Raw genomic sequence first — 71,540 nt, forward strand, 5'->3', positions numbered from 1 at the left:
CAATTCACGCTATGCAGTTCGACAATTGAAGGAACCTATTCTTTTAAGTATCTAGATGTGATAATTACTCATGATTTAAACCGGGCCTTGCGTATTGAACAAAAAAACAAGGAACTACAAAAACTTGCCTTGCTAAAGCGCCGTTTATATCTTGCGAACCATGAAACTAGACTTCGCGCATACATTTCACTCATCCGTGCAACCGTCGATTATACTTCAAATATTTGGAACCCTAACACAGCCATTCTGTCCGACTGTATCGAATCCATTCAAAATGAGGCTTCATTCTGCACTCGTACTCACCATACCAAAGTGTATCTGCATTAAACAGATTCTCTATCTTCCAGACCCTATAGCCCTCGTCGTAAATTCTTCCGTTTGGTCTTTTTTTTTACTCTTTTTATTATGATGTTAGATCTTTTTCGTGTGCTCATATTTTTCCAGCCCATTATGTGATCAATCGTACTGACCACTAAAGTAAAGTGTCGCCCATATACGCAAGGACTATGGAGTATCGAACTTCCCCTTTTGTGCTATCGGTAAACGGGTGGAACGAGCTACCCCGCGAGATTGTAACGACAAATGACCTGTCTGCATTAGATTAGGCCATGCGCACATTTCTTAATGCGAAAAATTCGTGTAAAATGTGTAAAATTTCAACTGATACTTCTTGTGAGCCCTGTGTTATATCTTGTTTACCAGTGCGACTTTGAAGATCAACTGCCATGTGTGCTTCTCGGAATTGACATGTACTGCAAATGTGAAATTCGCCGTGTATTATCACCCCGTTGTTTCTTCTCTTTCTTCCAACATCTATCGTTTACCTAGTTGTATCATATCGCTGCGTGTGGTGTTTTTACACGTATTGACGTGTAACTTATATGAATAGTATCCCCACTTCAGGGTACTCAGAAAAATAAATAAATAAATAATAAAAATAATAAATAAATAAATAAATAGACACACCGAACGACATTAACGGCATCACTTCCAGCCCTCTCCTCGCAGGTCTGCCACAACTGCCAGAACAAGACTTTTTGCACTTAGGAGCCCCAATTACACTAAAAGAGGGAACAGGGTCAACGAAGAAACTTCACGGAGGTAAAGTTGCAGGAATATATGGACTGCCAGTTGAGTTCTGTGGTACATTCTGGGACCTCCTTGGTCGTTTTACAATATACTTGCAACTCACACAGACCCAAGCTGTTTTAAATGAGGTAGAATTAATACCGAAAAATGCCAGGAATTGAACGAACCTACGATTTGGCGCCCCAGTACTCTGCTAGTGGTAGACTACATACATCTTCCGTAAGGGCTGACAAAGCGCCCAAAGCTCGCGTTACCTGAAGTAATGACGTCATGGCAACGTGTGCTCCATGAAAGACAAAGACGACCAAACCTTGAACACGTTAAATAGAGACATAAAAGAATACGCGAAAAGCAGGCAGGCTAAAGGGTGGGTTGTTTCCTTAGAAAAAGCACATGCGTTTGATAGAGTATAGTACAAATACATATTTGCAACATTAGCAGCTTTTGGTTACCCGCAACAGTAAATTAATGGCTTGGCAATCCTTCACGGAGACATGAAGAGCGACTTAGTCTTCCACAAAGAGATAGTAACCATAAGGTGTCCGGTAGGGTATTCATTTTTCCCACTACTCTTTGTCTCCGAAATAGAGTCGTTCTTGAAAAACGTCGAGGCCAACACGAACACCTTAGGTCTACAGTTACCAGGAAGCCAAACAGTCAAAGTAACGGTGTACGCAGACGATACCACATTGTACCTAAGGGAAGAAGACAGCGTAGTGCATGTACCCAAATATTTAGAACAGTTTTCTGAGCCAGCCGGCGCAAAATAGAACCGTGCAAAAAGTAAATCTTTAAGTCTACGCCCATCAAGAAAGCAAAACATATATTGTATTCCAGTAGCCACCCACGTAGAAATCCTTGGCATTACCGACAAATCAAACGGAAGATTGCTTCAAACCTGCCATGAGGCGCTTAAGCAACTCACAAAAATGTTGAAGGAGATTTAGCGAACGACTTCCCAAATCCAGTCAAGTGGTAACTGGCAGTGAACGTGTTCACATATAAAATATGGTATATTGCAGGAACGGTCGCCTTTCCTCGCCGCATAGCGGAGAAGATCATATCTTAAATACTATGCTTCTTATAGTCGTACAAGACCGCCCTAGTAAAAAAGAACCTGAGCTTGGCTAGACAGCTCGGAGAGTGGAACATTCCTTCAGTAGCTAACTCCTCTGTCTTATGCATTGAAGAGTGTTCTTATGGTCCCTGGGATCCAGACAGGGCACCCAAGTACACTCAGGACCCCACCTCAGTGCGTAGTTTTTGGGGGCAAAAGGCTGGCTATCTCTCCAGCAGGCTCCGAGTGGGCCCACAGCAACTCAGGCACCCATCAAGGTAATTGAAGCATACAGAAACTTGACCGCACCTAACTTACAAAAGGATACAGTGGAGATGTGGATGTATATTAGCCCACTAACTTGACAGGGTGAACTCAGAGAACCTCGACAAAAAACAAAAGAACTTCCCCTGGCGCACCCTAATCAACGCAAATGTACCGGTTGAAGCCAAACAAATAACCTAAAAGTTTTGATGGTAAATCTTACCGACTAGAGCTGTGCTAAAGAAATGGAGTCTAACATCAACAGACAAGAGCGTACATTTCAGGCAGAGATAATCAAATGTACGTGCCCTGATCCAATGTCACTGAGAGTGGCTAAAACGTTCTGGGTCACAGTGGGTAGGGAGTACAGACAGCTCCGTGTCCGGAACTTAATGGAGGGAAGGCGGTGCCCGACAAGCCCGTTAGCAGTGCTCATTGTAACGATAGATTTTTGTGCACTATGGATGAACAGGTATAAGAACGTCAAACAACACGTCCCCTTCGGAACCAGTGGAACATACTGATTCACATACACACGATGATAACAGGAAACCTGAACGTAGACCTCTCCTTCTTGGGGGCCGAAGAGTTCTTCCAAAAATAGTCTTGCCCCTTTAGTGAGGTCTGAAACGGGCGAGTGCGCATAAATTGCACACCAATACACGGCGGATCGCGCTTTACAGGAAGATGAGTTGTTACATAAATTAGTACTGCTAGTACGTGATTTTGGTGGTGCAACCTTTCTAATAGCAGGTAATACCCGTGTCTTGAGTTTGAGGCGATTAGCAGGACTGACACGAAGGCACCCGAAGAAGACTTTTGTACACATGCGCGCAAACATGGCAAAATGACCGACAAACAGATTATGTGGTTTTGGGTGATGCTTGCGTGTGATTGCGCTGGTGCCTGCGATAGTGCAGACGTCCCTCCTGCTCTCCCGCAGGCACTGGCTGCCCTGCTGTTGCAAAGTCTTTGTGTTCACGGATGACCGCCACTTTTACTTGATTTACAACCGGCAAGGCAGTTTCTTCTTTCCGCGAGTGGTGTTTATCCGTCTGTTATTCAGCAAGTCATTATGTTCACAAATATGACAGATGGGACATACATGTATGTGTACTTTGTGGAGCCTGGAACCACGCGCGTTCTTTATTAATGAATGTCACGAGACAAAAATCGAAAATCCTTTAGCTACGGTGTTGCACGTCTATGTTTTGCGGTCGTATGTTATGAACCACCATGCCCGTATGCGCCTTCCTTAAGGCGTGTCTTACGAGCTATGTCGGGAAACATACCATCCATCCCTATTTCAAGCTCTGAATTTCTTGAATTTCCTGGCACTTCAGCAGCCTGTTGCCAGAATTAAAGGATTTTGGAGAAATAGGTTCGGTGACCCACTATCGTAAATGCGTAGGGAAGCTCTGACTCGCATTTTCTTGAACAGCTAAACACCACAAAACACGTCTCAGATAACGAAACAAAAAATAGAGGAGGTCACATCGGTATAAGGGAGTTTACCCCAGTTTGACTTTTTTACATTTCTAGAACAGCTTCTCCTTTTAATGCCACATAGACGCCTAAAGCTGTCTGCCTGTGTACCTTTGTACGAGACCTTGTCTGGAGGATTCTGCTGGCAAACTCAGCTGTAGTTACACTCCGCGCACTCTTTCAGAGACACAGATCCCGAGGCAACGAAAGCGAAAAAAGCTCATGTAGGATGACAAATCTGCCGTGCACCTGGCGGCACCGTAACAAGCGTCCCCACGAGTCACCCTTCTCTTTGCAGCATAGCCAAATTCCAAAATACAAATAGTTAGTCCAAAATGCAGTGCATGAAAGTCAACTTACACAACGGGTCTCTACAAACGCACGTCTAAAGCGTCAAGAAAACACGCTTCCCGTGGTCGCAATCGTAGCTGGGTCCCTCGCGTTGTGAAGATGACGTTATCCGATTTCGCATTACGACACGATCGAAGCAGTTTGAATTTTTAGGTGCGGAGTATCTCAGGACCGCACAATGTCCGTCCGCGTTCGTGAGCATAGCATTTACAATCGCAAAAAAATCACACAGGCATCGGCTGGATGCGGGCCCGTGTCTGGTACGTGTCAGTCGTCTTACCCACTGGGCTACGACCGTGAGTTGGTACCCGAGAGTCAAACAGCTTACCTCCTCGCCTGTAACGGTGCGGAGTACCTTAGGACCTCTCAATGTCCGTCAGCGTCCATCCGTGCGCACACCACCATCAAATGAAAATCAAGCGAAATTTCATTTGAGCCGTGAGTTGCAGTTTCATTTAGGGAACAATCAAGGTGCAACTCACCGTTCAAGTCGAATGACGGTCGGGGCGCAAATCGGATGTCACTCGGGGCGCAACTTGGATGTTATTTCGAGTCCCCGTACTCCGCACCCTTGCCATCATCTACGGAGTGGAGATGCTGCCTTTTTTTACCTTGATTTTCACTCAGGTTGAACGGGAGATAGCTTGGCCTCTTAACCATATTTCTCTAAAAAAACGGATTTCGATTTTTTTATTTCGCGCATAAACGCACTTCCGTGCCTTTTAGGCTTACCAGGCGACAGATACTTTTGAAAATATGCGGTGAAACGACATCCACTGTAGCAACCGTGTGCACCGCCATGCTCCTGGGCTGATTGTTTGGGGCCGTACGTGTGCTGCAAAAGAATAGGAAAGGAAGTTTTGCACCACTTCGAGATGGCACCGTGTTCAATATTTCTCTAATACAGCCTAACAGAGCTAGCTGCAGCTCAACACACTTCCAATATTGCTGCTGACCATTTCCTACGTTTAGACTGATAATTATATTATTTTTATAGATGCGAGGTGGGTGATGTGCAAAGCACTACATGCAAGTTTGATGGGGCCTGAAAGAGAAGGAAACCAAATGACATTGGCGGTACTTTTTCAATCACGCGTGGTAAAACTGCTTTATCACGGACTGACATTTATAATTTCTTTTAGTGGAGAAAGCTTGTATGGTTAGGCTTCCAGAGTCAACAATTTACTCTGCGGCATGTGTTCAGCGTATTGAAAAATGTCTAAAAAAAATGAGAAAGGGCTTATGATGATATGAAACCGGTTACAGTGCTACTGGCAAATAGTCTTCCAGCAATGCATTTGTGTTTTGTGGTGAAGCCGACTTTAGGCGGAGTAGACGAAAAGCAGAGAGGGGAATATTGCTTAGGACAGTTACCACCTTTAACAGGGAAAAAAAAGTATTTCGGGCCTAATAAGCTTTAGTGCCTGGCTGAAGCACCGCTAGTATTAAACCAAGAGTGTAAAACATGGTTACATTAGTCCTTTTTGGTAAGATGACATGTCATCACCCCGCTTCAAAGGGGAAACCAATAGCAATGATCATCAATCATCATCATCAGCAGCAGCGCTAGCTTCGTCATTGTAAGATGGCTTTCTCAATATTGTGTGTTGCACAGTAAAATATCGCCGTCTAGTGAAGCAGTATGATTACTGCCGCACTGTATACTTCTCTCGGCCGTCGTTGCCTTGCACCCAAGACGTGTGTACTCCTCGCCATCCGTCGCGTCTCTCTCTCTCTCTCGCTCTCTCCTGTAAGTGCGCAATGCAGACATTCTTCGGTGAACATTTGTACGGCTCACTACACCCTGAGTTGTGACAGACGTAGCCGCGCTGTAATATAACAATACTGTTATTAACCGCCAATAGTGCGTGTTCTCAGTCTGTGCGTTGAGAACAATGCCGGTGAACCGTATTCAATTCGGGAAAACCTCGAACGTTGCTAAACCCCAACGTAGCAGATTCATTCAAAGCGCCACCTTTGCTGGAATCCCCACTTTACGAGCTGGTAGAGGTCATATTTTTTTGTGCTCACGTGGTTTGGGTTTTCCATGCTGAAAAACTGTTTTGAGGCGCGGCAAAAATATTCGTTCCGTGCCGCCAGTATCTTGTTTCTGAGCTCTGTTAGACACTGAAAACCAAACGCAGGCCGTGAGTTATATCTTGGAAACTGGAGGTTCCATCAAAAGGTAACAGTAATCTACCGAACTATTTCATTTAGAGTGTCAGGACTAAAATGCAATAAAAATTTCATATTTTTGCAATATTTGCGATAAGATTGCATATGCGACCATATTCCGCGACCTAGAAACACACAACAGACATTTTTGACTTGGCACTGTGTTATATGGGCAATTTAGCTATGCTTTTCGTTGCATGAGTTGAACCATTTGCCAAAAAAATGCGCGTCTCGACAGAGTTCACCTCCGTGAAACTTGTTATTTAGGCACAATTTCTTTTTACTCACATTCTACCTTGAGCGTGTTGCATCAATATAGCCACAGCAAAAAATACCGCGGATGCAATTTCTGCCACTTGCACTTTCGATGCCTAAGCTCTAGCGATCCAAAAGCATTAGTATCATGCTAGATCTCCTCACAGTTTAAAACGTTTGTTTGTCTTGGTAAGCCGGTGCGAATGCCTGTTTTCCCCAGAACAATATCTGAACTAAGTTAGTTGCCAGAGATTTCTTCTTTATGCAACACAATTTATGACGGCTTGTTGAATATTTGTACCCGAAACTACGCTCTGGACTTGTATGCATATCTCTACTGTTTGTCAATGGGCTACTTTTTGTATTTACAAATAAACAAATGAATAACTAGCTGATCTGAAGGAGCAGTTCACACCGACCTTTGCGGGACACACTGCGCCATGGTTCCTTGTGGTCACGCCTTTAGATGTCAGCTATGGCCGCGGTGAAAGGGATCAGTTCTCAATTACATAAAACTTTCTGGGTTATTTCTACGGGCTGAAAAATTTTCCGGTCAACGACCGCAGCTGCTGCAGCACATGCTCCTAGACTCCGCAGGCGGGGAAGGAATGAGTGTCTCCGCCCCGTGATTCAGCTGTGAACCTCGCATGCAGTTACTCAGTAGCGGCAGACATTGAAACTCAGCCGATCTTCTTTTTCAATAGCGTTGGTCGCTGATTATATGAATCCTTCTATTGACAATCCTTTTTCTCTTGCAGATGCAGCGATTCCAACGAAATTGGAGGAAGACAGCCGCGATCTTCGTACCAATCTACGCACTCGCCACGTGCCTATACTACGCTAATGAATTCAGTCTCACTACATACGGAAGTCGGGTGGACCTCAGCAAAGACTGGGCCCCGTACTACAGGCGCAACAGCGGACGTGTAGGAAAAACCGATCCGCCCAGAGTTCTCTTGTGGGACATCCCATTTGGCAGATTTCCTGACGGTCTTTCGGCAAATGTTTCAACACGGCTGGTGACTTGCCCTCAGCAGTGCGTCGTAAGCTACGATCGCACCATGCTGATGTCAAGCGACGCAGTGGTCTTCCATGGTCCCGAAGTGAGATTCTACGATAGCCCCAAGTGGAGAGCCGCGCGCCAGAAATGGGTTTTCTGGAGCCAAGAGCCCCCGCCCCCCGTGGGCTCACTGAATGGAGTTTTCAACTGGACGATGACTTACCGGTGAGTAGGTGATGCTTGTGAAAAAGGGCTCCCTCAGCATGGTGCACGTCTTCTCCGTAGAGTACATATTCAGATAAAATAAAGAACAGAGGTTCCGTCATCAATACTATACAAGAAATTCCTATTCTGGACAGCGATATTCTGTGTACTGTAGAGATGAACAGAGCCCTGGAACAAAAAATTAGAAGCCGTTCCACTCAATGTGAAAGCTGTCGGAAATGCAGAGCAGTGATTCGCCATAATGGCCTGTATACCGCCGTTATCCGCTTACTGCTACCACCCATTGCAATTCATATTTCGCGCCTTCGCAGTGCTTGCGCGCCCCCTGCCTGAAACTGCGCTAGCGGGAGTTCTGTTCTCTTTGTGCTTTTCTCCCCGCACGTGCCGGCGTTGCACTGCGATCGTAAATTGGGCCCTTCTCCCCGCGAGGGGGACTTGAGTAAATGCGTCGCATAGGGGGTGGGTGTATGGCGTTAACGTTTAGTGTTTGGGGAGTTGGTGGTAGTGAATGCGTTGTATCAGCAGCTTGTTGACGTAGTTTGAATGAGTCAAGGATATAAGGCGCGTTCGTAGCCTCCCATTCTGTGTCGGCTGGCGCAGTGGGTAGAGCACCATGTACATTGCGTTCCGTCCGCAGGGTCGAGGGATCCAAACCAGGCGCCGGATAGTATTTTTTTTTATATAGTGTAGGGGGAGGGGTGCGGACTACGACTACGGACGTCAACGCGGGTGACATCGTGAGTTACTGAAATGCTCTGCAAAAAAATTGGCGCAGTTTGCGCTAGTGGTGCCAAGTTGGAGAAACAGCGTAGCGATGTACAGCACGAACAGCGTTAGGGATTCGTACAGGCGCACAGCCAACGCCTCGTCGTTCTCGGATCCTCTGGCCTTCCAAAGTTCGATCTGGGAAACGGGCATCTCGGCTTCAAGTTTCGCGTAGGCGCCAACTCCGCCGGCAGGTCTAGCCTAGATGTTTGGCTATTCGCTGCCGGTTAGTTGGGGCGGCTCTGCCGCAATACTCGGGGTTGGTTCGTAGTCGTCTCGTACGTTCTCGGGCAGCGACACGGCGGTGTTCATGCTCCGCTTCTTCTTCCTCCGGAGTTACGTACTCATAGAGTTTCTTATTAAATATACTAGAGAGGAAAGTGCACCTGGTAATCAATGTAATCGTGGGGGGTTATGGGAAGTGGGAAGGCCCCCCTTTTGGCGTGGGCTTGGCATGATAATTGGATTCTTAAGCGGATTTTGGGATTTGCTTTCTTCACTATGCATCAACACATCTACGAGCTACGAGGAAGCAGAAATCCTCCCTGTTCTGTGGTAGCCGTTTTTGGTGAAAAGGCACGCAGTGCGTGATGGTACCTGGCATTGGTCTAGCCGCAGTCGAAGGACGTATGGTTGAGCGCGATAATATGCCGCCGCGAACGTTGTAGCTGACGAAAAAAAGAAACAAAACGTACTTCGACGAAGACAAGGTAAGACAGATACGTGTGCCTGAATCTGTCCTATCTTGTCTTCGCCCGCGACTGTTTAACGCCGCGTTTTCGTTTTTCTTCAAGTATGAAGCAACTCGTTGAGCAACAAGTTTTGTTAAACTGTAGCTCATGGTCGGTGAACCGGTTCACTACGAAGACGATTTTCAGAGGCACGCTCAAAAAGCTTTCCAAACTCTTCAAAGAACTTATTATCTGAACTAATGGTAACATAATAAAATAACAGCCCTAATGAGTTTCCGCCAAAACAGTGACATTGTTGTTGACTACCAGCTTGGCCTGCAGAATAGTAAGCAGAACCGCTCATGCGAAAATACGCTTTTTAATTCCTTTTGTTTTTAACAGCCTGTTTTATTTTACACTTTTATAATAACACATCATTCTTTGCGCTTGCTGTGGAACTGTGTTCGAGAGAGAGAGAAACAACATTTATTTGTGCAAAATGGTTTTGAAGTGAAGGAGACGGAGCCTCTTCGCCCCCTCAGACGGCGGCCAGACGTCCTTGGGCTCCGGCGGCGTCTTCAGCCATTTGGACAGCCCGGATCTGTACGTCCGGGTCGAAGATGCGCAGAACGGTCTCCCACTGCTCCTCCGTCTTAATTAATAACGAAGTACCTAACGAATTCTGCTTCTGGGGACATTCCCAAATAATATGGCGTAGGTCCGCCATGCCTGTGGATAGCTCACATTCGCTCGTGTAGAGCCCCGGGTAACAATGACTGTGCATGACCGCATTGGGGAATGCATTTGTTTGTAAGAGGCGCCAGGTTACAGACTGTAACTTGTTCAGAGTACAGTGAGGGGGAGGATACTTAACCCGTTCCAATTTGTATTGATTAATTATGTCTCTGTACGGTACCATGCGGTCCCTCCCCATCCCAGCGCGCGAGAAGTGCTCAGATGTTTCCTCGACGTGATCGGCTCGGTTAGCCAAACGTCGACCCGCGTCGTGAGCGTTCTCGTCACCTGGGAGAGAAGAGTGTGCCGGCGCGCATACGATTTGGACCTACCTCCGGCCTTTGAAGCCGACCACAATTCTCAGTGCCTCGGGCGAGATCCGTGCCTTTGTAAAATTCCGAATTGCGGTTTTACAGTCGCTGACAATAAATTTATCTTTCGTTGAAGCCATCGCCATATAAATGGCCGCCTCTTCTGCCGTTTCCGGCGACGACGTCAGCATCGCGGCGCTTGTTACGGAATTGCCGTTGCGGTCAATAGCTTACACGGTCATGGCATCGCGGGCCGCGTATTCCGCGGGGTCCACGTAGACCACGTTCCCGGTGTTTTTGAATCTCTTTTGTATGGCGTTCGCTCTTTCTCGTCTCCTTTCCTGGTTGTGTTCGGGATGCATATTCCTCGGTATAGGGGGGACGATGCCCGATGCCCGAGACGACCGCAGGTGTTGCAGTCTTCCACTTTCTTCTTGTGCAAGAAGCATCGATATTCCGCACCGGGGTAGGACACGTAGTGCGGAACTTTGGTACCTTCGAAGACGATAATTACCGAGCTCCTCTTGCCCATTCGTCTCGCCTGGAGAATCGCGTGGTGCTTCCAGTTTCCCAGGCTCTTTGTGATGTCTTCTTGCGTGTCATAGGTGGTGATGTTGCGAATGACGCCTTTCGATGTGTCGTCGGGTGGCGTCACATACGCCGTCGTAGCGTCGGTCTGGTTCTCGACTTGAATTGCTTTGATACTACAATACTTCTTGACATTTTCCATCGTTGGAGTACTCACGACCATGATCTGTCCGGGGTGGAGGCGAAGACGTCGTCACTCGCCCTCTCCGTCGACACTGTGGCGGCACGTAACGCACCGTCACGGAGCTGTACGTAACTCACACGCGAGGTGTTCAAGCCGTCGCGCCGTCGAATAACTACCTTGCTATCTTCTCTTGGAAGCGGCGGCTGACGCGCCCTGCGCACGCCCAGCTGGTTTTGGATCTTGTAAGCCTGCTCTCGGCGGGCTCCATCCTGGTTTGGGGAGTCTCGATCAGCGAGCCTAACCTTGGGTCGGCTGCTTCGTTGCTGGTGGCTGGTAATCCAGCCCGCGTCGTTTTCGTGGTCTTCGGGTGAGATTGGCTCACCCTACATTTCCACGACTTCCATAATGCCTAGCTGGGTGTCGATTAGGCGTGGGCTGAGACTGCACTCTGGGCTGGAAAAGTCCCGGCGGTTCGTGCCAGCGCGCCGCACTGTGTTCGAACTTTCGGCCACTAAAGCGTTTCAATCGGAATAAATGATGAAACTAAGGCCAGCGCATGATGTAATGGCGGTCCATGACTACACAGACGGCCTTGATGTGAGCGGCAGAGACGCTAGCGCCACATTCCTCTCGAGTGTATATTGTAAAAAAAATTCCCTCGCACTTCCCCGAGGGGGAGAGTGTGTAAGTGCGAATGCACGGTTCTTGATTGCGCGATTACGGTAGATATCGTGATCTTAATGAGTAGTCGGGAGATTACACACACCGCACACAACTACAAAGAAAGATATTTCACTCGTTATTGCTGGTACCGTTGCCCGGTCCGCCATCATTGTTATCGAGATGCAGGACCAGCGACCGCTCTCGACGACGGCGCGCGCTCGACTAATACCCTCCCGCGCCGCGCGGCCGCTACACGAGCGCCCTCACGCGTCGGAATGCGGAGCGCCCGCTACGCGAGCGAGAGCTCTCCCGCCCGAAGTGGAGAGGAGGCGCCCAACACCCGCAGTCACTGAGCGGAGAGAGGAGGAGGAGAGTAGCGCCCGCCGTTACGGCGAGGGCTACACGAGCGCCCTCACGCGTCGGAATGCGGAGCGCCCACTACGCGAGCGAGAGCTCTCCCGCCCGAAGTGGAGAGGAGGCGCCCAACACCCGCAGTCACTGAGCGGAGAGAGGAGGAGGAGAGTAGCGCGCGCCCATCTCCCCCCGTTGCTAGGGAAGACGAGGAGCGCGCGCACCCGCAGCTGTTGCTATGCGGACGACGGCGACGGACGATTCAGGCTCGCTTAAGAAGTGCATTCGCCCTTAAAACTATGTTATATATTTCCTCGGCCGATCGATGTTTTGCGGGAGTCGAAATGGTGCGCTGAGCGCGGAGTGACGAGGCGCCGCGTGCCGTGTCGCCGCAGTGTCGTCATAGCTAGACTAGGCTTGGCTCCGCCCACGCACCTGCGCGAAGTTAGGTCAGCTTCGGCGAGGCCTTCGTGCCGAACAGCGTGCTCCAGAGGGGTTTTTTTTTGCTAGTTTTGCACAAGCTTAAACAGCTCCGCTGTGAAAAAAGGAGAGAGCTATGAAAAATAAAACTTTACAATCTTGTTGGACCTTTATTGAATAAAACGATCTGTTTGTTGCAGCCCGCTGCGGTGGCTCAGTGGCCAAGGCGTTCGGCTGCTGAGCCCGAGGATGAGGGTTGGATCACGGCCGCATTGCCTGCTTTCTTGATGGAGACTAAAGCTCAACCGCCCGTGTGTAGGGGTTTCGGCACACGATAAAGACCCCCAGGTTGTCAAAATAACTGAGGAGCCCTCCAGTAGTGCGCCCCTCATAGCCCACGTGTAGCTGAAGGCCGCGTTAAACCCCACAATCTGTCGAACTCTTATCGTCGCGACACTTTACAGTGACGCGCTCCCTTCTTCACGGGATTCCAAAGGGTGGACATTTAAATGTGGTATGTCAATTTTAAACAGCTGAATAATGTTTGAAGGTATGCTGCGGGTGAAAACGGCACATACTTTAACGTTACGCTAGAAATAAGCTCCTCCGAACGAATCCTGTCTACAAATTTTCCGCCTCAGTATCACTAATATTTGCTTTTTTTTTCGAAGGTCGGCCTCGGACATCTGGAACCCATATGGTATTATTGCAGAACGGAAGACAAAGCGAAGCTACCAATATCAACAGACCTGGAAGATATGGCGACGCAAGTCAAGGATGGCCGCTTGGGCTGTTAGCCGTTGCGAAGCACGCAGCCGTAGGGAGGACTATGTGAAACAGCTTCGGAAGTACGTCCGTGTCAACGTGTACGGCAAGTGCGGACAACTAAAGTGCCCTAGAGCAAATAGTGCCAGGTGTTACGAAATGTTTGAGGAGAAATACTTCTTCTACCTTTCCTTTGAGAACTCCATCTGCAGAGACTACGTCACCGAGAAATTCTTCAATGTCCTAGAATACGACATCGTTCCCGTGGTCCTCGGTGGAGCCAACTACACTGCCATTGCCCCTCCGGATTCGTTCATTGACGCGCTTAGCTTTAGGTCTCCGAAATACCTTGCCGAATACTTAAAAAGAGTAGCCGGTGACTTTCAGCTGTATGCGAAATATCTGCGCTGGAAAGAAACGCACACTCTGGCAAATTTTCCTAGATTCGATGCCCTCTGCCGTGTCTGCAAAAAGCTGCACAGCCCATCTTTCCGACAGACGACGGTAGTGGCGGACATGTTTCACTGGTGGAACACAATGTCTCATTGTTGGTCTTGGAATTTTACCAACTGAAATAAAGTTTATGTATTCTCATCGGTCAAAGAAACTTCACAGCTCCATCCTTATTGTTTTCTTGAGGCTAGAAGCCTCCCCGTAATATGCTCATCATAAACGTGTGTCAGAAGACGCATGCGGCAAAACTAAAAATTCCGCTGTCAGAAGTCAGTGTATATCGGCAACGTGGTTGAGGAGGAGTACTTACATTTAAAAGGAAGGCTCCCATTTGTAGGTGTTACAATGTTAGCTCATGTGCAGCGCCCCCACGCGGCGCTGATAGTTTTATGTTCAGCCGTGCAAGCCTGGCACGCGGCGAGTGGCCAGTTTGAAAAAATAAAGGCAGTTCGTTCGTTCTGGGCAAACGGCTGGGCATGTTCTCATATCTTTCGCGGGCCTGATGGCCTACTGTTCGCGGTAGTCACTTCCTACCGCTCGGACATCCGTACTTCTACACATCTAACAGTAGGTAAAGTGGAGAGGAAGGGGGAGAGGCCCCGTGAATGCTGGTACCCTTCCTCAGTGTTGGCACATGCTTGTTCATGTGCATTTTTTCAGCGTTTAAACTTTCTACGATTACACGGCAATTGGAGACCTAACCTAGATACTAAGTAAACCACTGCTGTGGGAGCTAATTTAGGAAACACAGCGTCTAGCATACCAAGCGCGGCGCTCTAGCTGATCGCTGCAGGCATGGCTTTTGTTCCGACCGACGACATCCGAATATTTAAGACTAGGCTTGCATCGGCCAAATCGTCGGCTGTTGTAAGGCGGTGGTTCGAGACCGGCTCTTGCCTCGTTTTTTTTTTTATTTCATCTTTAAATTCAACTATATTTTTTGTGGATTAGGTTAGTGGGGTTATAAATGATTTCTTCGTGTGCGTTACGTCATGTTGTTATGTTTAGGTTAGGCTGCCTAGGTTCACGTTATCTAGAGGAATGTAGCGTCAGACACGCCAATTTTGTTACCGAACGCCCGTAGACGTCGATATAGTGGACTGTTTATCATACCGTCTGACGGCACTTTAGACACAGCCTTAAAGAAGCCGCTTTGGTGGATACAAAATATCACCGCTGAGAACGACGGACAATTTTACATGATCGTTTTGACACTGCCGTCTCATTTTCGAATCCTCGCTGGACTGCTAAAGCCCGTGTAATAAATTTTCTGATATCCCAAACCGCTTTCCGGAATCACAAAAATCAGTGCACTAACACTGACCATCAACTATGCCTTCAAAACAAGCTGGTCACGATCAACTGCATCCTGGAATTCCACAAACCAAAGGACCGCACGAATGAATGATAATCCCACAGCTATAGGCCTCCTGCGCTGGAGTTTTGCGACATGCAGAGCCCCTAGCAGCCGACGCCTCTGGGTAGTACAAAAGCAGACGAGCCTCGCCGCCCTCCATAGCTAGAGTGAAAGTTGGTTGTGGCGCTTTGTGACGTGTTTAAATGAATGCATACTGTACGAAATAGCCCTTAAAGTAGTGTCAGAGGCTAAAGAAAATAATATCCGCTAAAAGAAGCCGATTTGTCGGTTTTCTTTTGAGCGAGATGTCGCGGTGGTCGTGGCGTGGGACAGGTCGGGTGGTTTAACTGTTTGACGACAGTTACAGTTTTTTCTTCTTGCGTGCGGTCGACAAAGGAAAGTTCACGAGTAGCATAAACACGGAGCGCTGCTCATCCTATATCCTAAGGTAACTGCAAAAGGTTGCTTCAGCGGGAGCATGCAAGCGAACGCAAGAATTGCGCAGCCGACTCAGCTGACACTGCTGGCCTGGCACAGCTTTTGAAACGAGTGGAAATTTTGTTTCGTATTTTCGCAAACTAAATGATTCTTGCGTAAAGTTTTACGCCGCACGATTTACGAACGGCAGGGTACATGTATTTTATAGAGTGTAGGTGGGGCAATAGCGCCAAATAAACAAATTAAGCGCTATTAAAGGACGCAAAACATGCACCCAATAACACGCCCGCTGCCTGCAGAAATGTGTACTTCCATAACATCACATAACACAGCCGCATACACGGCGCGGGGCACCGAATATTTACATACGATCATCACTGACTGTGTTAGTTTTCTAGTGCAGCGGTCGTCGAATCTGAACGCTGACACGCCAGTTTTGCGTTAGACAGCGAGACAAGAACAGAGAATTGGCGTCCTCTAGTTGAATTGCCGCCCCCCCCCCATCTTCACACTTCGCCAGATTATTGTCAGATATTATTAGAAATTCGCTGAATTTTTTCTCTTTGCATTCAAAGCCCCCTCCTCCTCCCACCCGATTTGTCCTCCAGCACTCCGCCGTGTCGGCTGCATGGAATTCGGCCGTTGCTGACCCTCATTCTAGGCTATTAAGTGCGAACTGGGAATGTATGCTGCAAGAGCGTAATTAAGTAAAGTGAGTGCAAACAAGGAAAGCGAGCGGCCTCTTAGTTCACCCGACCACTTTGTTTTACGGCCACTAATTTTGGAATCGCAAAACAGATTTCACGCTTCTGACGGTCTCGGCATTTTGTCACTGAGACACGCAACAAAACGGCAAGCTAACGCTGCACCATGTATTCGGAACGGCGACGCAAACGAGCACTGTTTAATGAAAGTGCACGCGTAGTGTGCAGGTATACGGTGGGCCTGCGGTCCGCCGGACTCACTGGCGCGATCATCGCCGATTTGGTCACTCTTATTTTTTGATCGGCTGTTTCTGAGAAGTCTTTGTCACCTAGAGTATTAGTTTAAACTATAAATTTCACTTAAAATTTCACTTCGTACGACCATCGATCGGTGAACCTGCGAGTAGCAGACGCCGTCCCGGTCCCGGCACTTTCGTCGACGCTGTAAACGTGTTTAGCGCTACAAAGCTTTTTCCCATAATGCCAAGTTGATCGCTGAAATACATCGGACACGTCGGGGATGAGCTGGGGACCACGTCGCAAAATAATCGGGAGCGTCGAGCTCATTTTGCTTCTATCAACACGGGATCCTATGGGACCCGCGCAGCTTTGTACTACCCGGCAGCACTGCCCGGAAGCCGCTTGCGCAGCGCCCCCTGGATAGGGCGAAGTAACACCAGTCACTCATCCCGTACGGCGCGTATCTCAACGAAGATACGCCATCAAAGAATCGGACACTTTTCTAATTCTTGAAACACCACTTACAACTTGACAATGTATGGGTACGAGTTGGTTAGTGCTCCACGCTAAACCACCGTTCAGCACAGCCAAAACTAGATGGAGACCGTGAATGACGAGGACAGGCGCTGCATCGAACTGAATTTTATTATCAAGCAATACGTCTGTATAATAAAGCACTACCGCAAACAGAAAAGTACACTGCGTCACTGTGCAGTACACAAGAGCGCAGCCTGTCATACTGTAACCAAGACGGTCTGTGTATTTGTATAATTGCGCACTGACGTCGTAGCCTTTTTGCTTACTTTAGTGTCTTTTTAGATGTATACAAGAGAAGCTCGTTAATTCTAACCGCAAGAGGATGTCATCTCTGTTCGAATTATAATGGAAGTTCGAACCAACGAAAGAAGAGTAGGAACAATACGCAGCTATTGGGAAGCAGTTGGAAATGTCAACAAATTGATGCTTGAAAAAATAAAGTGGTGGAAGCCTGCCTTTTCTCCTTCAAGGTGACAGCCAGCACTTTTTGCTCGAACTTATGTGGACGGGCTTCTCTTCAGAACTCAAGAATAGACGAGCGGCATTCAACAACCCTGTCATAACATCTGAGTGGACGGCGGCACTATAGTTGCTGCTGCTGCTGCTGTTGTTATTGGTGCATACCCAATCAGAGGATCGGGCAAAACATCACATTCTTACCTAATAACGATACTCCGGGAAAATATTTTACAGGGATTTGAGAGTTGTTTTTATGCCTTGGGGGTGGGTGCGATAAAATAAAACATTAATGATAAAATACAAGAAAAGAAAAGTCTGCAGAATTGCATACTTTCGAAGAAATTGAAGGAATGGAAATGTTTTCATAATTCATAAAAATTTTAATGCTGCACCGGAGAGCACAGCAAACATCCCGGCGGCAGAAACCCGTGGCTGAACTCCCGAGATATAAAAGGCCCGGCATTGATAAGGCTATCCCCAGACTACGAAACTGCAGCTGAAGGAGGTGACGTCTGAGGCTTCAAAATCGTCATCACGTAAAACCGGAGTGTAGGAAGACTCGTCTTCATTGCAGTTCTGCACAGCGATGTTTACACCAGATGAAACCTGTGTAGAAATTTATTCTAATGGGGAACACGACAACGAAGGCCCGTAATAACCCTCTCATCGCAAAGGGCACCAGGCAGGTTTTCACGAGAAGTTAGATGGCAGAGATCCTTCAAAGGCAATCAAATTGATGCTTGATGCCCTTGAAACTTCATCAATCTACGATACATTGCAGTAGTTATTAAAGAAACGTCGTTTATAAGTGGCGCAAAGGCTGATATCCTTACTAGTGAGTCTTCTGCATCGTTCAAAGTGTCCCCGCATGTAGCGAAACTCAAAGATGAACTTCATTAATACGGGGTGGCAGAAGTGATCATGAGGTCCGTAGGAGCTAGGAGAGTCTTCAGGGGAAGGAAGGACTGCGTATACGAAGAGGATATGTGAAGCTATCATTGGAGGCGATATCGATTTGCCCAACTTTCTTAGTGCCAAGACAATAGCTAGAATTCAGCACAGAATATGGGGAACCTATTCCGTATTTTTCATCACGTTCAGAAGCATCTGTATATATTATAGCACCTTGCTGAATTGAGGCGAAATGATCTTGGAGTAGACCTTTGAGCAGTCGGCCAGGTAATAGTTTTGCGTTTTGGGGAAAGATATCTTTCCCCAAAACGCAAAACTATTACCCACTAATGCTAAACTTCCACTAATCCACTACTGCTAAACTTCCGGAACATATATGTTCCGGAAGTTTAGCATTAATGGATTACCCATGTCAAGGGATAGAATCACCCTATTTATCACACACAATGAAGAGAGCAAGCTTTGTACTAGTGTGTTTAGGGGACAATTGGATCCCGACCGCTGCAGGTGCACAAGAAATGCAGCTGGCTCAGCCACAAAGATAAACAGCTCCGCCTCCAATTTAGAACCATTGGCTCTCAATAAAGAGTGAGGGCATATGGTTCTTATATGCAAAGCAAACCGACAATAGCAAACGGCCAACCCAGAATAGAACACACCCGAACTCTAAAATTCATGAAGCAACTTTCAAAACGTCCGCCACGGGGAATTTTGGGATTGGTTTCACCCGATTTTAATTACGGGTCTATTCGTTTCACCTGCACCGCGTGAACCAGTTCAGGCGGTGCCGCACTTCGCCGTTCGTTTCAGCGGTGCAGCTCGCGGCACCTGAACCGCGCCGTTCGATTCACCGGTGGTGCCGACGGGTGCAGGACGGGTTCATGGCTTTGCCTGCACTCCCTGCCGAGGAGGTGCAGAAGCAGACGACAAAAGTGCAGGGCTGGTTCCGCCGATGGCGGAACCCGCTTTGCACCACTGTGAACTGGTTCAAGAGGTGCAGGCTGAATCGAATAGACCCTACGTCTACTTCCCCTTCCCCCACTTGACGTAGAGTCTTCCTGCCACAATAAAGGCTACCTCCTCCTCGTTTCAAAATGTCCACGGCGGGGGATTGTGGGATTGGTTTCACCCGATTTTACTCTGTTGAACTCGTAGAGTTTAATACAAAATGAAACTCCATGGTTCTACTCTCCGTAACTTATCATTAGAGCAGTTTCGGAATGCCCCGGATCTGCCCAAGGACCGCCCTTGACAGGAAACCAAATAAAAGCGGCCACTTGTCGCTTCGTCACGAAGTCCCAGCGTCATCGCGAGCAGCATAATGGCCGCCTCCACGTCCGCGCTCTGTGGCGGTCGTGTTGGAGCTCTTCGTAAGCTCCGTTTGAGCCGTTTCCGGCAGTTTTCGTCGCAGCGCACTCGCAATTTTCTCTAACCACCCTTGAACTTCTCGGTGAAGTTTACCATCTTCATAGTTTGGCGTGGCACTGCCGGGTTCGGTTGGCATAAAACCAGGTGCGCCAAGTGCGGACAGCTGTGTCGGTGTGTCTACAAGCGAGAGGCGACGTTTATGTGGGTGGAGGGTGTGTTTCCGCCTGTCTCCTGTGCTTAGAAGTTGGAAACAGCGCTTCGGTGATGACAGGCATTACGCGGGCATCAAGCGGTGGTGTTCCCGGAGAAAATTCCTCCCTGGTAACGTGTGGTGTTCAGATTTTGAATCCCGCTTGCCCGAAAGTGAAGGTCTGGTGCTTCAAAGCGGGAGCGGCGGGGGCGTGTGGCTTGTTTTTAACCTCTAAACTTTTTAAGACTGTTGATACCCGTCAGTCTCTTGTAAGAGAGGATCTAGCCTTGCACACGGCAGCTCCGTGAAAGATTCGTTTTTTGTCGGCTCTGCCTCGCAGGCCAGACTGTGTAAATAGAAAAGAGAATGAGAAAAGAGAAAAAATAGAGAATATGTGGGTGTACTCGTGTTTCAGCTGTGTCAGAACTACGGCAAGAAATCGAACCCACAACTTTGCGTTTAGCTGTGGGCCTTTTCTGAAGTGCCATTGCGGTGGGTAGAGTTGTGCAGGGACCATCAGGACACCGTATGCCCGTTTTCTACTTGAAACAAGTAGTAGATGACTCCCTTTGGTAACCCACTCAACCCTGGCCTTGTATAAAATTTTTTTGCTTATAAAAGAAATCACTGCATTGGTAAACTTTCATATTTGTTGTTAGACATCAGCAGTGGTGCCTGTAGGAAGGCGCCAAAAAGAATTATCAGTGTGCAAACTCCATCACGCGTTGAAGTGGTGTGAAAAAAAAAATGGAAATAGAAGCCCACAACTATTGGGTAGTCTTGATTATTTACAGCATCCTGTCGACAATGGCGGTCAGTCACTCAGGCGGGTTTGTTGTTGTATAATCAGGCTTAATTGTCTGAAGTTTACACCACTATGTGATGTGTCAGCCTTTCAAATGAAGCAGAGTTGTATGTTTTTATTCTCCTTTTAAATTTTGTTAAACGTTGAAACGGTGCACGCATGCAAACGATGCTCAAGTTGAAGTAGTTTTAGAAGACATTGATAGTATAAATTTACGCATGGTAAAACACTGCAGAGGTTCAGCCATGTCAGCTGACACCCGCTGCGGCGGTTCAGTGGCTAAGGCGTTGTGCTACTGGACCCAAGGATGCGGCTTTGATCACCGCTGCCATAGCTGCTTCTCTGATGGAGGCGAAAAGTGAAAACGCCTGTGCGTTGAGATTTCACAGCATCTTAAAGATACCCAGGTGTTCAGAATTAATCCAGAGCCACCCACTGCAGCATGCGTCATAGCCAGGTGTATCTTTACCACGTTGGTCCGTAAAATTTGAGAAATTTTTGTTTTAGCTGAGCAGGATTCAGCGCGTTGTTGTGTTGGCATAGTTTAGTTCTAACACACTTGTGCCTTCAATAATAGTAAGAAGAAAATGCCGTGCCTTTTCCAACCTTGGAGATAGACTGTTGTGGTTTTTTTTCAATGCTTGACAAGAACTAGCCTCGGCTGAAAATTGTTAAAACAGTTGTTAGTTTCCTCTTTTATTTTTTGACTGAGTTTGAGGGTTAGGTCTGCGTTGGTGTGTCCGAAACGTGTACCGTAAAGTGTCCAAAACGTGTACCGTACAATGAGACACGTGAATATTCAGAGAGTGCTGTGGACAGTGAAATGCCACAAGCGCTACTGCGGTCAAAAAAGGTGTCGGAACTAACATGAAGTGCAAAGCCCATTACATAACGAAGATAGCTTCAAGATGAAGATGGCAAGTGTGGATTCAGACTTTGCTGTGGAATTTCCAAAAGTGAGACGGCGGGTAGAAGACAGTGCTGACAAGGAAAGTTAGAAAAAAGTTCAATGCTGTGGGTCAGTCTTCCGGGAGCAACTGGAGGAGATTCTTAACCACCTGGACGGTAGCACTGCAGAATATTAATCTTCTCCACTGGTGCTGGGAGTGTTATGTCAGAATCTTTTGTGTCTGTATATCAATGTAGACATGCAAGTTGGAGCAGAAATGTTATGCCACCGACTTATGTTACCAGCCTTGCTTGTCAACTGTGTCTTACTTGCCTGTAGTAGTCTTTGTGGTTTTGTTTAATATGAGCATGCTTTCATTCAGTCTCGCATTGAGTCCTTAAAACAAAAAAGATAACCATTAACTTGTTGTTTGTTAATTCTAAACTGCTGACATAGCCGCTGCTGCAAAAGGCTAATAAAAAGCGGATTTGAGTTCGTTGGGAATTCAACTCGGGTCCCCGCAGTAGGGGCCTAGTCCATGTGCCTAGCCCGTGCGTAAGCAGTACGGATGCGCGCCAGCCACTGAGAACTCTTATTCCGGGGAAAGTGTGGCAAGAAATCTCGCCAAATTTGTCTGTCCAAGTTATCTGCGCCAAGGGACGAAGAACCGGTAGCGAAGAAATGGACGCAAACACGATGCAGCGGCAAACACGTCCCAAAAGTATGGCTCGGCTTTCGAGAGAGAAATTGTCATCCCTTCGATTCGAGAGAGAAATTGTGGTGGCAATCACTGACTCTGTTTGAGGCAGCACTTCTCGGCAAAGGTCTGTGCAGGAACGTTATGCGGTGCCTGCAAGTCCGCTTTCCCGCGGAACACCGCAGCTTTGCGGGAAAGCCCGAGACACGGAATGCGGTAGTAGGTTATAGTACTTCCAAAATTTTTTTTCTTTGTGTGTGAGTATGTCATGCCGCAATGTGCCTTTCCCCAATATCATAGTGTGCCCCCCATAATGAAAAACTGTTATTGGTTTCCTTCCTGATGGTTTTTCTAGGAAGAATTTGCTGATAGCGTTTGCACCTATCTTAGGGGAGTTATTTGGTATGCTTACCTCTATTTACGTTAGTCTTCCCATGTGTCTATGAAAGAGGGAAAAAAATCTTTCATTAATGCATGCAGTAAACTGTTCTTTTATTCACTAGTGGTGAATCATTGGGACAGATAGCTCGCTCCTCTGAGCACATAATGACTGGTCGACGCACATATGTCAGTCTCCTTCACTCGGGCTGCATTGTCAAGAAATAATGTGAAGTTGCCATTGACTCTAAAAATATGCACTGCGTCTTTTTTTTATCACTTCATAAATTTTTTTTTTGTACAATTCCAAATGACTTGCAGTGCGCTCTGACATGTCTGCTAGAAGTGGTTTGATGCATAGTGTACTGCTTTGAGTGTATTTAAAAGCGGACTTACTGCATATTTTTTTTTTCTGTTCCAGCCTTAGGACGTCAAGAATGAAAACAGTGGCCTATGGTGCGAGATTTCTATGAGGCTCTTTTTTTTTTGCCTTGTCCCAGTGGTTTCTTTTATCATTTAGGATTCTCCAGAATTTCATTTTTCATGGCCTTCTGAGGAATTAACAAGTGTAACGTTGAAGGGGATACAAACAAACCTAATAAGGTGTACGGTGGAAGCAAGAGCCCACACTTGGTGTAAAAACTGGTGTAGCCTGGTGCGCTTTTTAAAAAAAATGTCTATGTGTTGTATTGACACCAGTCCACCTTCTTTGAAGTGTTAGTTTGTTACACAGAGTGTTGTGTTATCAGTGATGACTGACTGAATATTGCTGCTGCTCTGATTGTGGTTTTTCCTCTTTGTTTTTCATGTTCTGAAAGTTTGGGAAGAAAGTGTTCTGCAAGTTCCTGGCTTCCACTAAACGACGTATTCATTTTGTATTGAGAAAATGGTTCACTATATTGCGGCATGTTTGTGCTCCATTGGAAATCGTTACTGAAGTTTTCTCGTGTGTGATGACTATTGAGAAGGGTTTGTAGTTACAGCCTGTTTTGCAAATATAAAGTTTCGAATGATACTCCATTGAAGAGAGAATGAAACAAATTTTTCACTCTTTTTTTGTGACTGAATCGTAAATTAAACCTGCACAACATTTTAAGTTTTGCTGTTTAGTGAAAAAAAAGATGCTCAGTTCAGCTTGCATGGCGTGATAACTGGCGTGATAACTGCACGCACCCTCTGTGGCCACCTTATGAAAAATTGTTATTTTCCGCCCAGTTTATGATTAGTGTCTTTTCTTGTTCACGTGCGGCTACATAGGTTAGACATGCCTGCTGTTCAGTACATACTGCCTAGTAAGTAGACTTGAGGCTGTGCCATCACATTTGCTGTCACAAAATCGGCGGGGACTTGAATGCACTTTTTGCGCAAAAAAAGAAACAGAAAAATTCAGGGGTGTCACTGTGTGCAAATTGAGGAACGAAACTTAGAACATCTCCTGCTTGTCCTGGACACCAAGTTGATGGAATAATCCTAGGAGATTCATAATTCAACTTCATCGTTGTTTTGTGATGTCCCATCACTTCCGGCGATTTCGTTTTCACCCTATTTATTCAGGTCTTGTTGCCTCTTTCTGGCAGTTGGCGACGCATTCAGAAGTGCTTAGTGACCAGTAGCCAATAACAGCCCTTTCTAAAAAAGCCTCCACCTGGGTCTCTGCACTACTGGATTAAAATCAAAATTCTGTCGGGGCTCGATCATTCTAAACAGGCTTTTAGGCGGAAGGTCCTGAGGTAATGGTAGATTGCAAGCATTATCGGTGGCTGTTCCAGAAAGCGATTGGACCCCCCTCAATTCGCTGCCGACCGTTCTCTGCTCGCAGGAGAAGGCGGCCTCAGCGGCGAGCTGGGCTACATGGAGTCCTCATCGCGCAGCGGCAGCCGCGGCGACACGCGCACCTACCAGTGCAACCTGTGCACCTACCACACCGAGCGGCGGGCGCACATTGTCCGGCATCTGCGCGGCCACACGGGTGAGCGGCCGTTTGCGTGCGCCCACTGCGACCGCTGCTTCGTGCACAAGCACCACCTCGACAGGCACCGGAAGCGCGCACACCCGCGACGGGAACAGCGGCCGCTGCCGCCGGCGCCGCTGGCGGACTTTTTGGAGCTCGAGCTGCAGCCCTTCGACGACGACGACGTTTGACACGGACCGGACATCTCTGTGGCCTCATCTGAAGCTGAACGCGGCTGGAATGTGCGGTTCACCCAGAGTTACTCAATATGCAGCTGCTGTGAAACTCCCCATTGGCAGATGATAATTGACTGGCCTGTTAGTATTGGGTGACTCCATGCCAAAGGAGACACGGCAAATTTCAATCTTCTGAATGTGCTTCCAAAATTTATTTTAGCAATTTTGAGTTGAGTTAGTTCCCAAGATAATCAGAGATAATTGGTCATTTTGGGGGGAACAGTAGACAGAACAGCGTTAGCCATAAAGCTGTAATCTTTATATTTTCCAATACTATGAACCCTGGTGAATGCAATATTCAAAGTGAAACTCGGTAAAATGTTTTTGGCGAAACATTTTTTTTTTCGCCTACAGTGGCCTTGGAAGTTGTGCAAAAGACATAAAAGGTGATGCGTTTTAAAACTTTCTTTGCCAAGGAGCGATTACACGCGATCGCAACTTGTAATGCCTCCTTTGCAAACATTTTTAAAAGGCATTACTTTTTACGTCTTTTGCAGATCTTCGAAGGCCACTGTAAGGCCGAAAGAAATTATTTCGCCAGAAATATTTTACCGAGTGTCACTTCTCGACTAAAATTTGCTAAAATAAATTTTCGAAGCATATCCGGAAGATTGAAAAATTGCCGGGCCTCCCTTGGCATGGACTCGCCCTATTGCACTATGTACAGTTCTGCGCAAAAAAAAAAAAAAAGACAGGAACTGGAAAAGACACAACTAAAGAGCGCTCTTGTGTTGTCTCTTTTCTAGTCACTGTCAACATTGGCCCCATGTATCGAAAAGTGGTTCACAGTTAACCCCCTGCGCTGTGGGCAAGCAGGGACAGACACGGGGCATAGCTGACTATGCTGCCATCTGTCGGCAGAACGCTCAAGTAATGCTCAAGCCCACGCGGTTGCTGCTGTAAGTCATAAAAGAAAAACCGTGGAAGCATGAGGAAACATTAGCTAATTTAGTGTTTTCCAATTTGAAGAGCAAGCTTTAGTTTATAAGGCTCTGTTATTAAAGGGGCCATGAAGAGAAAACTCAAGTTTGGTTCATTCGAAAGATTGCCTCGTTACAATCATACTGACACCACTTTTAACGTAAGCTTCACTCAAACAAGCTGCATAATTAGGAAAAAAGGGAATGGCCATGCGACCCGCTAGCTCATTTCCCGCAACAGAATCTATGATGTCATACCAGCCAGCTCTGCGATTGGAGGAGGGCGGCAAAAGCAAATGCAAATAGGGCAGAGATTGCAGGCTTGCTGAAAGAGCTGTTGGCGCTTATATTTAGAGCACATTCTTTTTAAAGGCGTAAGAATAATGGGACAAACAATGAAAGTTACGAAAGCACACGTGAACATAGAAGTACCGATGCATACTGCTGTTAATACTGTGCGCACTATGCTTGGTTTAGCTGCACAGGACTGCGGGGCTTTGGGGTTGTTTCAGACGACACTGGCCAATTGACGCAAGCAATGGTGTCTTACGTGACCATATTTGTCGAGCGAGCACTGTTTCACAAAATGATTATTTTCTCCTTGAACAAACAAACCAAAGGCAGAAAATGGCTTGCCATGGTATGGTGGCACCATCTAGGTTCATTAACGGCAAACAAGGCTTCCTGTTATGTCATTGCAGACAACGAAAATGCACCGTTTAGTGGGAAAATCAAAATTTTAACTTAATAATTTTTCAGTGAATAATGTATCGGTTGCATTCGGACAAGCGCTGGGGGCACTATAATACCCTTGTCACACGGGCACTTTCAATCGAGTTTGAGACGATCCGGATCGAGCTTGATCCGGATTGGGCGCTGCTACACGGCAGTTTCAATTGCGATCGAGCTCGATCCCGCTCCAACTCGATCCTGGTTTCTCAAGTGCGGTCGAGGCTTCCAAGCGCGATCGAACGAAAGCGATGATACTCTCGTCCCCGCTCAGTAATGGCACAGAAGGTGACAACTTCAACCGACGCCTCAAATTGTGTCAAATAACTTGACCCAAATAGGCGTTCGGGAACATTTACATAGTTACGTATACCTACGACCGCGCAAAGTTACCAGACGCCGGCCGCAAGTACATTGTTAGCGCCATCTGGCCTACACGAGTGCAACCGGTGCAACTTCTCGATCGCAATTGAAACGTGCCGTGTAGCAGCAGCAGTGCGTTGAGTGCGCTCAAAAACTCGATCGCGATTCACTTTAATCGTGATTGAAAGTGCCCGTGTGACAGGGGTATAAAACACGAAATCTCTCGAATAACACAAACTTGTATTTTGTGTTCATGGCTCCTTTAAGTCAGTGTTTTCCAAAGTCCAGTTTCTGCTCCCCCCCTCCCCCCCTCCCCCCTCATTCCTAGGTGCAGCGACAATACACTTGCCTCTCGGCTCTCAAGAAGCAGGGGTGCTCCCGCTGCCGGGATTCTGAAGTGGAGTTTCACAACTGGTGTATATTGAACAACTCTCTTGTTCACCCAGTACAATGTAGGCACTTAACGGGGGACACTGCTCTTAGAATAGCCCCCTTCATTTTTAAGTAAACTCGTTGAAACTTGCCTGTTTTGCAGCTGTTTTCCCACTTATTTCAAATTTGTGACTAACTTTTGAGTCGAGTCATCAATTAGTTCCAAGATAATTAAAAATAATTAGTCATTTGGGGGGGACAGTAGACAGAACGTGTTAGTCGTTAAGCTGTAGTCTTTATATTTTCCAATACTATGAACGCTGGTGAATGCACTATTCAAGGCAGTTTTTTGGTGCATCGCTTGGAACTAATTTTACAGCTCATTGAACTTTGGTGGCACCAGTGGCAAGGAACCATTTTGAGTTCCCATTTCGAACACCAAAGTTCAGGGAGCTGGAAAATTAGTTCCTCGGAGTGCATCGAAAAACCGATTATCTTATTGCATTCACCAGGGTTTATAGTATTGGAAAATGTAAAGATTACAGTTTTATGTCTAACACTGTCTTGTCTATTGTTCCACCAAAAATGGCTAATTACCTCTAGTTATCTCGGGAACTAATTGACCAACTGCAAAAATAATGGCGGATTTGAAATCAGTGGGAAGAGGGCAGCAAGACTGACAAGTTTCACAGAGTTTGCTTAAAAATTAAAAGAAATTGTTGTAAGAGCCATGTCCACCCTTAAAGGGGAGATGAAGACGAAATGTGGCTTTGTTTCATTTCAAAGAACCAGCCTTCCCATTCCAGCCACGAAAGAAATTTTCGAACAGAGGAAAATGTAAGACATATTGAAAAAACTTTCAAATTTCGCGCCACAGTGACATAGTACATAGTATGCTCAGGAGTGATGTAATATGGGCAAGCTCACAAGCGGGATTCCGTGACGACATCGAGAAATTGGCGGAAAGTGGACGGTAGTCGCTGCTTCTTGATTTGTTGTATTTTTTTCTAATATCTCAATTATTCGTTTGAAGTTAGCGATGAAATTGTTGCTGTCGTCATTGTGACAAAGCAGTCTTTCAATCAAATGAACCAAACTTGCATGGCACCTTTAAATTTGACAAGTGATGCAGGTCGTGTGTGAGTGTGTGAGAGAAAGTTGCGCTATTTTTTTACCTGAACTGGTGCAGTGTGGTGCAGACCAGCACAGAGGCTATGATTTAGTAAAAACAGAACGTGTGCTGTAGTGCTCGCACCAGTGCAGCCCAGTGCAGGTGAAAAAAAAAATGTCTCTAGTGCCTCCTGTGCTGCGATGTTGTAGGTGCCAAGCTGCCTTAAGGTTGTGCAAGCGAGAGCAGCATGGCATCTCGCGGAAAGAGCGCTTGGATAGCAGAATACCGAGGGAGTGAAACAAAACGGTTGAGTAACGACGCTGACCAGGACTGTTGCTGTGTTTGCACTGGTTCGAGATGAGCTGACATTCCACTGTGATGTGCAGAAAATAAATATTTTGTCATACTCCGGTGTCTCGTCTGTGTGGCGAAGCAAGGGGTGATTTTCAGTCAACATTGGGGTGTTTGAAGAGCAACAAAAAATTTGCCACCCCTTCAGAAAGAAGGTTGAGAGGAGCGTGAAAGCTAAAAGTGCATCCCATCTATCGCCAAGCCTTCAAAGAGCCAAATCGCAGACAAATAACAAACACATGCAATGATTTCTCGCACACTAAGGAAGCGCGTCTGCGAACGATCTAAATGTATCGCGATATGTGGTTTATGAGATAGAGGTATACTATTCTGCAACTTCTTTGGGATCGATGCATGTATTGTGTTATCTAGAAGCCTTCCTTCTTCGCGATTTTTCAAGTAACTGTTCTGACACAGTGGAAACCCAGTTTCACGCACTTGCCTCGTGTCCAGACATCAGAGCTTTCCGGTCTACCAACCGGTCTATGGGGAAACGCATAAGGTTTTTGACAAGACGCCATCCTTCCCATTAAGAAAGCTTTCGCTTTAAAAAGGTGAGGCGTGCTTTCTCGCTGCCCTCATCTTTGAAAATACCACGGGATGTGTTAGCAACCACCCCAACAGTGAGCTGCTTCTGTAGTAGTTTCAAAGTGCAGAGCTGGCCTTTTTTTATTTTTGTGGAGCCCTATTTTTTAGCTGAGCAGGAACAGTGAGGGAAGCGCTACACGTTTTGTGAACAAACCAAGATCTTCAGTTTGGGTAGAACACCACACAAGTACCAAGAATGTCGACCTGCGATCTTGCCATACGTCAGATTGCCTTTTCTGGCAGGATCGTGCACGAGAAGATTAAGGTGGCGAGGTTGCCGGTTTGGTAACTGCCAGATTTCAAGCCATCGACATCAGCAGAGCTTAGTGAGGCTTCGGTATAGTATTATTGTAAGCGTTTGATGTGAGGCTTCGGTATAGTATTATTGTAAGCGTTTGATGTGGAAATAGAGCAGAAAATGAAGTGTTCTGTAGCTTTCCGACTTTTCGTTCACATTTCTTGTTGCCTGCAAAAGTTTCCGCATTTGTAAGTGAGCTTCTGTGCTCAACGACCTTTATTTCAACAGGAAAACAAACAAACAAAAAAAAACTAACCTCACTTTCCTGAATAAAAAAAGGCGGAGTTTAGCAAGAAACTCACGGGAAGGTAAACTGGATGTTCGATAAACGAAACAGTCGAAACATAAGTTTCTTTTTTTTTGTTAAAGCTATGAAAAACGGTGAGGGAAAAAACAAAATGCAGTGTGGTGAGTATCGGCGCTTGCTGGATGGAGGTGTGTGCTGATTAGCAGGAAACACCCTAGCTGGCTAGATGTCCGCTCCAAAATCTCTTCTGAAAGAAACTATCAATGATGTGACACTCCCAAGACTGCAACACAACACCGGTTTTAGCTGGTGTTAGTGGCGACTGCCTGAAAGATCACATCACACAGATTTGATGCTGCAAAGAGGTACATTATGAACATACACATACACACATAATGTGCTTTAGAATGGGCAAAGTTAAAAACTTTCAAACATAGAAGCAAGCAACACGAAATTCCATTTGGCTGAAGATCGAGTAGCACTATTCAAAAATTTTCAAATTAATTTTACGAAGCATTTTGAAGTTAGAAAACCTGCACCCACAATCTCCACGCGTGGCGATGGGCTTTTCCGCACAGCTCCGGTGACGTGCGGCCAAACGGCAGTAAGGGGGCGCTTTTGTGTAGCGCCTAGAAGGAACCTGGCGTCACCCACAAAGCAATGCTCCCCCCATCGTATGCTGCTTCATAACTTCTATCGCACCTCAGAGGCTGCCGTTTCTGTCGTCCCACCTCTTGCGCCCTATACCATAATGCATAGGGTGCCAAGCCCGGAGCAGCGGGAAATCTTGCTCGCCGGCCCAAGCCTTGAAGACCAGGGTAGCCTACAGTCGTCCCTCAGGTCAAAATGCCCTACTGGTTTCATTCGGTCCCACTTCCAACTTCCAATTAAACAAAGAGCGCATGAATAGTATTGGTACTAGTCCGCAGCCCGCCTCCCTCTTTGATTTTGTTAAAATATCGACTTCCATTCCCACAACATGGACTGCCATGATAGCTGAGGCTTACCCCTAAAATCGAAGCCTGAAGCCTCCCCTAGCATAAAGTGCAGCTCACACGGCGCTCTGCGCAACAACAAAAAAGTTGAGAACTTTAAAAGAGAGAGATGCATACGCTGCCGTGAATCTCAACTGGTCTACCACCATATCAACTGTATGTGGCACTGTTTTCGCACTTTACAAATTTCGAATTTTATTAAGAAAGGACGGTCCCCTCGATGCTTGTTATTCAAAATAACTTGCAGTTAACCGATGTGTAGATTTTTAGCTTCTAATCATCGAACAATTACTTCCATTGGATTGCATGTAAAATTGCTGGGACCAGGACATCACTTCCAATTGAACGAAAAATTCCAATTAAGCATTGCAATTTCAAACTACTGAGAGTCGACGCTATTGTTTATGCGATTGGCAAACGCCGACCTTTCGCACCAAAGTGATGTAAGCGCTCTAGGGCGCTTTCCCACAGTGCACCGATGCTGCGTGGCTAAGAGGCAGCCGCTTTTGGGGAGCACCTCTTATCTCTTCCCAGCACAAAAAGAGCGGGACTAAGGCAGGAGGAAGACGTGGGAGAAGCGCTGACTTGTCCTTTCCTTATCAGAAGGATCAACATTCGGGCGAGTTGGTACTGGTTATGTATCATCTTGACGAAACAGCGTAAAAAACGGGGACACTAGGAGAGAAAGACGACAGGACGACGCTGTATCGTCAAGATGATACTTCCCTTATCAGACATGAACAACAAAAAAAAAAATAGAGCGCAAGTTCAGCGCTTGTCTTGCCTTTTCCTCCCGCCTTTAATTGTCTCAGTCTTTTTGCGCCGGGAAGACGAGTACGAACTAGCCCGGTTTTCTACATTACCTCTTGTCTCCTTGGCATTGGGACAACTCCGCCCTCGTGCTTATCTTTCCGCATCCTGATAACGTGGTCGTGATCCAGCTTTGCTGCAAACACTCTCTTCTAGATAAGAAAGCCCAGCCGCGCACCGACAGATTTTTCTAATCAAATGATACACAAAGTTGGTCTCTTCATTTGCCTGCAATGTCCTTTTTTTTTAATAGGACATCGGAAAGATGTTGTCTGGCTTCCTACTTCTAGAGACGCCAGTGTTAATCGACCAGATTTAGGGGAAATCCCCAAGGTGGAGTAAGTTTCTGTAAAGGAAAGTTTGGCAACCATCTCAACTGCAGCCATACGGCTACAAAGGAAAGCTATACAGCTTTCTCAGAAACTTCGAAGTTGAAGAAAAATTCGTCCTGGTCTAGGATTCGAACCCGGGACCACTGCTTAACTGGAGCAGTGGTCCCGGGTTCGAATCCTGGACCAGGACGAATTTTTCTTCAACTGCGAAGTTTCTGAGAAAGCTGTATAGCTTTCCTTTGTAGCCGTATGGCTGCATTTAGGTGGATGTCAAACTTTCCTTTATAGAGACGCCAGTATACAGCATTTTCAGTGAAAAGGAATCGACACTGCTCACTGGCAAAGATACTAGCATCAGTTTTGGTCTTAACTCTGTTTACACGCTTATAATATATGCATAAAATGCCTTTCAAAGAACCTTACTTAGGATTGTAATGCGTCCGGCACAAATGTATTTTGAAGGTTGAATTAGTGCACTGTTAGTTAGTGCCGAGAAAAGTACCTGCAAGCAGATGGTTGGGAAATAACGATTCCGTGAGGGTACACAAGGGGGGGTTTAAAAATCAAAATAATTTTTCATGTCTTGCGCTGCCTTACAGGCAGTTTTTTTTTCCTGCAGCTGAAATGGAAGGGCTGCACAAAATTGCCATTTAGATTCCTCTTTCACGAGGGAAGTGTGTTAATAATTTTAGAATATACAGTTCTACCCTACATATCTAGAATAGAATCACAATATGGGTATACCCTCATTACACTGACAGTAAACATAAAAAAGTCAGAATATAGTTATACCCTCTTTGCAGTAACGCTAAACACAATTGTGGTCGCCACATGCCATGAATGTGTAATTCCATATCATCAATAATGCTAAAAGCAGCAGGATAGCTTGTTTGTGTTTGTTTTATGCCGCGAGAAAATTTCACAAGAGTATATTAAACAGCCTTTTATTTTTCCACACGCTAGCTACTGAAGCATGCTGGAGAAATTCATGTTTCACTTTCCTCGCTGAAAAAGGATAAATATATGCTCCGACTCGCAACTGTTCGCACAAAATAATTATTTGCTTTGCACTCGCTTCGAAAGTAAAAGTGTATAGCAATCGCACAATCATGTCGACTGGTGGTTCCGGTGCATTGTGGTAAAGCGGAACCCCAGGCATGTCCTAACAGTGTAGTCCCATCCAAGAGCACTGCATTGCACAGCGTACCAAGCGACCACTACCAACAGAGTCTCTTATCTCTTCTTATCTCTCTTTTTCTGCAGCAGAGGCATCGAAAAACACATTTCATTGCAAGCGTCTGCATGGATGCCACAAAACAAACCTCTTTTCCACCATATCGCGACGGGGTTGGGCCATAGGCTTGCCTACCTCGACTCCACTCTAGGTGCAAAGCCTACAGTTCTTTATTTAGTACCAGTGTCACATCACACACACTGCTTAAAATTTCAACGCTCTAAAGCACATCCGAACCACCCCCATCCAGAGGGTGCATTCACTCTCTCAGGGCACGGTGTGGTCCGTCCTTGTATGGTGCTGTATTTCTCAAGTCTCCCGAAATATAGTAGCTGATTTAATCAATGGATTTGAGCTTTAACGCGCCGACGCTACACAGGCGATGAGGTGCACTGTCGTGGAGGGCTCCCGATTAATTTTGACCACCTGGGGATCTTTAACGTGCGCCGAAATCTCGTACACACGGACGTTTTCACTTTTTGCCTACATCAGAAAAGCGACCACCGCGGCCGGGAATCGAACCCGCGTCCTCTGGCTCAGCAGCACACTGCCTTAGCCGCTGAGCTTCCTTAGATACAGCGACCAGTCATCCTGGTGCACTGCAGTAAAGTGGAACCACGGGAATTTCTCAAAACGTACTGAGGTAGGGAAAACCACGGTGTAAGATATACCTTTAGGTGTGGACACAGCAGCCCAAAAATCTGTCAAATAGAGTTGCTGGCGCCGTGGCGCCGCACGTGGACCTTTGATTGAAAGGTCATCTGGTGGCAGAACTCTTAACTAAGCTTCGAAGTGACCGAGGCTTCAAGTGACTTGAACAGCGACTGTCCGAAGCCAGGTGGTTCGCAGGCACCAGCGGCATGCGTGCCTGCTCACCGCGTGAGCTCACACAATGCGATTTTAACGCGTAATTTATTGCATTGTTTAAACAGCTGCGATATTTAGGGTGTCGTAAGTTCATTAAGACGCGCGTGCAGCTCCTCAGAATATTGGACACCGGCAGTGAGTTTGACAACATCGATTCGTCTCCGCTGCTTCATGCATGGACTTACCCCAGTTGTGCAACGTCATTTACGACGAAGAAACATCAGCGTACTCGCTGCCAGTTTAATCCAGTTCACAAACTTCCTAGTTTCCTTGTATGTCGGGGCGCAATTCCGGCAGCAGACGCTTTGTTTTGCCGCTGCTTGTATGAAGTAGCTTGGGGGGGTGTAGCCAACGGTAAAGTCGACGGCACTGCATCGTTTGCGAGCGCGCACCTTTCCGACATTCAGTAGTACATCCCCTCAAAGCACCAAACAAAACCCTTTCGCGCAACCGCACTCTCAGAAAAATGCTGACCGCAAGAAGCATCATTTTTTGCTGGGGATGGCTGCAGAGCACGCATTCATTCGTTTAGGATCGCAGGTAACGTTAATTACTGTCACGTTTTCTGGACATTCGTTGCAGTACGTACTCAATAAAACATTTGCACGCCATTTTTTCGTTGCGCAAGCATAAAAAGCGCAGCATAAAATCTCATTGGTGTGAGCGATCAACGGCTACCGCTGCACACATTCCCCTTGGTTTAGTGTTTTATACCTTCTTTTGATTGTTACCGACTCAAAACACATGCTTAGAACTAGTTGAAACACTGGGGCGAGCGCAAAGGCTTTTGCACGGCTTTCTTCAAATTATCATCTGCACCCCCGGCCGGCGGAACCAGCCAAGCTGCGACTGGCAGAAATCGAGCAGACGACCGGTTACGGAAGCTGCCGAGAAGGCCCGACAAGGAGCCGAAGGGATCCGAACACCTCCGAGTGGGCGGCGCTCGGGCAGCTTGTTTTCTCTGCCACTGGAGGGCGCTGCAATCAACGGTCTCAGGGGCGCCAGTTCGGCGACTTTATCTAAACGAAGAGCGCACGTTCGTTTTGTAAGCTGTGTCCTCACCTAATAATATATCTTACACCGTGGGGAAAACCAACTGCTACTCCTGCACTGCGTTTCACTTTCCCATCAAGTTTTCAGAACACTAGGTGACTGCAACACATGGTCTCCCTTTTCTCTAGGATCATCGAAAGGCATGTTTCACTGGGCGTAGCTACAAAGATTTGACGAAACAAACCTCTTCCATGATATCACGATGTGGGGAGGCCTTGTCCACCCTGACCCCACTAGAAGGAGCACTCTAAGTGTGCACCCTACAATTTTTTTGGTACCAGTTTCATCCGAAGCAACGTTCGACGCTCTACAACACATTCGAACGCAATCGTCCCGAAGGTGCATTCCCTCTCTCAGGGAGCAGCGTGGTCCGTCATCATGTGCACCCTCAGCTCCTCCGGCCTGCCGACGAGGCTGATGCAGAGCGCACACGCGGGGGGCTGCACCAGCTGCACCGGGTGCGCACTGAGGGTGCCCCTGGTGTGCGGTGGCGTCGTGGCGCCCCCCTGGTGGTGCGTCTGCAGGTGCGCACTGAGGGCGCTCCGCTGGGAGAAGCAGTGGACGCAGAGCGGGCAGCGAAAGGGCCGCTCGCCCGAGTGCACGCGCAGGTGGCTCTTGAGGTTGCACTTGTGGGCGAAGGTGCGCGCGCAGAGGCGGCACTGGAAGGGGCGCTCGCCCGTGTGCGTGCGCTGGTGCACGATCAGGCTGCACTTGTACGCCGTCGAGAAGGAGCACTGGCCGCACTGGAACCGCCTCCGTGGGTCCACCCCTGCGCACGGTGCACAACCAGGCAGGCGGGTGCGCCCTTCAAGCGACACTGCCAGTTAACAGCCGCGTGGTGCGCACGCGTGCGGGCAGAGATTGCTTCCTACAGCTAAGATGCCGAGCACGTTTGCCAGAAAGGTTGTACAACCATTTCCGTTACCTTCAAGAGGCCATGAAAACACAAAATGCAACCATTTTTAGGTAAAAATATGTAACATTCGTTAACCCACTTCAGTCATGAAAGAAAATTTTGCAGCCAAACAAACACAACAAATATTGATAGTACAGTCAAACCTCGTCTAACAAAGTAGTACTGGGGCAGCAAATTAGTTCGTTATATTCAATATTCAGTGTAACTGTAGAGGCAAAAATCGGCTCTAATAAATCAGCAACCTGGCTCGCGTAACACTCCTACATAAAAAATGCATTGTTCTAGGCTTCGAACCCACTATAAATGAGGTGATCCATATCTGTCTTCTTCTGGCACTCCAAACTGAACAGACCGGAACGCGAGATCGTGAAGTTACAACAGAACAAAGTTTGTTCGCCAAAACAGGCCTGTTTTCTTATTTACTCGAAGGAAGATGTGGCCTTCGCCTGGCGTTTTTTCGCAGCCTGAGCAGAATGAAGCAACTAGAAAATGGCTGTTTTGAACCACCTTTTTTTGAAAATTTTGCTTTCAATATGCTAGCTGTTGAGTTTTGAGCCTCGCAGAAACCAAATATTTCTTCGTTACAGCCGATATCGCGTGGCTCTCAAGGTTTCAGTTTCGTTGTAAAAAGAGCAGGTGCCATTGAAATGAAGCGTGACCAAACAAACTTCAGTTCGGTATATCTGATAATTTGCTACATTAGTGTTCACTATAAAAAGGTTCGACTGTACTTTCAAATTTCGCACCACAATGATGTCGTATGGGCACGAGTGACAAAATATGGGCCACCACTAAACACATGGTTGTCACTGCATTAGTTGCACATTAGCATTCAAGTGATTTAATCAAATGAGGCCCCACTAGTGTAGCCCAGTCATATTTCTTGGCAGTGTCATTGGTTGGAGGTCGCCAATTGCACAAAGTTCTGCAACGTCGCAGAGACATCGCCGCAGAGTAGCTAAGGAGTCGCCACTGTTGCATATGTTTCGCTTAATAGCATCTTGATTATTTCATTGAAGTTTGTGGTACAAGCGGTGCCATTTTTATGGAGACAAAGCACTGTTTCGAATGAACCGAACTCATATTTTGGCTCCAAGCGCACGTTTAACGAGTGTACCATGATTGGGAGTGGTTGGGGGTTGCGGCCATCACGGTAGCCAAAAGACAGCCGACGACTTCTTCTCAAGTTTTCTTCTACGTTATCTAGGGAGAGATTTTTCCCGATTGGCGTGCTAACTTATGCTTCTCTTCTGCACAACTATCAAATATAACTGCTGGCTAGCAACTAGCAAAACAAATGAAGGCAGCGTTCACCACGCATGTAAAGCTAGGATGACAACAAGCCAGCTTCAACTGTTTGAGTACACATTACTGCCCTACAAGAAACCTTCGGCTGGTGTTGAGTGCTGGCATTCGTCAATTCTTTCGGGTGTTTTTGTCTTCTGCGCGTTCCTTTATAAGCATGCACCTTCATCTATGTAGCGGCAGCAGCTTGCAAAAAAAAAGGATAACCACATGTAGATACTGCGTGTGAAATTTTGCTAATTACTAAAGCGCAGTGTCCTTTTCCTCACTGATAGCGACTTTCCCATCACATCACGATAACTGAATGCGGGAAAGTCAACTTTCCACAATAGCTTTTACAAAACGATGACGACGATAAGCAAAGCAACACCAAGTGCTTCAAGAAAAAAAAAACGCTTCCTGTGGTTGAAGTCGAACCTGCGTCTTTCGCATTTTGTTATGAAGCCCATATATGTCCGAATGCGTCATTCCAGCAGCACAGTCGAAGCAGTTTGGATGGGAGAAAGCGTCACATTTGAACCATCTTTCTTCTTAGAAAGGAGCTTTCATATTTTCGAGCAAGACAACTTTACTTTGCACCCAGAAAAAGATCATCAACGGTGATACAGCAAATGGCAGGGGACCAGTTTTGGTGGGTGAAATCACTCCCTTGGGCACTCTTTCGCCCCATTTTAGAGTTTTCGTACCCCATGCCCAGCTATCCCTTACTGTTTCTCTAATATAGACACCCTTGCAGGTCCGTCAGTATCAACGGACCTCGTGTAGGAGTTCGACAATGGCATTGCTGGCTGTATGTAGCCTCTTTTTCTGGACACGTAATATGAGGACCAGGACAGAAAAACTAGGCAGCAAGGTGCATGTTTAAGTCACCTTGGTTTGGCTGATTAAATTGCACCCTTCAAGCTGTAGCCTTTGTTCAGACTGGTGAAGTTATTCGTCCCCTTGTTCTGCGATCATTTGTATGCCTCTGCTTCGATGTTCTTGGTTGTGCAATGGGACAAAAGCTGCCTTTGAAAGGTTCATTACGATACCTGGCTAGACAAAAACTGGGTAGGGCTTTTGGGGAGAACAGGTTTACTCTGTTGGGGTGCTAATGATAAATCCAAAAACGCCCTTAGAAGGCACTCCTGGCTACGATTAACAGCAATTCATCTTTTGGCAGTCGAATGGTAATACTCTCTGGTGCAATGCTTGAAAGGGTCATTGCACTAAGCCTTCCAAGTGGTAGACACTAAACAGAAAATATTTTAAGAGAATAAGGCATGTGCGAGAAAAATTAGACTTGCATGCTGCACTGCTACATGTAGTCTTTATGTGATAATGCCATTGCACTCTCTAATTCAATTATAAAAAAGTCAGTGTCTTCGAAAAGCCTGTGCGGCTTTCTGCATTGTGATAATGGCGCCATCATGTTTGCAGCTACCACCCAAACAATCGTGCTCAATCTGACACGGCCAACCATGTTTTTTTTTGTAGTAAAGTTGGTTTGCCAGAAGCTTGCATAACTTATGTGAAGAAGACTGTTTCCTTCGAAATAAAAAAAGAAAATTTTGCTGAACTAAATGCAATTAGAGCCTACACAGATAAGCGTGATCCAACCGAAACATGCACTACGCAAAGCTTTTCGAGCGAATTGACCAAACACCACCGGCAATGCAAGAAACATTCGAGAGAGAGAGAGACGTCCCCAAACACAACACGAAATTGACGACAACAACGTGTGCAGTATAAAAACTCTATATTACGTCACTAAGCATGTTATAAATAGAATAACGTTACAGGGTGTTTGTGGCAGTTCTCGCGCAGTCCTACAATCTGCACGCCCGAGAACCGCACGCAACTAATAACGTGTTACAGACAAAATCACCGTCACATGTGCACCGAAACCACGTCCTAACAGAGTAAAGTGATAACACAAAGTGAGTATGTGTGGGTACATAGGAAGCCATTTCGACGTCAACATGTCATCAACGCTTCATGCAAAAAAAAAAAAAATCGTAAACTGAGTAGAACAGCTCATAAGAGCATTAAATTCATAAAGAGTTCACTGCTGATAATGCAGACAGGCCACAAACTTCACAGATCGCTCACTGCAGGCACTAGAGGCAGATAACAACTGGTACGCTTGCATTAGGTAGTTCTGTATTTAATCGCATGAAAGCAGTCAGTTTCCCCCACAGACAGAACCGACACATAAATGCGCACAAAATGCATCTACAACAATACTGCCAGAAACATAAATCATATTCGAATAAGTGCGGCCAAACATCCAGGCCAACAGGCGAGCTTTCAGATCGCCTCAATACATTGAAGAATGCGTTGAAACAGTCAGAGGCATTAAGTCGTCACGCACCACGGAGCTAGCGGCCTTGGAAATGCTGGATACCGGCAAGTACATTGGAATGCAATAAATACAAGGAGTTTCATCACTACTTCGTGTGAATAGGCCTGCATCGTGAAACGAAAAGAAAGTTGAACAGCGTCGCAATGAACCCGACCCAACTGTCAAAACAGTCACGAGAATGGGTTACTTCACACTAATGAATGCTGTCAACACCTGTTTCAGGGTTTGGGCTAACGGAACACAGCTAGCCACTTCAGGGTGGCGTGAAATGGCAAAAATACATGCACAGACAACAAACAAAAAACAGAGACTGAGTATACAGTAGAGATAATGATGTACAACAGACCCCACAGGCAACTTAGTAGTACTTAGCAGCAGAGCTAGGCTCTTACAAGTGGAGCAGTAATCAAGGCTTCAGCATCAATCAAAGGTCACAAACATTCACATCTCCAAAAAGTGATTACTGAAAAAAAAAGAAAAAGAAAACAAGAACAGCCTTCTTGCCATGTTTGCTATACACAAATAACATTTAAAAAAATGAACGTAGCAGGAGACAAGGTATAGAATACAAAAAAGAAGAAACAGCTCCATGTACACTTCACGTGAAATAATGAACAATATCAGATTAAAGGCCACACAGAACACTCAAACACACAGCATTGTGAACCCGGGAAAAAAGATAAAAACTGCAGCAGCCGAGTGAATGAAGGCATAAATATTTTAAAAAGACAGCTGGTGTACATAAAAGTAAATAAAATGCAACCACTGGTCAATAAAGTTTTCACCAACAAAACCAACCAACTGGTCAAGAGGACACGCTAAATGGCAAGGGGAGAAGGTAAGGGCCCCAAATGACGATGTCGTTGCGTTATTGTTCGCTCTTTGTTTGTTCGGGTGTGATTACACCCCTCGTGCTTTGTCTTTTCTGCGGGTAACACCTCCTGACGGTGGTGACTTGCAAAGTGCTGTCAATTAGTTGTCAATCACACAAACCACAAGAATGTCGTTTGATGTCGAAGGCAACTTGATGTCTACGCGTCATTTGTGAAAGTGACATTTCTGAGTGCTCTGAAAGGTTGCGGCGTTTGTTCCAAATAAAATATCTTTATCACTGAACTAACAACAATACACAGTACACATTTCAAACAAGCTGCCTTTTCAATGATATGCGCTAATCAAATAGCCTTAAATTAAGCATGTTCGGCTAAATGCAGAGGATCGTTAGGAGCTACTCCCATGCTAACTTGTGCATTATAAGGTCTTATCAAAGTTGTGTTTTCTGAGTACCGCATTCACTCACATAATAGATGCGCGCTCTTACAGTAGGCGCAAAAATTTTGCACTGTTTTTTAACCTTCACGGAATGAAAGTCGATCATAAAATGTCGAACGCCGATCATAAAAACGCATGCAAAAGCAGCGGCTTACAGGTGGCGAATTGTGGACTACTCAAAAGCAGCGAATCAAAATGCATCAGCTACGGACATCCTAAGCATGGATAAAAGCAATTCTGTGGTTGGTAACAAAGTCTCCTCTCTCTCACACAGGGCACAGCTCAATGAGGCTGTGAAAGACAAAGCACAAGTTTACGGCATTTGAAAGAACTCGCCTCTAGTAACGCACTCAGCTACGTTCAACCATTCAAAGACACTCTCTTAGTCGAAAAAGTGAAAGAAATGCTGATAAACTTTGAAACTTTGTGCAACACAGTGACGTAATATGGGTGCGAGTGACGTATTGTGGCCCAGCAGCGAAAACCTGGTTATCAGAGTGTTAACTAGCTGTTCGTTACAATTCAAGTTACCTAAATGATGAAAGCTGACTGCAGGCTCCACTACGATTTCCCAGTCATGTTTCTTGGCGCACGCAAGACCCTGTGACATAATGAATGCAGAAAGTGTCAGGGGAATCGCCACTGCTTCGTACGCTTCCTTTAGTGTCTCGATTATTTCTTTTAAAAGTCTGCACTAAAACTGGTATCACAGTTATCTGGGCAAAGAGTAGCCTTGTTACCAAGCTTGTATATTGTCCGCATGGCCCATTTAACGTAAGCAATGCAGTTGCGCAACAAGACGGTTCAAGGCGTCCCCGATGCCCACTTTTGGCCAAATTATGACAAAAACTGCTCAGACTGCGACCCAAGGCAGGTTTGTTGTTGTTCAGTGTCTAGCTTAAATTAAACAGTGGGTTAGATTTTCCAAAATCCAGCAGAATGTACCCCGAGATATATGAGAAAGAATGCAGCTTCTGTGGGCGATTGGGCACGCTCCGGCACGTCGTCCGAGAGTGCGATTTCACCGAGACCATCCCCCCCACCCCTTACCCAACCCTCCACCACCCTTCCCACACCCCTTGATGGGTGATGGGAGACCTTGCTAATCAGGCCCGCCTTGGAAGACCAGCTCGTCCTGATCGCCAGGGACGAGGCAGTCGAGGAAGCAGATGGGTCCCGTGAAAAGGGAACCACCCCCTCCGGCACGTAGTCACCGCAATTTTGTTTGGCTCAATAGAGTTGTTCTCTCTCCCTCTCTCTCTGTGAGTGAAATGCACCAGATGTCTGCACGCTTGAATTCGAAAGATTCAGTGGCCTAAATGCATGAAGCAGCCCAGCACACCTAAGAATTCACTTGGAACATTTAGAACATATGGAACCTGATTTGACACCAACTTAGTGAGGCTACGTTACAAAAAGAAAGAGAGAGAGATAGAGAGAGAGAAGATGGAAGGGTGAAAGCAAGAGATTTGAATAAACTCAGGTATTTGTTTTTCCTTCGCACAAGGCAGTACCGGTCAGTTACTTTTGCTTTCCAAATGAATACGAAACGATGCCACAACATTACTCGGATGTGAAAAACAAAGCAAGCACGAAGGTGCAGTTCGACCACTGCAAAAGATATACAAAGTCTCACGCACTGTCTGAGAAAAATAAATGAAAAAAAAAAAAAAAAGAGTAGCTCCACAAAAGCCCCTTCGTCTTGCCGCTTAGCCGCATGTCGCGGGTGCCGTGTGGGAAAGCCTGTCTCTGTTGCCGCAAAGAAGTGGGTGCGTGTTTCCCATGGTTGATTGCATGCACTCAAACTGCGATACACTCAATAGGTGACGGGTAAAAAGTGCAAAGGCTCACGGGTACGTCGTTTGCTCTCACCACTTTCAGTTCGAGATCTCGCCTGGCCTCCTGTACGCCAGCAGCTTGATTTGATTGATTGTGGGGATTAACGCGCCGACGCAACGCAGGCGATGAGGCGCGCCGTAGTGGAGGGCTCCGGATTAATTTTGACCACCTGGGGATCTTTGCCGTGCTCCGAAATCTCGTACACACGGGCATTTTTGCTTTTCGCCTCCATCAGAAAAGCGGCCGCCGCGGCCGGGAATCGAACCCGCGACCTCGTGCTCAGCAGCGCAACGCCTTAGCCACTGAGCCACCGCGGCGGGTCACGCCAGCAGCTTTCACGTGCGTGTGTGTGTGTGTGAAAACCTCTCAGAGAAGCCCCTAGTAGGATTATTCATTGTTATTCATTGAATGCGCGATGCACGAGTGTTTTTTTTCTTTTCGGTGGAAACAGATAAACAACACGCACACACGCGCGTGAAAGCTGCCGGCGCACAGGAGGTCAGGAGAGCTCTCCAATCGGAAGTGGTGGTGCTCCGCGGGGGCAGACAATGTACCCATGAGGCTTTGCGCTTTTTACCAGTTCACCTATGCCCAACTAGTTCTCACCCACTGTAAAAAATGTATTTTTCCTGTCCTGTTAGCGGAGCATTTCTCATTTTCAGCAAGGCGTACTTGCATGTATTAGAGCTCGTTGAAACAAGTGTCCACCTTTGTCACCGCGATCTTCAAAATGCGCACAAAATATTGTTTCCAAACAGTGCTATTCACTTCGACATTAGAAAGCTTCAAATATTACTAGACCTTAAACAAAGCGCTTCTGAGCATTCAAACTGTTTCAAAACCTGTCAGGAGTTCCCTGTGCGGTTCGGAAGTTATAAATGTCCGAAGAGCCGCAGGTGAGTCGGTATGTAACACCGGAAAATGCAGCCGGGTAAATTAAGGGCACACAGAAAATGCTTGAAAATGTAGTCTCACTTTCGGCTTACTTTGAACTAAAGCTTTTCTCCAGCACAACTGTCTTCAAACCAGCTAGGGAACTTTTCTCACCATTCAAACACGCCTTATAAAGTTGCAAAGAAAATTGAAAAAAAAAAGATCAACTTTCTTCCAACCTCCTCCTCCACATTATCTGATCGCTCTGTTTCTATCTAACTGTTACCACAAACTACTGGAGAGGTGAACAACTTTCCCGATAAAGTGTCACCAGTGGTGTCTGAAACAAACTACACCGGAGCTTTGAGTTTCTCAAGAGCAGATGGCTCTGTGCAAATCCAGGACCACGTTCAGGCATTTTCGCATCATGACATGTGCAGCCAGTCTGGGAATCAAACCCAGGACCCTCCTCTGTTCGAGGCAACACCTATCCAAGTGGAGGAGGAATCATGCAAACAAAGGGAAAAAATGGGTGCGCTATTTCGCTGACAGCCAAGCTTCAGAGCTGCACCAGAGCCAAATGCTTCGTCTGCTTCACAATCCGTTCTTTGATCCTGCCAACACCTGAAAGTATACCATATTTTCACGCGTATAACCTACCCCTACACATAATCCGCACCCCTACTTTCAGCCCGGCGGAAAAGAAAAATAAATCCTCGCATATTGACTGCACATTTGTCAATTTATCTTGTACTCATTGTCCATGACTGATTGGAGAGCTGCTGTTTTCCAACTTGTAACGGGGTCGGGACCTCGTCAAGCTGTTCGAGCTTTTAGTCCCGTACTCCTCCTTTTCTAAGGAAGTAAAGCAGTTGATTGATTAATTGATTGATTGACATTTGATACAGGAAAGGCTGCCCCAAAGCAACACACCACATACTATGTAGACAGAAAAAGCGTATATTTTGCCTGTAGAATACACGGACTGCAAGGAAAAAGTTACAATCACTAAATAAATCCAGTAAGAGTGCGCTCGTCCTTGTTTTTTCGTCCTCGAATGTTTTTCGCAATCGCTGCCATGGAAGGCTTAGTCAGTGCTACTGTGTGGGAGCTTCACGGCACAATGCGCATTGCCGTGAAGCTGCACTAAAGGAAAGAACCGGCTTTTTACCCGCAAGCCTAGCTTGCCACTAAATTTTTACTTTTTTGGTGTGGGTTATACGTGTGAAAATACGGCAGTTAGCAAAGCCGCTCTGAGAAATACTGACGAAGTCCTGTTTTGAGACATGTGTAAAGCAAGGGGAACAACTTACACCTCGAGGGGTCGCATTACCACTGATGTGTTTCTGGCCTTGGCCAGTGTCTACATAAAGCGCAAGTGTGACTACGCCCCGATGTGGTGGCCTGTGGTAGAAAAGCGGAGACTGCCTAAATGAAAGTACATACCGCCTGTGACTATAGGGAGTCATTTGCGAGTAGAGGCTATCATTGCTGCGTTCCATAATTTGCCAAGGTGTAAAAGCAGACGAAAAGAACAGCAAGGGGTGGGCGGGAGGTTAGAAATCAATCTTTCGGAAATCGGTAACCAGTGGCAAGATGAGTTTTGAACGTTTTAAAACTTCTAATTTTGTTTCTATCAACCACAAGATACCTTCCAGTACGACTGCTGTCGCCAAGGTGCACGCAGCTTTCACACAGGTAATGTGCCCAAAAGAAGCTGGCCGCCGCATGTCGATATTGAACACTGAATTAGTGTACACATTTAACAGCCCATTTGATGCACGTGCAACACCTTTCCTCAAAACTGTCTGATCAGCTCCTGGGAATAAAAACGAAACAAAACTACGAGACAGCTGTTTCTAATTGCTAGGAAGAAAAGAGTGCGGGAGATTCAGAAGTGAAAAGTCACTTCCACGGTTCTAGTTCTCCCACCACACAAAGTCTTTTACTTCCGAAGTTTTGACTGTTGAAAAACAAGAGTCACCCATTTTTCGCCCAACTCTATAAACTTTTAAGGCCAAAAACCATTTTAGGTGGAAGGACTGCAAGTGTGAAGCACCTTTACTACTCCCAGTTTCCAAAGGACCCGTGAAGACAAAACAGAATTTAGTTCGATTCAAAATGACTATTCTTTGCTAACTCATTCACCTCCATTCCAGCCACAAAAGATGCTTTTGAACAGAAAAAAAAAAAAAAAAAAGCCAGGAATGCTGAAAAGCTTTCAAATTTTGTGCTACACTGACGTAATGTCGACCAGATTTAGGGGAAATCCCCAAGAAGAGTTTGACATCCACCTCAATGCAGCCATACGGCTACAAAGGAAAGCTTTCCTTTGTAGCCGTATGGCTGCATTGAGGTGAATATCAAACTTTCCTTACCAGTGATGTAATATGAGCAGGAGAAGCGCAACACAGGCCAGATCTAAAAACAGGTCTAAAAGCAGTTACCCGTGCGTTAACTGATTAACTACAGGTCCCTCTACAATCGCCCAGCCCTGTTACTTGGTGGTGGATTGGATAGATCGGTGACCTCCAGTCGCACAAAAAAGTCCCTGTGACGCCACTGAGACCACGCCAGAAAGTGGCCGGGATGTCTCAAAGGCTTCGCCTGTTTTCTTTTAAGACGTAGATTATTTATATAAAGTTTGGAATAAAATTTTTAACCTAGCTCTTGGGGCATGGCAGCTTTGTTAATGAATGAAACTAGTATTTTGTCTTCATAGCCCATTTAAACGTCACGTCCGCTTAACCCTTTCAGCCCTGATCTTTTTATTTCAAGCAAAACGATGTTTTCTGTGCATTTTCCTAGAACATAGCATCCCATAATCCCACAAACAGAAAATAGAGCTGGGAGTGCAAATATTAACAGATTTATTAACGAGGCAATTAATTTCGACATCTGGCAATTAAAAATTTTACGTGGAGCAGACATCACTTTTGAATATTTTGAACAAAAAAAGGAACTTATAGTTTACACCTGCACAACCAGGCTTTTGTACTTGATAGCCTGCTTCTACGTGTCCTCCAGTTTTCATAAAAGTGGTTCGTTTTGAGATTTAGCCATTAATATTTTGTTTCTTATTACTTATTTTACTCGAAAAATTAACCCAAAAATCAATTCGAGAACAACTGAATAACGCATCAACTTATTCACATTGCTCTTTTCAGCAGGCAAGAAAAAATTCTGGCAAACCATGCTGATGCAAATAAGCAAATGCAAATACACGCCACTTATAAGCAACGTGTACCCTTACTATTGTTCACCGAGCTTTTCTAAAGCCCGAGCCATAAACAAGCACTATGCGCAAGTTTTATTAGCAACGGCAGCTGCATACTAAGGAAGAGAAAAACGAAAGCCTGTTAGCTTTTTCCGGCTAAGTGAAATCCTTGCAAGCCCACTAGTTAAGCTTATTAAGATTGGCTATATGGCTCTAGTACGTTACTGACCATAAAGGTTTATGCGCAATCTGTTACGTAGAAAATTAACAGATGTTGGGGCTCCTAAAGCCCTCGCATGCAGTTCTAAAAGCTCCAAGGCAAGCTAGCATGCTTAAAGCATGATCTCAGCATCTCGTCAAGCCAGTTTTTGAATTGTCACAGCCGATCACTGTCACAATTACATGATAGCAGAGATGAGCGAATACAAGCAACTTTAAAGAATTTACGAAAATCTTTTGCTTCGGAAGCTTGTTTATTTGTTTACGTTACGAGTAATAAAGGAATTAAAGTTGGGCTGATGCTGTTCGCAAGACACGTGAATTTGGGTTGGCTTTCCAACGCCACACTGTAGCCATGCAAGAAAGCCTACCTTGAGAACATTACTTGCATTTAAAATGCAAAGGCAGAAAACAAGTTCTAGTGGTTACTGCCATTTGGCTACCCCTGAATGCCAGAGCCTACCCTGCCCAGCAAACAACGAGATACAGATGCCCTCTGCATGTCAAATGAAATAAGGCAACACTTTTTTTTTGTGACAATGTGCGCCAAGTTTTTTCTGTTAGACTGCTTCGCCGCCCTAATCTTTTACTAGTAATGTTCTTTCGTCACATTTTCCTCGTCTTGTTGCAGCACTGCAAAAAACAATGCATCAGCTCTGTAAAGTCCTGACCACCAAAGCTATCGCCCTTAATTCTCAGAGCTACATTTAGAACTTCGACACACATCAAAGCAGAGTCATTATTCGTACTTGAAACTGATCGATTACAGTTGCAGTCAATTTTCCCTATTTGCATTTGCTTTGCAGAAAAACCTTGCATGCTAGGAAGAAGCCATAATTTTGGGGAGAATTTCAGCAATTAGGAAAAAAAGAGAGAAGGAAACGTTCTAGGCAGGAATGGAAGAGCGGTCCAGAGAGTGACAACTGAAATGCCTTGCTCAATGCTTAATTAAACGGGCCAAAGACAACACAAAACTTTGTTCTATTTGAAAGGACTAGCCTTTCGTAAGTAACTCTAACTCAGTTCCAGCCATGAAAGACGTGTTTTCAACCGAAAAAAGTGAAATAAATATTGATGAACTTTCAAATTTCGTGCCACAGTAATGCACCACGGGCCAGCGCCAAAGCAATAGTTAGCGGTGCGTCAACTGCATGTTAGCATTCAAGCAATGCAATCAAATGGAACTAGAAGCCCCACTACAGTAGCCAAGTCGTGCTTCTTGGCAGTAGGCTTAGGTCAGCCGTTGCCAATCACACAAACAAAATTCTGTGATGCGGCAGAGAAGTCGCCGGAGAGTGGTTGGGAAGCCGCCACTGCTTCGTCCCATTTTCCGAATATCCATACTATTTGTCTGAAGCTTACGATGAAATTGGTGTCACTTTTATTGGGACAGAGCGGTCATTTTGTCTTCATGATGGCCACTTCAATATGCGCAACACATTATCGTCTGTGGCAACTTAAAAAATGTGGGCCCGCTTGCCTAAACTTCATTTCACAACTTCCCCCGATGGCTTTACACATGCATCGATATTCTGTCACCTATGCGAACAGAAACAAAGCACTACAGAGGAACAGATGATCTAGGTACGAGGTAGTTTGTCAACGTCTGGAAGCAGCAGTGCTCGACTTAGCGGGTTTCCTACCCAGCGCTGGCAAATGTAAATCCTCCCCCCCCCCCCCCCCAACGCCTGTTTCGCAACTTTGGGCACTGCTACACCACTCGCACAAGCAACAAGGCCTTCAGCTTCACAACAAGACACCATCGCCTCCGACAGACACCCAGAACAGCTAGAGCTGCCACACGTGCTTATAAACGCTTTGTTGCTTTCAAAGAAAAGTGCTGCAAAGCCGTACACTAACACGTGCCATGGGGGAAGTCATAACGACTTCAATGTGTAAGTAAGATGCTAGGTGTTAAGTGTACCGGCAAACACTTCGGGGTCCTAACAACTACGTGACGTCGACACAAGCAAGTACAGAAAGACCCGATGAAGTGAGAAAACGAAGAAAACCTATCTATATCAATGAGAAAAAGCATGAGGAGGATAAATAGGAAGTGGTGGCCATCTTGGAAGGGGCAACAATGATGCATTCACTGCGTTTTGTTCGTAGTTTCCTCAAGCGTTCTGAGCTGTCGTAATGGTCATGGGTGCCAAAGAGCCGTATGAGAGGGGCTTCTAAAAAGTGGCTAAACCATACACTGTAACCATTCGAGTGACACAACAAAGTAAACAAATTCGAAACTAAAAATTTGGGAGCATTGGTGCCGCAATGTGACTACAAGGCTCGTCGAAATGGAAGGCACTGTGCGGACTTTTTCCACTCGAAGTTCTGAAATCGAATCTCGCGGAAGAAGCTTCCGAATTTACTCGGCCATCAATATGCAGCGAAAACGACCAACTGGACCTGCCACACCTATTCATTAATGAAATCAGCTATGTTGCAACACTAAGAATGAAATAACGGAACAGTACTGCGCAATCACTACCACAGTTCGAAAGTTCAAAGCTAGAATTTTGTGCTCCTGTTTACAATTTTCCGGGTAAATGTTCGTGCATTCAATTTTTTTTTTTTGCACAAAAAAGGGTGTTTAAAATTGTCGTCTGCCTTGCACTCTATATCCACTTCGCCTGATCGGTGATGTAAACTCTGGCGATGCATTTCTAGTGCCAAGGGGTGGCTCTCAAGGGAAGACGCTCATACAGAGTTAGTGTTCGCCACTTCTTACCCTGCCATTTTCACATTGTTTTGCTACGCTGAAAACAAATACCCAGCTATGATGCTTCCACCCATGACGGGGTCCAACTTTGAATGTATAAAATGTGTTATGCTCTCCCTGTCCTGTTGAATTTTGTGCAGTGTACAAAACATCATCACGTGATACAGGCGTTAGTGCTCTAAAAAAAATGTACCACTGCAGAAGCTGTAGGCTCAGCAAACATACCTAAGGCCAGAAAGGCTAATAATTCAGCAAATAATTACACAACAATTTACGCCTGCAAATTTAGTTTCAAAGCTTTGTTGCCCTAGACAGGTCATATGTTTTTAAATTTGGGGGAAAATTACACAGTTCTTGCCAGTTCTGACCAACATCAAAGGGGCAAACAGTTGACATCGTAAATAAAATATCTTTTGTACACTGAAAAATGTTGTTTGGAGGACCTTCGTGTGCGTGTAGGCCAGTGATTACTGGAGATGCAACTGCAATATTTTTGGAGGCCGAGATTCTTTGGGAGTTGCAGGTCAGGAATAAAGTTTGTGCAGAAAACTGATCTTTCATCAAAATTTTGGTTCTCGGGACTCCCGGGACTTCTGCAATTGTAAGTGGGACGTTGGAACAAGTACTAGTTGACACTGAGTTGAACTTTAAAATCAGGATGATGCACATATTTTTCATCCATCTCTCTCCTCGTTTTATGTTGCACACTGAGAAAGGACCCATCGGCAAGCCACAGTTGGTAAAGAGAGGTGGACACTTTCCCAAGCCTTTAAAAACGTAAAGGCAGGAACCACGGAAGCATTTTTTACTTCCAGCAAGTAAAAGTGCAGCTGTATGCCATCACAAGACTCCACTGAATCCAAAAACTGCTTTTAGAAATGTGCTCCACTGGCATTTGCATTACCCTGAAAACGAGGACTGACAAGGGACCTGTCTAGCATGTTTTCGGTTCGTTGTAATCATTGTGCTCAACTTGTTCAAGTACACCTGTCAGGCCGAGTACAGTTCATCGATGTTTAGGGGAGAAGAAACCAACCAGTTCTTCTGGTGACAAAGCGAAGTTCGGTAAAGTGGCCAAACGACGTCTAGAAGAGGTCCTAAAGACGTCGTTGTTGCACAAACCAGCACCAAATAATTTTGCCTGTTTAGCCTCGCTACCTAAATGTTATTTAGTTGAACAAGACATCTACAGTGCGTATATGAAGACATCTACAATGGCATATGAAGAGAGTTGACACGGACAAGTGCTTTGGATGACCGGACTGTCTCAACTCATTGTCTCATTGTGTCAACTGTCTCTGTGCGACGTTTTTTTTGCACTGCATGTATCTTGCTCAATGGAGTACCATTTCTGCCAAACTATCACGTCAATCGTCAAAGGGGCCGTGAAGACAAAAAACAACTTTGTTCAGCTTGAAAGAACCAGCCTTTGGTAACTCACTCAGCACCGTTTTAGCGCACTAAAAACTTTTTTCCAACTGGAAAACGCAGAAAATATTTCAAACTTTCAAACATTGTGCTTTACCGATGTTACATGCGCAGGAGAGACGTAACGTGGGACACTACTTAAAATGCAGTTATCAGCTTGTTGTTCCATTTTTAAAAGATGCTACAGCGCAAAAAAAAAAAAAACAAAAAAAAAAACATGGACACAGAAAGACGACGGGACGAGCGCTGTCTTTCTATGTCCGTGTTTTTTTTTTCGCGTTGTAGCATCTTTTACAATGAACTACCAACTCGCCCAACAGTACATTTCGTTAATCCATTTTTACACTCAAGTGGTACGCCCAAATGGAACTAGAGACCCCAGTGCAATCGCCCAGTCCTGCTTTTGGGCGGTGGCTTTGGTCGACAGCTGCCAATCGCACAACTAAGATTATGCGACGTCATAAAGAAATCATTGGAAAGTGGCTGGGAGGTCGCCACTGCTTCATCCATTTTGCTTAATTTCTCGATTATCTGTTTGAAGTTTTCAATAAAAGTGGTTCCTTTGCTATCGGGGCAAGGCAGTTGTTTTTAACGAACCAAACTTGTATCTCGTTTTCACGGCCTCTTTAAAGGGACCATGCAGACAAAATACAAGTTTGTTTCATTCGAAAAATTTCGTGTTTTAAGAGTGCCTCCAGCACTTGTCCGGCAGCAAATGATGCCGTATTCACTGACAAAAAATCAATTTAGGTTAAAGTTTTGATTCTCCCACCAAATCTGTGTTTTTGTGATGTCTTCCATGAAGTCACAAGGACGGGTATTCAAACAAAATTCCAGTGCATCATTCGACTCTGCAGCCTGACTTGCTGTCAATCCTCCCAGACGGCGCTACCATTGTCAGCCCCGGACTCTTGCCCGCCTTGGTTTTTTTTTTACCGTTTTTTGCACCTGGCTTGTTCTTTTTATAAAAGAAAATGATCGTTTCGTGAGACATTGGGTACGCTCGACCAACGCCGCCTGTATAAGCATTGCCCAACGCGTCACGCGCTTTTCAATGGGAAGGGTGGGGACACTTAGTTCAGGCACTCATACGCTACGTGGCGCGCGCCGGCGGACATCTTGCCTTACGTCACTGCTTGCGATTCGCCAACGCTGCACCCACTTCTACGACGTGTGTCTGTCAGCTTGGCTGCTGGGTTTCAAGAGCCGTTTTGCTCACATCTTAGCCGCTACGGGGCGCTACTTCTGAGGCGCAGTGGGGATCTCGTGCGACGTGTTGCTCGCTTCACACTTGCGGCATTTTTCGAAAGATAACTGATGGAGGCGGAACTGAAATAGTGTGAGAACATATTAATGGCCGCGTAGACAAATAGCGAAGAGAAAAACGATATTTCCGGACGGCACAGCCATTATTTTACTGACATTTGTTTCTCTGGAGGATTTAGGGAACAATAATTGTGTGCACAGTTTTTGTTCAGGCGCTCACTTCTACCATTACTTTCCAAAAATATCACGTGCTTGTATATTTGACAAGATTATAGAAAACAAAAGAATAAGCAGCTGATGGCCCAGCCACGCTGTCTGGGCACTCCTACGGTACAGTCCTCAATTTTGAACGGTCGTACCGATGCGGAGTGCGAACAGCGGGGACAAAACAAGGCCGAAATGCGGAGGGGACAGAGGGGGCCCGTGATCCAAGTAGGTAAGCGCGCAAAGCCGCCATCAGCCTGCAGCAGCACAAGTGATTTGGCGTCCGCGACAAAGGCAGTTTTATCAGCGACAGACCAAGACAGACAGGCATGGCGAAAAACAAGAAGGCATAGGAGCGCCTCCTGGGAGCGCTAAACAAACTGTCAACTATTTTGCATAGTTTCCGAGAAGCGGCGCTGGCCGACAGACATGAAAGCACGCCGGAAGGCTACGGAGCAGGAAAGGGTAGGCGAGGGCAACAGGAGAGTGGCTGTTTGGCCATTTTTCGCTCCCGCTTTAGGCAAGGATTATACAGGCAGCGTTGGCTCGACAAACAGGGTCACGCAAGACAACGTCACTTACGCCAATCGACCAGTCTCATGTAAGGCAACTCCAAAGCAGCAGGCTGCTGTGCAGCTAAAACAAGCATAGTGTGCTCAGTACCAACAGCAGTGCGCATCGGTACTTCTATCCTTACGTGCGTTTTTGTAACTTTCATTGTTTACCGCACCATTCCTACTGCTGTTGAACGAATATGCAGTACATTTAAGTGCAAATAGCTCCTTCGGCAAGCTTACAAGCCCTGCCTAATTTGCGTTTGCTTTTGCCGGCCTTCGCCAATCGCAGAGCTGGCTGGTACGGCATCATAGGCTCTGTTGCGGGAAATGAGCTGGTCGGTCACATGGCCATTCCCTTTTTTCCTAATTATGTAGCTTATTTGCGTGAAGTTTATGTTAAAAGTGGTGTCAGCATGATTATAACGAGGCAATCTTTCGAATGAACTGAAGTGTTTTGTCTGCACGGCCCCTCTAAGTCAAACACAGTTGTGAAAGCCACACTCAGACGGACTCACCCACCGGCAACGCTTCACCACAACACACCGCAACAACCGGCAACAGAGCTTCGCAACCGTCCTCAGGCACTCAGGTGGAAGTGGGCGAAGTCGAAGACGACGGCGTCAGGGGAGGGGCCACGGCAGCCACGACGGCTTGCGGCTCGGCCGCGGCCGCGGCCTCAGCCGCCGTGGCGAGCCCTCCCCAGGGGGCGCAGCACGCGCGGAGGTGCCGCCACAGCTCGTGGCGCGTCAGGAACCCGCCCGCGCAGTAGCCGCACTTGAAGGCGAGCTGGGGCGCGTGTTCGTGCTGCAGGTGCTCGGTGAGGAGTTCGCGCCGGCTGAAGAACAGGTGGCAGAACTGGCATCGGTAAGGGCAGGCGCCTGCGTGCAGGCGCTGGTGGGCCTTCATGTTGCACTTCTGGGCGAACGTCTTGAGACAGAACTCGCACTCAAAGGGCCGCTCGCCCGTGTGCGTGCGGTGGTGGCGCTGCAGGGTCTGCTTGTAGATGGTCGAGTAACTGCAGAAGCTGCAGTGGAAGCGGCGCACGTTGGCACCGATGTCCGAGGAGCCGCGGCCGCGGTAAGTGCCTGCGCGAGGAGGAGGGGAATGAGGGGGGAACATGTGTCAGTGTTTCAATTCCGCCACTCACTACAACAACATTACGTGGACACATGCAGTTCCACAGGAAACCTTCACAACGTGGGCGAATTGGTTCAGTGCGGTCCACTGTTAAAGGGAACGAGGTAGTGTGTTTTAGAACACCCGCCAAAGCTGACACGTGGCTGTACAAAAAGCACAACGATGTCTGCCTCCAAAATCTGGTCCTCGGCGCAACTGGAGGTACTCAATGAGCAGGCACACGTGCTTTATTCTGCATTTAAACGAGCGTAGAAACCAACTTTCTGTTTCTTTTAACAGTAGACGGCACTGTACATGTCCAGATGGAACAGCACAAGAACAGGACACTGGTTGAAAAGAGACAAAAAAAAAAAAAAAGTGCCATGTCTGCCTTTTCTTTCTGTGCTCTGTTTTGTGTGCTGTTGCATTTAGCCAGTTACAGCCCCTCAAAAACTAGTTGCCAAAGTGTGAACTGCGTACAGTGTTAGATATTTATGGTGGGAGGGAGGAAAAGGGGGAAAGTCTGTTCCGGTTCTCGCACTCATTAAATTAACGTTCTGTAGACACCCGTTCCACTCCTCCACTAAAAACCAAAGCCCAGCTAGCAGTCAACAAGAAAGCGTGAAACGCATTAACTTACAACAAAATACACAAGTACACAGAGTCAAATGCTTGCAGAGCAGTACAGATGACGATGAAAGGAAGAACAAAATACTTTGAGCAGTCTACTTTTTCTTTGGCCCTTGTCTGCACTGCACTGTAAACATTTGACGTGAACTACCAACAAGCCCAAGAAATCATTATTGATCGCAACATCTGACTCCTACGATCCATTTTCACCACATAACATGGGAGACTCGCGGGGAAGTCAATGGTTTCGTTCAAACAGGCACTGCTTTGTCAGTGGAGGGGTGAAACAGGTCTCTAGGAGCCCTTGCAAGGACGTTGAACAAGCACGTTTAACACACTTTTATCGCAACTCTTTGTTGTAGAGGAGTGGGCCCAAAGGAGATGGAGAGATTCTCGATTAACGTGCAAACTTCTTGCTTTTTGTTTGCGCGTAAAGACAACCGTGCAGGAAACCAAGAAGCATATCCGAAAGTGAGCAGCACGCAGTCCAACGCTACAATTCATCCCACTGGTCGCATCTCACTGGTCCTCACCTATGACTCTGCCTTTCTTCCATTACACTGTGACAACATGGGAATTTGGCAACCATTAATACACTTCTCAGGAACCACGTAAACTGAAAGAACTATTGTTTATAAACAAATTCGCACAATCACAAAGCAACCCATGCAACACCCTATACCTAAACTAACTTAAACTTTGGAAGCCGTGTAAATTTAAAGGCAGCTAAGAAGAGCGATAAAATGGCATGCAATGCATTTCAACAACACTGGAAACAGGAAGAAGAGGAAAGGCGGTGAGGGTAAACCTGACACAGCAGAGAAATGGGCAGTGGGGACAATAAACATAAGCGGAATGTAAACAAAAGATGGGGGAGTTGACAATCCCGCTTAACTGGTCTTTATACTTGTGTCAGTTAAACGGCATAAACTGAGCACGTAAACAGGAGAAACTGTTAACATATGGTTAATAGACACAACAAAGTAATCACAGGAATACAAAAAAAAAACCCAGAAAAACTCACAAAAACGTGCACACTGTACAATAAGCACACCTCAGGTGGGAGCAGTCAGATGTGCGTTAGCGCACGAAACTGGTCGGTAATAAGCGAACAGAAACCACTAAGCTTTAGTATACGCCTATTAGGCCTACAGTGCTAGTGAATTTGAGACGACAAATAGTCATTGGATAAGACACCTTTTGTTGCGGTGACCCAAGGCAACGGTCACATCAGATGTGCCATTACACAAAAAGACTGCTTTGTTCTAAACTGGCGATGCAATTTGTTTGGCTTATAGTAGTAGCGGCAGCTTTAAAAAAAAAACTTTCGGAGAGACTGCGCCAAGTTTGCAACCACCAAACTCTGAATTAAAGCCTGCCTTTACCAAGGTATGAGACATTAACACAGGTTCACATTATGCAGTTTGACATGCCGAAGATATACCTGCGCAATGAGGGGCACCGTAGCTGAGGGCTCTGGATTAATTTTCACTACCTGGGGATCTTGGAGGAACGTGCACTGAAATGTCGACACGCGAGTGTTTTAATTTTTTGCTTTTATCAGAAAAGCAGCCAGGCCACCGTGGCCAGGAATCGAACCCGTGTCCTTCGGTTCAGCAGCAGAACAGTTTAGCCACCGAGCCTTGATTGATTGATTGATTGTGGGGTTTAACGCGCCGACGCAACGCAGGCGATGAGGCGCGCCGTAGTGGAGGGCTCCGGATTAATTTTGACCACCTGGGGATCTTTATCGTGCGCCGAAATCTCGTACACACGGGCGTTTTTGCTTTTCGCCTTAGCCACCGAGCCGCCACGGCAGACTTCGAACAAGGCAGTCTCAACACAGTCAAGTTGCTCTGTTGACAGGCTAATCCCGAGTGCCCGTCAGTCTAGCTGTTGCCTTGATAAACTATTATCCCAACAAACATGACACATATACCCTTCGCCCCTGCCGCGATGGCCCACTGGCTAACGTGTTGTGCTGCTGAGCTTAAAGGGGCCCCGCAGACCAAATGCAAGTTTGTTTTATTCGAAAGATCGCGTGTTTTATATGTGCTCCCAGCGCTTGTCCGGCAGGCAAACGATGCTTCATTAACTGCGAAATTAATCAATTTAAGTAAACATTTCGATTCTCCTGCCAAATCGCGTGTTTTAACGTCGTCTGCAATTACACCATAAGAACGGGTCTTCCACCTAGACTTGGCATGAAGGGGAGACTTGTTTACCGTTAGTCAACCTATGTGGCGCCACCTTACCGCTTTTCTGCCTTTGCTTTGTTTTGGGCCGTTTTTGTACCTGGATTTTTCTTTTTTTTTTTCAGGGAGAAAATATTCGTTTCGTGAAACATGGTGCTCGCTCGACAAATGTCCCGTAAGACGCCGTCGCTTGCGCCAATCGGCCAGTGTCGTCCGAGACAATGCCAAAGCGCCGCAGTGCTGTGCAGCTAAAACAAGCATAGTGGGCGCAGTGCCAACAGCAGTACGTATCGGTACTTCTATGTTTACGTGTGCTTTCATAATTTCCACTGTTTATCCCGCCATTCTTGCTGCTATAAAAAGAATATGCCCTAAATTTAGCCGCAAATAGCGCGTTCGGCAAGCTTATATAAGCCCTGCCTAACTTGCATTTGCTTCTGCCGGCCTCAGCCAATCGCAGAGCTGGCGCATATGACATCATAGGTTTTCCAGCGGAAAATGAGCTAGTGGGTCACATGGCCATTCCTCCTTTTTTTTTCTCTTAATTATATAGCTCATTTGAGTGAAGTTTACGTTAAAAATGGTGTCAGTGTGATTCTAACGAGGCAATCTTTCGAATGAAGCAAACTTGTGTTTTGTCCGTACGGCACCTTTCCTGATGGAGGCGAAAAGCAAAAACACCCGTACGTCGAGATTTCGGAGCTGAAGATAACCAGGTGGGCGAAATTAATCTGGAGCCGTCCACTATGGCCCCCCTCAATATCTCAGGTGTAGCTTCAGGGTGTAAAAACACCAAAAATTTGAATTTTTTTTTGCGATACACGCAGCCTGACACCAGCACAAGCTACAAATTCTATCGATTCGACGCCACTTGCTCCACACAGCAACAATGCTGCCCCAAATGTCGTAGCACGATGACGACTGCACCATCCCACCGTCCAGTCTGTTGGTGCAGCACAACCACACACGGCAGCAGTTCACACGTCATGAAGGTACTGTTCCCTTCTTAGCCTTGGTTGGCCGTCTTTTAAGAGGTCAGACGATACCGCTGGTGTTGATGATGGTGATGGGAAACCACCTGAAAAACAGGCGGCGTGGTAACTCAGTTTGCAGGTATGCATTTGAACAGCTGCAACAGATTCATGCAGCAGTATGGTTGTATCTGTTGAAGTTAGAAGACAATCGTAGCTACAGCCGTCAGGAGCTTCTTTCTATCCCTGAACAATGTCCAATCATCGTCATCGTCATCATCAACCTGTCTAAGCCACCTGCCGTGCAAAGGCTTCTCCCATTAATCTTCAATTATCCTGGTCCTGTGCTAACTGCAACCAATTTATCTCCGCAGACTTCTTGATCTCATCTGTCCACCTAACTTTCTGTTGCCCCCTACCACGCTTGCCTTCTCTAGGGATCCACTCTGTTACCCTTAATGACCAACGGTTATCTTGCCTTCGCATTACACACCCAGCCCACGTCCATTTCATCTTTTTAACTTCTAACCTTACCCCAACCTTACCCAACGGTGCTCTCTTTTCTGCGCAGAACACATCACATAAAACAGAGAGAGAGAGCAAAATGGAAATAAAAGACAAATCAGAGAAATGGAAAGGAAAAAAAAAAACAATATTCATCAGATTTCGTTGTCTTTTTTTTCGTTCACCTGACTATAGCTGTCGCTTAGGCTATGTCACTCCTTATGGTCATTCTGGTTCAAACCGGCTCACAGCAATTTATTTTGCTGAACTCCGAGTATAAGCATCATGTGTTAAACACACAACTAGAGAGAACCGAGTCACAATGGTGTTAGACACAATTTTTCTTGCTGGAAAATTCCGGGCGATTTTTTTTTCTTGATCAAATAAATCCAGCCATCACTCAACACAGTTCTATCCCTTTCCTGCCTCCCCACAATCTCTTACACGTATGAATTGTTGCAGTTTTCGTAATGACTGCTCAGTTGGCCAAGACAAGGAAAAAACAATACCCGTGAGTCACCACTCATTGTAAGCAACAACTTCTGTACAATTTTCAGCCCCTTCACCCCCCCCCCCCCCTTCTCTTTAGCTACGCGAGAGAAAATAAACACCCCACAACATGTAAGGTTGTGCAATTGGTTGTGCATAGAATAATTCTGCGATATAACCTGCCGTTCTGACACTGCTGCGAACTCCAAGCATGGGCGTATCAGTCCCTTTCACGCGCTATTAAATCACTGCTTATGCTTCGCCTTCATGTAAAGACGGCACCTCATAATGTCTAACTGTTAGCACTGCGGTATCGCGTAGATTTACAGGGAATATTTAATTTACTTTTGATGGTTTGATGTTCACGCGGAGCGTCAAGATATTTTTTTCCTGCTCTCCAGCACCGGTGATGTTGGATAAAAATTTGATTGTAGTTGATTTGGTTTTACGCCGGGGATTGGGATTATTCATTTGGTCTATTCACCTGAAGTGTTGCGCATGCACGAGTCCTCAATGACAACAAATGATGATGATATCTATGGTACAATTTTTTTTGGCTCCCCCAGTTGAAAAATAGTTCCGACGCCTCTGCGTGAGGTTGCCATTTCTGAAACTTTTAGTGTACGGTATAGGCCCGTGCCGACGAACACCCAGTCTTAGTTTAAAACGAACGAATGCTGCCTGTTGGCTGCCAGGTGCCATCCCAAGGCTGGAAGGGAAAAAAAAAAAAAAAACACAAAGGAACAGGTAGGCAACTGCTTTGTCACACACACACACACACACACACACACACACACACACACACACACACAAAAAAAAAAACTCGCGCAGTAGTAAACACAAATAAAAACTGAGACAACAAAGGAACACGTGCAAAACTTGGTTGGTTCCAAGAGCGACATCGTCAGGTCTGATTACAGCCCAACCAAGGAATGCTGGGAAGATGCTACTGGCAAGATGTGATGCATTCCTGCCTATGCTTTCTTACTGCTTTTCGCAACCACTGACAAGGTGTACAATGCCACTTATTTTGAGGGCAAAGTTTTGAAATGCGTACTAGTACCTCTAACCACACGCCATATCCGATTTTTTGGGAAGGACGAGACTGGCTTCCATTTCTAGTAACAGCCAATGCACTCTGAAACCAGTGCTTCAAAGTTACTTTGAAAGTGCGGCGATTATTTGTGTGAACGCTGCATTTGTAGGCTTTGGGACCAGACGGACATTATTTGCAAAAGGAAACGCAACGTTCACAAAAATAATTCCCGCAATGATTTGTGTGAACATTGCATTTCCTTTTGCAAATAATGTCCACCTGGCCCCAAAGCACAGTCGTGAAAAATGCGCCCGACACTGGTTGTAACTTCTTTGTTTGAACACTTTGCGGCAGACCAGATAAATCCCCTCGTATATGCAGACATACACACCTGGTGCTGAAAATACACCTTTTAAAAATACTAAAAATTTATTCTGCCCAAATCCCCGTCTTGTTTGTTGTTTTGTGCTAACATTTTGCATGAAGCTGATGCTTTGGGCTTTGTTTTGCTTAGCTCCAATACTGTTTATACAACTATTTTGTTTAGGTTGCTGTAAAATGGCTGTTAAACCAAATGGCTGTTCTGTAATGTAATAAATACAACTGCTGTCTCCAACTCCAGACAGCCGCCCATCAGCAACCAAAGCGACAATTTTGGTAATTAATCTGTTCAAGGGCAAAGTGTTTTGCTTTATACCGGCAGATGACACTGAAATTCCAACAGGGGACAGAAATGGCTTTTTTTTTTCTTTCCGATCCGCCCTTTCAGATGACAGCTGCCAGAGCAGCCGCAGCCATCAGTGTTCCAATGTCAATTCTCAAACAGGCAGATAAGTGTGGCCGTTCATCTTTTTACCACCTCAATAAAAAAAAAAAAAGGACCTTAACACATGTGCTTCGTGCAACATTTGAACAGGTATGAGGCTGGGGTTCAGACAGATTCAGTTATTAACGTGTTCACAACAATGTAGCAATACCGCATTCCTTAGGGGCAAAGGATTGCACAATGCGCTGCTATTACCAAAGCACTTGTTTTGTAAATGTCTAATTCTGTAAATGTCTAACGTTTGTAAATATCTAACTCAGCACATTACTCTGGCTTGTCCTACAAGCCAGAGCACCATCGAGAACAATTCTAAAGGTCCCACGTGCAATGAATGCTAGCTTGCGCCAGCAAACAAAAGCAGTACAAATGCAAGGGCACATATTAAATGCAAGAAACATCTAGTTTAGAAAACAAGTTTGCCAAATGTGCTCAAATGCCCCCAGTGTTGTTACGGTGATGAAAACTACATAAAACAACTGAGAAACAAACAGACTGCGTCACCAGCTGTCTAAATATTCAACAGTATCCACTACGTTTCAGCAAAAACAACTACGGACAATTTATAATCAACAAAAATGTAGCGAAGAAGGGCAGCTGCTAGCAATTTCGGTGATTTTGCTTTATGTCTTGCTCTTGAGAAGCTTGGTGGAATACTTAGACAGCGCTAGACCCAACAAAAGCCTTCTTTAAATTAAGCAACCCTCATTACTTCCACACTTTGAAGCTGCCGACTACAGCATTTCAACTGAACAGCTGCTACTCTGAGCTGTCCATTCAACCACCGCCTTAATTTCAGGGGCTGAAAAAAAAAATTAAATTTGGCTGTCCAACGCATCACATCCTAATTGAAGCATATGTAAATGACAAAAATAACCCATTCCTTCTGAAAGGTATATGTATATAAAAAAAACACAAACACCAGCTTTTTTCTGCATGTAACTGCAAACAAAGTGAACAGTACAGGTATTTACATTGATTGGTTGTTTCTCAAGGCCCCCTTCTTAAAATTCAGGGCACACGAATAGAACAAAAATGATGCAGAAACCCACTTCACCTCATTCATCTGCACAGTATTCACATTTAAATGTGCGCTTTACCACACATACTATCCTCACACATCCATCCTGTTTGAAACGAGGGCCTAGGAGTCCGTCTCGCTCTGCGTTTAACACTTCTCCGTAACCGCCGTCAGTTACCAAATACCAAAACACTGGCTCAGTTTTCTTCCGCGACCAGGTTGAATAGATTCCAGCACACCTCATGCTGTGAAAGTCAGCTTTAAAACCAATCTAGAGCAAGTCTTACAATTTACCTGGACAGTTCTAAAACTGCCTCATCACCGCTAGAGAGTTTGAAAATAACATCACCCAATGCATGTCGTTATACTTCATGCCAAAAAAGATCACAAAGTCTGCCATGGCATTTCTTCAGGCTGTGAGCCTGTTCAGTCATGGCCACCCAACAAGGCACTTCAGCGTTGCAGGAAAGCCTCCACAGAGGTCAGGGGGCGAAATGTTGGCTGAAAGGGGCCATGAACAAAAAACACAACTTTGTTCAGATTGAGAGAATGTTTTGTAACTCACTCCGTGCCATTTCAGTCCCGACTCCCGATGAACATTTCTTTAACTAAAAAAAAAAAAAAAAGGAGGGAAAATGCAAGAAAAGTAGAAAAAATTTGTGATTTCATGCCACGGTGACGTAATATGGGCAGCCGTGATGTTTTAGGGCCAGCCCTAACAACAGTTATCACTGTGTTAACTGCACACAGTAATTCCTCGTTACAAGAGACACTCAACGGACCCAAGAATCACGTCGCGTGTAACCAAGATCTCTTGCGTGCAATGTGGCTTACATGAAAAACATAGCAAAATCAATCAAACCGTGTTCATTCGAATGTCTCTCATAACCAAGTGTCTCCTGTAACAGTGCCTCTTGTAACAAGATGTTACTGTACTAGCCTTAAAGCGGCCAGATCCAATGGAGCCACGGTCCCCACTGCAATCGCCAAGTCACGTCTTTTGGCAGTAGTAACCTGGGTCGGCGGCATCCGATTGCACAATCAAGACTCTGTGACATTGTAGAGAAGTCTCCGGAAAGTAGCCAAGGAGCCACCACTGTTTCCTTTTTTTCCCCTTAGTTTCTCGGTTATTTGTTTGAAGTTTGCGACTAAATTGGTATCATACTTATCAGGAAAGAGCAGCCACTTAAAGGAGCCATGAAGAGAAAATACAACTTAGTTTAATTTGAAAGAACTAGGATTCAGTATCTCACTCAGCTCCACTACAGCCACAAAAGATGTTTGTTTAACGAAAAAAAAAAGCAAGTATTTAAAAACTTCCAAATTTTGTGCCACAGTGACGTGTTATGAGCAAGAATGACGTCATACGGGCCAACAATAAAACATAATTTTCAGTGCATTAACTGCACGTTAGCATTCAAGTGATGCGGTCAAATGGAACTAGAGGCCCCATTACAGACGTCCAGTCATGTGTCATCGCAACAGGTCAGTTAGGCGGCCGCCAATCGCACAAACAAGGTTCCGCGACGTCATAGAAAATTTGCGGGAAATTGGCTAGGGGGTCGCGACTGCTTCACACGTTTTCTTTAATATCTCCGTTATTTGTTCGAAGATTGGGATGATATTAGTATCATTATTATCGGGACTAGGCAGTCTTTCTAATAAACCCAACTTGTATTTTGTCTTCATGGCTCCTTTAAGGGGGGAACACTGGTCTTTAAACAATTTTCAAGCAAACTTTGTGAAACCTGTCAGTCTTGCTGCTTTCTTCCCAGTGATTCATATATGCCGTTATATTTTCAGTTCATCCATCAGTTCCCAAAATAATCAGAGATAACTAGTGAGTTTCGGTCAACCAATAGACAGAACAGTGTTGGCCACAGAACTGTAACCTTTATATTTTCCAATGCTATGAACCCTGGTGAACGCAATAATCAAAGCAGTTTTTTGATGCATTGCTTGGAACTAACTATACAGATCATTAAACTTTGGTGTTTGAAATGGGAACTCAAAATGGTTCCTCGCCACTGGTGCCACCAAAGTTCAATGAGCTGTAAAATTGGCTTGAAGCGATGCATCGAAAAGCTGCTTCGATTATTGCATTCACCAGAGTTCATAGTAAAGGAAAACATAAAGGTTACAGTTTTATGACCACCACTGTTTTGTCTATTGTTTAATCGAAAATTTCTAATTATCTCTACTTATCTTGGGAACTAATTGACCAACTCAAAAAATAATTGGCATATTCGAAATAAGTGGAAAAGAAGCAGCAGCAAGGCTGCCAAGTTTCACAAGATTTACTTGAAAATTAGAACAAGTTGCTTAAAGACCAGTGTCGCCCCTTAAATGAACCAAGCTTGAACTTCATCTTCTCAGCCCCTTTAAACCGTTTAGAGCAAGTCTTAGAGAACAGACTAGACAACTTTGAAAGTGCATCACCACTGCCAGATCATCATTATAAAATTGCATCCCCCAATGCCTCCCACTACATTTCACACCAAAGAAAGCTTTCCACTTCATCCTTGTTCAGGCTGCAAGCCCATCTGCATGTTCCGGCAGCTGCCGATATCTCAACCGCAGCAAGCTCAATCAAGGCTTCCCAACGCAGCAGTTCAGCTTTGCAGGAAAGCCTCCCTACAGGCCAAGGGGCTGAAACACAGGCTAAAGTGCCGGAAATTCACCGCTAATAGTGGCGTACATTGCCTCTCCAGCTCTCGAGTAGTTGATTGCAGGTGCCAGTGGATGGCTTCGCAAGCTTGGCCAGTCAGCCTCGAAGCAGCTCCCTCAGTTAAAGTCACCCGCGTGGTCTTCTTTCTTACCATGGTCAGCACTGACTGTCAAGGGTGGCCCCCTCAAAGAGGGCACTTGGCTGTGAAGCTGGAGAGATGACAAGAATGGTGAAATCCTAAAAAAAGCAGCACCAGAAGTATTAGTGTTCCAACAGACAGACCTACTTTGACACTCTCCACAAAAAAAAATGTTAGCTCTGTTGCCAGGCCACTTGTGCGTGCAATTTCAAGCAGTGGCCCTGTATGCACCAACAGAAATGTCCGCACTCGAATCGCTACATTTTTAAGAATCTTATACGCATGATGGCAGGCAGAAAACCTTGCAGGATTTGTAAATGTCTCTGGGAAACAATTTGAGTACCGTGGCTAGCTTACCGCCGAATTACTCAAAGCGCACTTTCAAAAATGCGAGCTTGGTGATTTCCCAATGCAATTCAGCAGGGAAAAAACTGATACACTGACTGTGAAAAAAAAGACAACTGCCATCAAACATTATCTAGCCTCTGTACACTCGTAACGAGAGTGACTGGCTAATTAAAACAGCTTACTGAACCTCCTTTTCTATCACTGTACAACCTATTACCGCTGGATTTCGCAGACAGACTATCACCCACTCCACAAGGTATTTCCGCCTTCGGTGTTTAGACACAAACTGCGAGTCGTAAAATGATAGGCCTGTCTGTCGAAAAGAATGCCAGCTCAGAAAGTGTGTGTGTGTGTGTGTGCAGAAGGGCGGGGGGGAGTCCAAGTGCTCTTAAAACAGTTCACTCTTTGAAAGATAGTAATAAACGTTCAAACCAGTGTGCCTTCAATGGTTTCCCCCACCCCCTTTTTTTTTTCAGCTCAAACTTTTTTTTTATAACTCGCACGGAGAGCTAAGATGACCTGCGCAAAGTTGTTTTTGGCAGGCTCCTAAATGCCACTGAACTTTTTGTAGTTTATTGCCCTTTGCTTTTAAACCTTAAAACTCGACTATTTGTCCTCACAAAATGCAATGCACTAAAATGTAAACGCAAATGAAGCAACTGAATTCCCGCACGCAACGTGTCAGGCTGTCAAGGAAATCCCAAGATTTTTTTTTATGCTGAACTAACCTAACAAGATTGTCTTAAACTATGACGACCATCGGGCTTTTCGCGATCACCATGACCTCCTGTCCATTTTTATTTTTGTATAGCACTACTTCGAACTACGCAGCATTGCGAAAAAAAAGAAAACGTGCCTGTGGTGGTGTTTATCGAAATCACGATACATTGCCACTTCGCTCTTTTACGATAACCGAGTGCGCTTCGCTTAAGGCCACGGGACGCCAGGCTGTTTGTTTACGTTATCCAGCGTGCAGATACAAACGACAGTGACATCGATCCGCGCAGCGATAGAGCAGCTGACGCATTCGGCACAGACGTCGAAAGGCCGAGAAAGAATGCGGCGAAGAGCTGACGGGCGGTCACGCCAACCAAGTCGTCCTCGGAACCCGCGCCGACGACCATGGAAGCAAGCGGCTGACGCATGAGGCAAGGACGACTCCTGCTTTTAATGCGCGCTTTGGAACATCGACTCACGTTATTTTCTTCGTTTTTTTTTTCTCGCGTTTACCAACGCCGCCGCTGCTGAAGCGTGCGCTTGTATAACGTGGGACCCGCGCTCGGGACTCTAAACCCAAGCTCCGCGCGATATTACGCCGAGAAAGAGCGATTAACGCACGCTTCGCGTTCCCCAGAGTCCCAGACGAGAATTTCATACCTCCCTTCTTATACTTCCTCTACCCTTGGACGCTTTTCTTAAAGCGACGCGACGAGGCGTTTTTTATCTCTCCGGCCGGGTCACTCGGCGTCTTGATGAACGACATCAGCCGATCTCCTTTCGGCGGATGGAGTCACCATGCTACGACTACCTGCAGACGGGCCGTTTCGAACGTCGCGAACCCGACTGATAAAAGTTTCCGTTTCCACCGCATTTCGAGCGCGTTTGGCCGATCAAACTCACCGAGCCCGTGCGGTCACCGTGCCAACGATTCGTCGCTGCTGCCGCTGCTTCCGCAACGACTTACCTCGTCGGGGCGGCGGCGGCCGAGTGCGTTTACCTTTCCGTTGAACCCCGCCTGTCAAATGTCATTCCGACGAAGGCGTTTTTGAAGGGGCACCACTCGCCCTCCCGCGGGCCGCTCAGCACGCACGAACCACCACCACCACGGCGACGCCAGCCCGAGCTCGGACACGTCCAAGAGGAGCCAGCGGTCCGCTCAAAGGGCTGACAGGCTTTAATAACCACAGACGTTACAACAACTCTTCGGGCCGCCGGACGGATCGCGGGCAGTGAACGTAACAAAAAAGCGGAAACAAAAACCAAAAATAAGGAGGCGGCCATTAAGACGATTGCGATGATGATTCGGATACGTCGTCGTCGTGCGGTTGGATTCGCACGCCCGACGTCTGCACGCGACATTCGTGTTGTTTTATTTGTCCACAGTGGTAATACGGAACGCTGTAGGAGTGTCGCCAGTTCAGGCGTGGTTTCAGGCAACCTATTATTGTTACTGGGCGTCAAACTAGTCAAACGTAACAACCGCCTTCAACTAGGTTGAAGCTTTTTCTCATAAAATGACGCATTGGACTAAAATTTGGCCTAATAAAAAACGCTTAAATTGCAACAGTCATAAGTGAAAAGTTTATAATAATAACGCATAAAACTAGTGAGGTGTTTGTAAAAGATCTTTGTTCGAGAAAATTTGATGCGGCAATGCGCCTCCTGCAAACGCGGCCATGGGCATTTGTTTTGAAAACAAGCATGGCGTGGGCGGATCGGCCGTTCGTTCGCGCGTAGTCTGCAGCTCGTGCAGCTTTCTTTCTGTATGAATGCAGCGCTGAGACTTTCGGTGGATGCACCGTTCGAAGTTTTCACCAAGATTTGTTGGTGGTGCTAACCTACACCGATGTCGGGGACACACAGTCGAACGCGTTCCGGATGTGTTTGAGCACGGATTCCCCCGACCCTCGTGATAGCACGGGCCCTGTTGCTTGACGCATTCCCTTGCGAGTGACTGGTGCAACCGTCTCGTCTCTGTTTTTCAAGGACACGTTCGGACGACGCCTCCGGAGGACATAAGTTTGCCGACCTGCAGTGGTGTTCACACAGACGTCATGCCGACAGTTCAGAGGTGCGTCTTTGTCTCTGGAGGGCGGGGTTCGGGGGGGGGAGGGATTGCTTGTGTTTTGAACCCCTCCTTGGTTAAAGGCAGTGGCCCGCCCGCCGTTGCAATCGCTTTTGATATTTTTCCACGACAGTAGCCATGACACAGTAGACGAGGTAACAGCGCACTTACTCGAGGAAACATAGAAAAAATATATTTTTTCTATTCTAGTGTCTATTCTGCCGCAACCGGGAGAATTTCTGAAAGTTCTGCCGTCAGTCACCTCCTATTGGCTCTCCGAAGTCACGTGACAAAGTGCCGGGAAAATCCATTCTTTTTATAATTATCCCGGCTGCCCCGAAAAATCTGTGACGCAATATTTCACGGCAGTTTGACTGCCAATAGAACGTGTTACGTCGGTAATTTAATTACACCGGCGGCAGTTCAGGCCGCTGAAATCGCCATCGCTCGGTAGTCGCGCGGAAGCTTCTTCGCCAGTGGTAAAATTTCGTTTTAATGCTCCAAAAAATGTTTTGAGTTCGTTGCTCTAGTTATCACCCATTCAACAAGTGTTTTGACCACGATGTGCAGCCGCTCGATCATTGAGCAAAGCCACAGGCTACATACTTGAGCTACCGGTTTCGAGGGCATTTTCAAGCGGCCGTCAAATGAAGAGTGCTGGCTTTATGCGTAATGAGCTGTTATTTGCCGGCAGCTTCATTTAACCAGGCCTAGCTTCACTGGAAACGTGCTGTCCGGTTGTGGTGTCGCTGGCAGTTTTCTGTCGCGAGCTGCCGAATTATTTGCCGGCTGGATGACATAGCCACGATGCATCGATCCGCCATCAAGTGGAGAGTGCCGGCCTTTTGCGTGTGGTTAGTTGTTTGCCGGCAGCTTCATTTAACCAAAGGTCATACTCTAGGTCCACTTTAAATGCGCTGTGATGGTGCAAATAACCGAAGTAACCCATCCGGTCGTGCTCTCTCAGCAGTTGTCCTTTGCGAGCGAAGAGTGCGGCGTTTCGTGTCAGAAAAATTATTTGCAGTGAGCGCACCACCATCGTGAGAGCACTACCGGGTTATTTTGAAAAACTTGTACTCCATGGAAAGCCCAATGTGAAGTGCCGATGATGGAAAAAGCTCTCTTATGACGAGTCTTTCCTTCACATCTTTGTCCGCCATGGTCAGCCTCAGAGCCCCCCATTTTGGGATTCAAAACAGCGAAGAGTGTCCACATCTTCAGTTGTAAACAACCCAACAGCGACAGTCTCACTTTCACCATTGCCATTTTCAGTGATAACCAGAAAGCACGACATTCTTGTTTCAAGCAACTTGTAGGTCGCGTCGACGAGTATTACTTCGAGCCGGCAGTGAAATGACCTCTTCATTTCTTCGTCTTGAAAGTAAACAGCTTAAAGGTCGCTGTTTTCATGTGTGAGCTAACGAACTGTTGCCTGATGCGTTTCTTTCAGTACGCTAATAACCTAAGGCAAGTTGTTCCTTGGTTTCAACAATTTCTCTTGTGCAGCGATATTTGAGAGATCCTTGAGAAGTACAGCACTGCCGCTCTCTTTTTCCATTTGCTCTCAACATCACCTTGTCGGCCTTACCGGGAAGGTGAAGAGGTTTTAGAATTAACAGAAAAGTTGACTAGCAGCAAGTACACATTGAATAGTTCCTGTGTGCGAAATATTTTCGCAATAAATGCAATAGAAGCAGCGCACTACGCAAACAAAAGTTGGCAGATGCCCCACCGCCACCTCTGCGCACGATGCAGGAAGACCGAAGAGTGGAGGTGAAAACCGGCCGGAAAACTTCATCTGTACTTCCGGCCGAATCGGCCGCCTCTGCCATGCTCTTTTCGCCGTGTTTCCTGTAGAGGCTCGCTGCAGGAAGAATGATACTTGTTGTTGTTGTTGCTGTTGTTGATAGCACTTATTTGTACAATTTTCGTGTTCATAAAGTGTGCACGAACGCCAAACGAGGCATACGTTACCATGCTGTATTCCTGAGCAGGATAATACCACGGCAGGATGTTTTATAACATACGGAAGCGACCGTTGAGGTGGCTGTGCTTGATGACGGAGAATATACTACACTACGTTAGACACTTTTTAAAATGCTCCAATGCGCTTTTCCTTTTTTTTTTTTTTTTGATGTGACGGACATGAATGTTCACATTAGATGCTAGATTTAGGAAGGATGGTGAATATTGCTGTACCTTGGCCCGGGATGTTTCGTTCAGTTCCAGAAACTAAATCTCACTTGTTCAGGAAATACCTGTTTCGTTAAACGTGTCGGTTTTATTTCCCTGATGGGCTTAGAACAGTGCTCAAAAACCGAATTTTTGGTGAAACTAAAACAAGGTGCCATTCTTCATAGAAGTTCTCTCCCGGCTAATGGGTAGGTAAACAGTATTCTTACAAAGTAAAAGAACCAAGACCACCACATTACTTATTTTGCAAGTATACATGCCTCGAGAAGGTAATATTTGTCTGGAATGAGAAAACACCGCTCCGAACCGCCACCGTAGCATAATTTGTGAGTGACTAAATCTTTGCCCAAGATTCCGTGTGCCTGCATATTATAACCTGGTAAGCACTTGTTGCCACTGAACGTCAATTGTGCTCCAGCGATAGTCGTTTATATATATAAAACGATGAGACTAAAAAAAAGTAGCAGCGAAGAGTAAATATACGGCCTTTGTCCGACTAGTGCAGTAAATGCTTTAATCTAGAAATGCTGAAACAGGCCAACGATTCATTATCACAAAGGTTTGGTGATTGTTACCTAAGGTAACGTAACTACAACGTAACTGCCCTGTCCGACTCCTCTGTTAATTATGATGAGGTGGCTGTATTATTACAGTAAACTCTCACTTGAATGAACTTCAAGGGACTCAAGGAAGTAGTTCACTTAACTGAACGTTCACTAAACTGAAAATTCGCTACCAAAAAATATGAAACAACATAGGGCACAGAAGACATCGTCAAAAGTGGGAAATGCAATTTATTAAGTACATCAGTAACGGTGCATTGCAGCACACCTCATTTTGAAAAAAAAAATCTGTGATTTTCATTTGTACTGGTGCTCTTAAAGCGCAAGACGCAACAAAGCTGTCCAGAGAGTCTATGCTTTTGTGTACTTCCTCCGGCACAGCTTGTTGCTTCGACACGAAGTCTCGCAACTTTACAATGTACCCAACAGCCTCGGTGAGAGTTACAGGATTTGAATCTGCCTCCGCTGCAACTGTGGTTTCTGCAGTTGGATCTTCCTCGTCACACTCTTCTTCTTCGGGGCGAATACTGGAAACAATTTCCAGATCAGACAGTTCAGCACAGGTGACAAGCTCACTGTCACACAGCACATAGTCTTCGAACGAAGTGCTGCTGTCAACGTCCAGCTGGTGAAAACTCCGTCCACATCCCGGATTCGACCGCCTCCTCGTACTGTTCATCTTGCACGCTTTCACTGCACAGGGGGGAAAGGCCGGACTTATC

The 71,540-nt window shown here is 46.1% G+C and overlaps 4 protein-coding genes across 5 annotated transcripts in view; 2 read left to right on the forward strand and 2 right to left on the reverse strand.

Annotated features, from left to right (window-relative positions):
* The first annotated feature begins 19,723 nt into the window (after positions 1-19,723).
* On the forward strand, positions 19,724-25,297 carry LOC144158384 (zinc finger protein ZIPIC-like). The gene is made up of 2 exons (XM_077689250.1): positions 19,724-20,083; positions 24,541-25,297. Exon 2 carries the CDS (start codon positions 24,573-24,575, stop codon positions 24,861-24,863), a length of 291 nt encoding a protein of 96 aa, XP_077545376.1. The 5' UTR covers positions 19,724-20,083; positions 24,541-24,572; the 3' UTR covers positions 24,864-25,297.
* A 7,672-nt stretch (positions 25,298-32,969) lies between these two features.
* Positions 32,970-43,412, reverse strand: LOC144159789 (uncharacterized). Its single transcript, XM_077691475.1, has 2 exons — positions 43,325-43,412; positions 32,970-35,995 (listed from the first exon to the last, which is right to left on the reverse strand). The coding sequence occupies exons 1-2, from the start codon at positions 43,410-43,412 to the stop codon at positions 35,532-35,534; spliced, it is 552 nt and encodes a 183-aa protein (XP_077547601.1). The 3' UTR covers positions 32,970-35,531.
* An 8,096-nt stretch (positions 43,413-51,508) lies between these two features.
* On the reverse strand, positions 51,509-54,456 carry LOC144159790 (uncharacterized). The gene has a single exon (XM_077691476.1). The coding sequence runs from the start codon at positions 54,454-54,456 to the stop codon at positions 53,923-53,925; it is 534 nt and encodes a 177-aa protein (XP_077547602.1). The 3' UTR covers positions 51,509-53,922.
* An 11,665-nt stretch (positions 54,457-66,121) lies between these two features.
* The window catches only part of LOC144158385 (uncharacterized), a 16,543-nt gene continuing 11,124 nt past the window's right edge, over positions 66,122-71,540 (forward strand). Inside the window, exons 1-2 of one of the 2 annotated variants that reach the window (XM_077689251.1) lie at positions 66,124-66,425; positions 67,984-68,068. In XM_077689251.1, coding sequence (XP_077545377.1) covers positions 68,052-68,068 — 17 coding nt within the window. In that variant the 5' untranslated portion in view covers positions 66,124-66,425; positions 67,984-68,051. Of the gene's footprint in view, positions 66,426-67,983; positions 68,069-71,540 lie in introns of both variants that reach the window. The other variant, XM_077689252.1, reaches the window with a different exon arrangement.

This window comes from Haemaphysalis longicornis, unplaced genomic scaffold (assembly GCF_048455015.1).
Source record: "Haemaphysalis longicornis isolate Haplotype H1 unplaced genomic scaffold, Haemaphysalis longicornis Haplotype H1 scaffold_10, whole genome shotgun sequence".
NCBI classification, from domain to species: domain Eukaryota; kingdom Metazoa; phylum Arthropoda; class Arachnida; order Ixodida; family Ixodidae; genus Haemaphysalis; species Haemaphysalis longicornis.

Excerpts from the sequence above, each read along its gene's own strand:
- LOC144158384 (XM_077689250.1), top strand. The coding sequence starts at position 24,573 with ATGGAGTCCTCATCGCGCAGCGGCAGCCGCGGCGACACGCGCACCTAC.
- LOC144159790 (XM_077691476.1), bottom strand. The coding sequence starts at position 54,456 with ATGTTCCCCCCTCATTCCCCTCCTCCTCGCGCAGGCACTTACCGCGGC.
- LOC144159789 (XM_077691475.1), bottom strand. The coding sequence starts at position 43,412 with ATGGGTACATTGTCTGCCCCCGCGGAGCACCACCACTTCCGATTGGAG. Across the intron at positions 35,996-43,324 it reads CGCCGGCAGCTTTCACGCGC|TGTCGCTTGAAGGGCGCACC; the intron begins GTGTGTGCGTGT and ends GTTAACTGGCAG.